Source organism: Bos indicus x Bos taurus, chromosome 29, assembly GCF_003369695.1.
Source record: "Bos indicus x Bos taurus breed Angus x Brahman F1 hybrid chromosome 29, Bos_hybrid_MaternalHap_v2.0, whole genome shotgun sequence".
Lineage (NCBI taxonomy): Eukaryota > Metazoa > Chordata > Mammalia > Artiodactyla > Bovidae > Bos > Bos indicus x Bos taurus.
Window position 1 is genome coordinate 23,385,694 of NC_040104.1, and position 72,089 is coordinate 23,457,782.

At 38.7% G+C, this 72,089-nt stretch overlaps 3 protein-coding genes and 1 pseudogene across 3 annotated transcripts; all 4 read left to right on the plus strand.

The window, feature by feature from the left end:
• Nucleotides 1-5,796: 5,796 nt before the first annotated feature.
• LOC113886299 lies at nt 5,797-6,741 on the plus strand (annotated as a pseudogene).
• Nucleotides 6,742-11,354: 4,613 nt separating this feature from the next.
• LOC113886017 (olfactory receptor 8B3-like) lies at nt 11,355-26,569 on the plus strand. The gene is made up of 4 exons (XM_027531963.1): nt 11,355-12,303; nt 17,773-17,809; nt 25,551-25,906; nt 26,481-26,569. The coding sequence occupies exons 1-4, from the start codon at nt 11,361-11,363 to the stop codon at nt 26,567-26,569; spliced, it is 1,425 nt and encodes a 474-aa protein (XP_027387764.1). The 5' UTR covers nt 11,355-11,360.
• An 8,030-nt stretch (nt 26,570-34,599) lies between these two features.
• On the plus strand, nt 34,600-35,529 carry LOC113886377 (olfactory receptor 147-like). The gene has a single exon (XM_027532543.1). The coding sequence runs from the start codon at nt 34,600-34,602 to the stop codon at nt 35,527-35,529; it is 930 nt and encodes a 309-aa protein (XP_027388344.1).
• A 23,773-nt stretch (nt 35,530-59,302) lies between these two features.
• LOC113886306 (olfactory receptor 8B3-like) lies at nt 59,303-60,232 on the plus strand. The gene has a single exon (XM_027532408.1). The coding sequence runs from the start codon at nt 59,303-59,305 to the stop codon at nt 60,230-60,232; it is 930 nt and encodes a 309-aa protein (XP_027388209.1).
• Nucleotides 60,233-72,089: the final 11,857 nt, after the last annotated feature.

Genomic DNA, 72,089 nt, shown 5'->3' on the forward strand with positions numbered 1-72,089 from the left:
CCTGAGAAATATCTCATTGAATGTATTTTCTACAATTTGATTTCCTTGATGGAAATTTGGCTATTAAAGTAAAACCTCAGTAAACATTCTTGTACAAGTATTTTTTTTTTACATGCACTAATTTTTCTGGGTGTATAACAGTGGTGGAATGTCTGGATCAGATGCTACCTATGTGTGCAGCTTTATTAGAAAATACCATTTTGCTTTCTTTTTTTAAATTTTTTAAAATTTTATTTTATTTTTGAACTTTACATAATTGTATTAGTTTTGCCAAATATCGAAATGAATCTGCCACAGGTATACCTGTGTTCCCCATCCTGAACCCTCCTCCCTCCTGCCTCCCCATATCCTCCCTCTGGGTCGTCCCAGTGCACCAGCCCCAAGTATCCGGTATCGTGCATCGAACCTGGACTGGCGACCCGTTTCATACATGATATTATACATGTTTCAATGCCATTCTCCCAAACCTCCCCATCCTCTGCCTCTCCCACAGAGTCCATAAGACTGATCTATACATCAGTGTCTCTTTTGCTGTCTCGTACACAGGGTTATTGTTACCGTCTTTCTAAATTCCATATATATGCGTTAGTATCTATCCAAATTTTCTCTTCTAACAGCAGTGTATGAAAGCTCCAGGAGTGCCACATCCAAATGTACACTTGGTGTAGACAGTCTTATTAATTTTAACCATTCTGGTGTATATGCAGTGGTATCTCATTATAATTTTGGTTTGATTTTCCTTAGGACAAAGGATGCCGAGGTACATTTTTTCAAACATATCAATATTTGAGCCTATATCTTGGAATGATAACTTTAAACAGTTTTTAAATACATCCTGGAAAAAAAGAAATATGGCTGCCTATGTTCTCAGATGATATGATTATCTCTGTAGACAATCCCTCAAAATTGACAGTGAGAACTACCAAACAAACAAATGAACAAAAGTTGGCTCAGTGGTAAAGAATCTGCCTGCAATGCAGGTGATGCGAGTTTGCTCCCTGGGTGGGTAGATCCCCTGGAGAAGGACATGGCAACCCTTTCCAGTACTCTTTCCTGGGAAATCCCATGAACAGAGGAGCCTGGTGGGGTACAGTGCATGGGGTCACGAAAGAATTGGACACAACTTAGCGACTAAGCAACAACAATGCAGCAACTAAGACCTGGAGCAACCAAATAAATAAAATAAAGAAATAAAAAAAGGAACTGATTCTAAAGTTTATATAGAAAGGCAAAAGACCCAGAATATCAGATACAACACTGAATGAGAACAAAGTTACAGGAGAGAGACTGTCCAATTTTAAGATTCTATGTGTATGTGCATGTTAATTCAGTTCAGCTGTATCAGACTCTTTGGGACCCTATGGACCGAGGACCATCAAGCTCTCCGTCCATGGAATTTTCCAGGCAAGAATACTGGAGTGGGTTGTCATGCTCTCCTACAGGGGATCTTCCCCACCCAGGGAATGAACCTGTGTCTGTTTTGTCTCCTGCATTGGCAGTCGGGTTCTTTACCACCTGTGCCACCTGGGAAGCCCAAGACTCCCTATAAAACTATAGACAACAAGTCAGTGTGGTGTTGAAGGAAAAGACAGTGGATTAAAAGAATCTGGAAGTAGACCTACACAATATAGTCAACCGACCTTTGACAAAAGAGCAAAAGCAATCAATGGAGAAATGATAGTCTTCATAACAATTGGTGCTAGAAAGACCAGATGTCCCTATGCAAAAACATGAATTTATACCAGACTTTACACCTTTAAAAAAAATCAGAATCTAGAACCCCACCTCAGATCTGCTGAATTAGATTCTGCCTTCCCATTTCCTTTCTGGCACTTGTAGATTTAATTTTCTTTCTTTTTTTAAAATATAAATTTATTTATTTTAATTGGAGGCTAATTACTTTACAATATTGTATTGGTTTTGCCATACATCAACATGAATCTGCCACAGGTGTACACATGTTCCCCGTCCTGAACCCCCCTCCCGCCTCCCTCCCTGTACCATCCCTTTGGTCATCCCAGTGCACCAGCCCAAAGCATCCAGTATCATGCATCGAGCCTGGACTGGCGACTCGTTTCACATATGATACTATACATGTTTCAATGCCATTCTCCCAAATCATCCCATCCTCTCCCTCTCCCACAGAGTCCAAAAGACTGTTCTATACATCTGTGTCTCTTTGCTGTCTCGCATACAGGGTTATCATTACCATCTTTCTAAATTCCATATATATGCGTTAGTATACTGTACTGGTGTTTTTCTTTCTGGCTTACTTCACTCTGTATAATAGGCTCCAGTTTCATCCACCTCATTAGAACTGATTCAAATGTATTCTTTTTAATGGCTGAATAATACTCCATTGTGTATATGTACTACAGCTTTCTTATCCATTCATCTGCTGATGGACATCTAGGTTGCCAATGATTCTGGATGTTTGCAGCAGCTTAGCTCAGTGTGACATAATACTGCAAATTAAAATCCTATTTAGTTAAAAAAAGATTTACATTTTATGCACCTTGCAATGGCAACCCACTCCAGTACTCTTGCCTGGAAAATCCTATGGACGGAGGAGCCTGGTGGACTGCAGTCCATGGGGTCGCTAAGAGTCAGGCACGACAGACCGACTTCACTTTCACTTTCATGCATTGGAGAAGGAAATGGCAACCCACTCCAGTGTTCTTGCCTGGAGAATCCCAGGGATGGGGGAGCCTGGTGGGCTGCCGTCTATGGGGTCGCACAGAGTTGGACATGACTGAAGTGACTTAGCAGCAGCAGCAGCATGATAGTCTAGTATGAAACTTAATTTACTGCTGACTTTGTTAAGTTAGAACATATTGGGCTTGAGTTAAGAAAACAAACCAGGAATTAGCCAAAGATATAGCTCAGTGAAAAGGATAACGGTTGACACATTTTGTTATAACTACATCAGGCTACTGTGACCATTATGTAGATAGAAGAAAGGAGGATAATGAGTTAGTTTTGCAATGTTAGAAATAAGCTGAGTATCTCTACAATCATTTCTCTGCCTGTATTTATACTGGTTGTGTTAAAGATGAAAGAATGACCTTTAACTTTAGCTTAGCACTTTGCCATAAACTTTCTTGTAATGTGACTTCATGTAATATAAACTTGGAGGGAGTGTTTCTGTTTCCTGCATCACCTAAATAAAACTTCTAACATTTTCATAGAAAACACATGCTTTAATGAATCTCTAAGGTCCTCATCAAGACTAAGCCCAAAAATGTTTATCTTGTGGGACACATTTCAATTTTGTCCTGAGTAATTTTTGGTACTCTTGTTATTTCTAAGGATTTAGTAATAATAGTTGGGACTCATTTTAGTAATGATTGGGTTTTCAATTATCCTATGTGTAATCCATACGAAAGATTTTCCAAATATTTTTCTTGTGTCTCTGCTCTCTTTATTCTTTCTTATTGAGTTCGCCCGACTCCATGACTCTGTGGGAATGGTCCCCAGATCTTTTTATCAGATTCTGGTCTTCCTCTTGAGCATTATTTAGCCTTATTTGGGTTGTATACTTCTTTTTAGTTGCTCAGTTGTGTCCAACTCTTTGTGACCCCAGGGACTATGTAACCCACCAGGCTTCTCTGTTCATGGGATTTTTCAGGCAAAAATACTGCTGTGGGTTCCCATACTTCTACTTGCTTGTCCAGCTGGGAACTCAAGATCAGCATGTTCACAACTGAATGCATAATGTTTGTGAACATTCCTATTCTTTCTGAATTTTCTGTTTGTAGTAACATCATAGTTTAACCTAGCACCTAGGCTAATATCTTTGGGATTTTTGTCTATTTCTGTCCCATTTGTGAGAAGCTCTACTGACTTTCCTTTCAGTATCTCTTGCATGTGTTTGTTTCTTGGAATTATTCACAGTAGCACAGTTAATTCAGAGCATTTTTATCATTCATTGATCTTTTTTTGCCTCTTGTGAGTCGTCTTGTCTCTAGTCACTCTTACACCAGGCCATTCTACCAGCCATTGCCATATTAACCTTTCTAAGCTTGCACTTAGATGATTTCAATCCTATGTCAAAAATAGAAATAAAAATCTCGAATGGTTCCTAATGGCTTCCGATAGTGAGTTGACCTTGATTTTGGCATTTGAAACCTTCTATTGACCCAAATCTGCCTTTTGATCTATGCTGTCAGAGAGAGACATTGAGACATTTCTGAGAATTTGTGGAAATCCTCTTTGCGACATTCAGGGAAGATGAAAATTATATTATTTTCTCTGAATTCAGCAGCTTTGATCTGAAGTGCTCTTAGATGACATCTAAGAGTATGGCAGTGACCTTACAGGCCTTACTGATGTCTTTCCTGTCTCACACTCAGGTCTGCAAAGAAAAACACCAGTACTACATAAGCCTTTGCCTGCAGGGCAAGAATTTTGTTGTAGTGTCCAACATAGGTTCCAGGAAAGATGGGAAAGGGATCCTCATTCCTTTATTCTTTTATTGTACAAATATTTATTGGGTGCCTATTATGTGCCAAGTATTGCTCTGAGGTGCTGCAGAAATACCTCTGAAGAAAATAGAAAAAAAATATGCTTAGATTCAAACGTTTGTGAGTACATAAATGTGTGTTTATGTGTGGTGGGAACATGCAAGGAACGAATAAATGTATAGTATTTCATATAGTGATAGATGCTAGAAAGAAACCACGTGGATGCAGGGGAGATTCAGCTTTTCTATTTGGGGATGCGTCCTATTTTACAAGAAACTAAAAGGTCTGTAAAATGGTATAGTTCCAGTAACTCGGTGTTGTTATCATGAACTAGGCTGAATATGCGAAGTAGGTAATTTCTTTTTGCCTCAAAGTCTGACCTCTGGGGAAAACACTAAGAAACCATAGGTCTTTTAACTTTTAATCAGGTTCCTAGGATTTCCCAATTCATAAAAACCCATGGGTCATATTAGCAGGTGGCTCCCTGGGCACCAGCAGATGCTATTTACACCCTCTAATTTGAAGAGGACACTTTGCAGAGCCACCATCAGAAATCATGACCTGTAACTCGTGGCATCTCAGAGCCAGAGCCACTGAGGTCTGTGCTCTGGCTTCATTAGTCTGAAACTCACTGAAAACAAAACAACAGAAAACTCTGTTTTAGGTTGCTCTCCCTCAAAATTCATCAGAGCCACTTGCCCTTCCATGCAAATGATGGAGAAGAGTTAATAAGGTGAGCTGACCTTGATTTTGTCATTTGGAAGCTTCCAAAACTGACCCAAATCTGAGTTTTGATCTGATTCTGTGCTGAATTTAGCAAGGAGAGACATTAGGACCTTTCTGAGAGCTTGTAGAAGTCCTTTATCTGACATTTGGGAAGGATGAAAGTGACTTTGTTTCTCTGAGCTCAATTAATCCAGCAGGACTGAGGTCCTCATGAGGTGAGTGTTGAATTTTATCTGTCCTGTTACTCGTCTTCCAAACCTCATCTGTGAAAGCCTGGGACACCCTGAAATGATGTGCCTTCTCTCTGCTGAGATGATCACTGATCATTGGGTGGGCCTGGTAAACTGTCAGAGCAGAAGTGGAGCAGAGATGCTGTTGTCATGAGGTCACAGTGTTACTGAATCTTATCCCTGTAGAACTTGCCCATTAGTGTTTTTGATACCCATCTTTAAAAATTCCCTCAGCCTTTATACAGAAAAGAAAACAAAGGCACAGAGGGGTGGGTCGGGGTTCCTTCTCACATTCTGGGTCTGTCTCATTAGAGTGGTGTTGGGTGGAGAGAGTGGGGTACTCGTTTTAACATTACCCTCTGTCCTATTCTCCAGGTATGTCCTAGGGAAGAATGGCCCCAGGGAATGAATCTTCAGTGACTGAGTTTATCCTGCTGGGTATAACACAAGAGCCAGGACTCCAGCTGCCTCTGTTTTTCATTTTCTTAGCAGTTTATGCAGTCACTGTGGTGGGGAACGTTGGCTTGATTATTCTTATTGGTCTGAACCCTCACCTGCACACTCCCATGTACTACTTTCTCTTCAACCTTTCCTTCATTGATCTCTGCCACTCCTCTGTCATTACCCCTAAAATGCTGATGAGTTTCGTAAGCCAGAACATCATCTCTTACGCAGAGTGCATGACTCAGCTCTGCTTCTTCTCCTTCTTTGTTATTGATGAGTGCTGTATTTTGACGTCAATGGCCTATGACCGATACGTGGCCATCTGTAAGCCCCTGCTGTACAAGGTCTCCATGCCCCGTCAGGTCTGCCTCATGCTGACGGTGGGTGTATACGCGATGGGGCTTGTGGGTGCCATGGCCCACACTGCGTGCATGCTGCGACTCTCCTTCTGTGATGGAAACATCATCAATCACTACATGTGTGACATCCCTCCTCTCCTCCAGCTCTCCTGCACAAGCACCTCCATCAATGAGCTGGTGGTTTTCATTGTGGTGGGTGTCAATGTCATAGTGCCCAGTGTCACCATCTTCATTTCTTACACCTTGATCCTCTCCAACATCCTCCACATCCGTTCTGCAGAGGGCAGGTCCAAAGCCTTCAGTACCTGCAGCTCCCACATAATCGTGGTTTCTCTTTTCTTTGGATCATCTGCATTCATGTATCTCAAGCCTTTTCCCGCTGAGTCTCTGGATGAAGAGAAAGTGTCCACAGTTTTTTACACCATTGTGGGGCCAATGGTGAATCCTTTCATCTACAGTTTGAGGAACAAAGATGTCCAAATTGCACTGAGTAAGACTTTGAGGAAAAGGGTGTTCTAAGTGGAACTTTATTGTACTATTTGCTGGTACTATTTGTTACTAATAATTAGTAGTATTTGTTATCAATAATTAGTACTATTTGTTACTAGTAATTATTACAAATATCACTCTTTCCCTTCCCTGTGACAGCCAAGGTGGTTCTTTCTCAGATCTTCACTGTGAGAACCTGCTGGGGTGTTTTGAAGGTAAAATCCAAGAAAGTGAGGCAGTCCCCTAAAACTGTGGCTCCTATGGTGTGCTGCAAGTCTTTGGGGTTTCAAAGAGTCAGATATGACTTAGTGACTGAATAACAATGAATCTTAATATATATTTAATAGAAACATGTTATCTGTGACTCTAATCTAGCATCATAGGATTCATGGTAGACTTTCCCTTTTGTGTATCTGTAAATTCTTTCTTTGATGGTGTCATCTACTTATTTGACTGTACATTGTAAGGAGAAAAGGGGGAAAAGAAAACTGTACACAAGCACTGTACTCCAGATGGTAAATGTGTTTCTCACACTGGTATTGATGTGCAATTCTACCACATGTGTACTGGGATTGAATGAATGATAATAAATTTAGATAATAAAAATTTTGTTATAACCAAATGCCTTTCCCTGACTAACTTGCTTATGACTGGTAATGATGCTGTACACTCTCACAAAGTGTAGTGGAAGGGCATTCCTTGCTTTCCCCTTGTCTTTGACCGGTTATTAAAAACCTGCTAAAAATCTGGATGTCTCAGTCTTTATTCTTAGAGAAGGAAGAATGAGAGCCTTGACTCATATTGGCTTAAAGAGGATTCAGAGAAGAACCAGCTTCAACTGTGATTTCTAGCCTCTGTGCCTGAAACATTTTCCATAAATAAAACAGATTTACTTTTGTATAAATACAAGAAGGTGGAATAAACTTAAATTGTAAAAAAATGGAATGCTACTCAACAGCAAAGGAAATGGCTATTGATACACGCAACAAATGGGATGAACATTAAAGGCATCATGACTATTGAAAAAAGCCAGTCTCAGAGATTGCATATTGTTTGATTTCATTTATTATCCGCCAAATGACTTGACTATCAAGGTGAAGATGAAAGAGATGGAGATGGAGAAAACAGAGATGAAGGTGGAAGGGGATGGGTGTGACTATAAAAGAGTAGTATAAGAATTTCTAAAGGCAGTGAAACAGTTCTGTATCCAGTCGTGGTGTTGCTACATGAATATATACAAAGGATCAAATTGCACAGATCTACACACATGTACACACACACAATATAAACACTCAGTGCATATAAAACTGCTAAAACCTCACTGTCTGCAGTCCTGAAGTCTTGTTACCATTACTAAACCAGTGTCCGTTTCCTGGTTTTACTATTACACAGCAATTGCGAAAGATGTCATCATGATAGGAAGCTAGATGGAGTTCAAGGGACTCTACATTATTTTAGCCAACACCCTGTGAATCTATACTTATTTCAAAATAAATGTTAGCTGCAATCTCAGAAGCACACATAGAAATTAATACATATCTGCTGCTGCTGCTAAGTCGCTTCAGTCGTGTCTGACTCTGTGTGACCCCATAGATGGCAGCCCACCAGGCTCCCCCGTCCCTGGGATTCTCCAGGCAAGAACGCTGGAGTGGGTCGCCATTTCCTTCTCCAATGCATGAAAGTGAAAAGTGAAAGTGAAGTCACTCAGTTGTGTCCGACTCTTCGAGACCCCATGGACTGCAGCCCACCAGGCTCCTCCATCCATGGGATTTTCCAGGCAAGAGTACTGGAGTGGGGTGCCATTGCTTTCTCTGTAATACATATCTAGAAATTCTAAAGTCATATTTTCTTGAAATAAAACACGTGTATACCTGTGGTGGATTCATGTTGATGTATGGCAAACCCAATACAATATTGTAAAGTAATTAGCTTCCAATTTAAATAAATTTATATAAAAAAAGAAATAGAAGTCTTTGAACAGTGATTTTCTTATGTGCTCTATGCTTAGTCACCCAGTCATGTCCGATTCTTTGTGACTCCATGGACTGTAGCCCTCCAGGCTGCTCTGTCCATGGGGATTCTCCAAGCAAGAATATTGGAGTGGGTTGCCGTGCCCCCCTCCAGGAGATCTTCCCAACTTAGGGATTGAACCCAGGTCTCCCACATTGCAGGTGGATTCTTTATTGTCTGAGCCACCAAGGAAGCCCAAGAATACTGGAGTGGATAGCCTATCTCTTCTCCAGGGGATCTTTCTGACCCAGAAATTGAGCCAGGGTCTCCTGGATTCCAGGCATATTCTTTACCAGCTGATCTACCAGGGAAGCCCCTGATTTTCTTATAGACTTAATTTATTAAAAGCAAAGACATACTGAGTCAGAACAGCCCAAACTAAATGTTGGATTAGAATTATACCTAATAGCATTTTACTGAAACATTAATGTCTAAAAGCAATAAAAATATCCTTTTACTATATGTCTATAAAATGTTCATAAATATTTAAAGATACTCAATCTATTTTACAAAGCAAATAACCTTTACTGAAGTGTTTATAAATTTTTACAAAAATTAATATGTTACCTGGAATGACAGTTAATGAAATTTTCAGTGACATTAATTATTTTCATTTTTATGAAGCACAGAGAGGATCTTTTTCTATGTTCCAGGGGATGTATGTTCCCTGAAGGAAAACTAACATTTACTATCATGATTAGGGTATAAAAATAGACACCAATTTCTTGCCTGCAGAGCGTATCACAATGGGAAGGTCTTAGGGGAGACTTACCCCTGGATTTCTAATCAGATATAAAAAAAATTACAAGCCTTAAGCAAATGCCATGTGCTCTATAACATGGTGATGTAGCTGCCAAGTCTATGGTTTCCCTTTACAGTCTCCTAATAGATTTATAGGTACAACTTTAACCTGAACCTTAGACTAACTCCTGTTATTCAGACTGTCATATCAGTGCTCTGACTCTTTTGCCAACACAGGGAGAAGATTCTGTGACTGCATCTGCTCAGCGTCGATATCTCCAAAGCCAGCTCTTCCAGAAGAGTGGAGGTGAAACACATGTGAAGCTCCCTCGGTTCTGAGTTCCCTCAATGGAAGGAATGTGAGTTAACCAGATTTCTTTTTCTCTTGTCGCTAAAAAATGAGGAAAAGTATTTATATTGACTACCAAGAAACTCCAAGGTCTGGATCTCTGACTCAACTGCTTGTATTGTTCTGAGCATATCCTCTGTGTTGGCTTTGTCCTTGTTCTGGTAACAGGGGAACTATAGCAGTTCCAAGTGACAAATCCAGAACATAGCAATATCAGAGGAAGAAAATATTTTTCTCCTAAATTTTTTTTTGTTGAAATATATGTATCATACAACTTTATATGTCATAGTAAGAATACAGCTTGGTTTGTTTTCACTAACTTAATGGCTAATTTAATCAGCACCCAAATTAATTTATTTCTCTTTCATGCCATCCTACAAAACATGGTAAAGTACATCCACCTTGTTTTATTCATCCTCTGTTCTTCTAGGATGGAATAGAGCAGGAAAATGTGTAGAAACAATGGAGTATATGGTTAAGTATAAAGTTTATATATATAAGTATATAGTATAAAGTATATATATAAGTATATAAAGTATATATATAAAGTATATATATATATATAAGTATAAAGTATAAAGAACCACCAAGGTTCTCCTCCATACCTGTTACCAATTATTGAGCTTGTAATATCTTGTAGTAAGTGTCTGTAAATCCTATAGACTGTTAACGACTTTCTTCCAGGAAGCAGAATATTGGTGTGGCCTCTGCTCTATAGGAATTCTCTCTTTTTTGAAGGTCATCATAGGGAAACTGAGATATCTAGTAGAGTGATGGAAACTTGAGTAGGAATGAAAAAATGACTGGTCAGATGAGTAGGTTAGAGAGATGGGGATACATTCCCACCACTGAAACTCATCAACAGGTAGATTTGTTCCTCAGCCACCCCACCCCTCTGCTGCTGCTAAGTTGCTTCAGTTGTGTCCGACTCTGTGCGACCCCATAGATGGAAGCCCACCAGGCTGCCCCATCCCTGGGATTCTTTAGGTAAGAACACTGGAGAGGGTTGCCATTTCCTTTTCCAATGCATGAAAGTGAAAAGTGAAAGTGAAGTCATGTCTGACTCTTAGCGACCCCATGAACTGCAACCTACCAGGGATAGGATTCTCCATCCATGGGATTTTCCAGGCAAGAGTACTGGAATGGGGTGCCATTGCCTTCTCCACCCCATCCCTCTATCTTTTAGTAAAAATAAAGTTAGAGCCATGATTTGTCTCATACAACTCATGAAAGCAAAAGACATGGGAGGGGACATGGGTAAACCTATGGCTGATTCATGTTGATGTTTGGTAGATAACAATGCAATATTGTAAAGCAATTATCCTTCAATTAAAAATAAATAAATTTAATAAAAAAAAGTGATTTAAATGTTAAGATGTGCATGCCTCCAGACACTATGAAGCAGAGGAGGACTTACATGATTTCTGCCAGTCTGAGATGGTGTCTCATAAGTAAAACTCATATAAAAGTGATTCTGTAAGGAAAGAGCTGTTTTTCCTGCTAATGAAATTTTCTTCTGTTCTCACAGATTTCTGAAGTTGAAAATAGAATGCTGGCTAGAAATGACTCCTTAGTGACTGAATTTATTCTTGCTGGATTAACAGACCATCCAGAGCTCCAGCAACCCCTCTTTCACCTGTTTCTAGTGATCTATGTTGTCACCATGGTGGGCAACCTGGGCTTGATCATTCTTATTGGTCTAAATTCTCACCTCCACACCCCCATGTACTATTTCCTCTTCAACCTGTCCTTCATTGATCTCTGTTACTCTTCTGTTTTCACCCCCAAGATGCTGATGAACTTTGTATTCAGGGAGAATACCATCTCGTATGTGGGGTGCATGACTCAGCTGTTTTTCTTTCTCTTTTTTGTCATCTCTGAGTGCTATATGTTGACCTCAATGGCCTATGATCGCTATGTGGCCATCTGTAATCCCTTGCTGTATAAGGTCTCCATGTCCCATCATGTCTGTTTGGTGCTCTCTTTGGCTGCATATGTGATGGGGTTTGCTGGAGCGTCTGCGCACACAGGGTGCATGCTTAGACTAACCTTCTGCAATGTGAATGTCATCAACCATTACTTGTGTGACATCCTCCCACTCCTCCAACTCTCTTGTACCAGCACCTATGTCAATGAGGTGGTAGTTCTCATTGTCGTGGGTATTAACATCACAGTACCCAGTTTCACCATCCTAATTTCTTACATCTTCATCCTTAGTAGCGTTCTTCATATCAAATCTTCTCAAGGAAGATCGAAAGCCTTTAGTACCTGTAGCTCCCATGTGATTGCTCTTTTTCTTTTTTTTGGTTCAGCGGCATTCATGTACCTTAAATATTCTTCTCCTGAATCCATGGACCTGGGAAAAATTTCTTCTGTTTTTTATACTAATGTGGTACCCATGCTCAATCCTTTGATTTATAGTTTAAGGAACAAGGATATCAAAGTGACACTGAGGAAATCCCTGTTTAAAATCCAACAGACTTTCGGACTCTGTGGGAGAGGGAGAGTGGGGGATGATTTGGGAGAATGACATTGAAACATGTATAATATCATATAAGAAACGAATTGCCAGTCCATATTTGATGCAGGATACAGGATGCTTGGGGCTGGTGCACCGGGATGACCCAGAGGGATCGTACGGGGAGGGAGGTGCGAGGGGGGTTCAGGATGGGGAGCACGTGTACACCCGTGGCAGATTCATGTTGATGTATGGGAAAACCAATACAATATTGTAAAGTAATTAGCCTCCAGTTAAAATAAATAAATTTAAATTAAAAAAAAAAAAAAAAACCAGAGGAGAACCATGTTCTAATTTGAAGTGGCAATATTATAAAACAACTCAAGTTTTTATTAGTTTTTATTGTTGTTTTTCAGGAAGATTCTTTGTTTATCACCATGTTGCTTCTACAGATTGTGTTATATTTGGAATAATAGACTTGTCTTATTACTTCCTCACTGCTGGTCTTATCTCATATTTGTCCCCTGTATTTCTTGTACCTCATATCAGTTTACTGAATAGTAACTTGTTTATAAAAGGAACAATAATGCTGACTTTTTTAAATACAATTTTTTATACTTCCATCTTCTGTGTTATTCCTACTCTGTACAAATGTGATGAAGTGTAAATCATAGAAATTTAAAATTACACTTTGCCTATCTAAACACAGAAGTGCCAAATACTACAGAAGCATTCTCATGCTTGTTGATAATATTGCTGGTATAGGCAACAGGATTCAATACATTGTCTTAATACAAACTAGTATATAGCTTAAAGTGTTATCATAGTCTCTGATCTTTTCCTTTTGTTCTGTTTCTTATCAACTTACTTTTTAGTTTTGTCCTTTCTTTTTTTTTTTTTTTATTTTATTTTATTTTTTTTTCTCCAATTTTATTTTATTTTTAAACTTTACATAATTGTATTAGTTTTGCCAAATATCAAAATGAATCCGCCACAGGTATACATGTGTTCCCCATCCCGAACCCTCCTCCCTCCTCCCTCCCCATACCATCCCTCTGGGCCGTCCCAGTGCACCAGCCCCAAGCATCCAGCATCATGCATCGAACCTGGACTGGCAACTCGTTTCCCACATGATACTTTACATGTTTCATTGCCATTCTCCCAAATCTTCCCACCCTCTCCCTCTCCCACAGAATCCATAAGACCGTTCTATACATCAGTGTCTCTTTTGCTGTCTCGTACACCGGGTTATTGTTACCATCTTTCTAAATTCCATATATATGCGTTAGTATACTGTATTTATGTTTTTCCTTCTGGCTTACTTCACTCTGTATAATAGGCTCCAGTTTCATCCACCTCATTAGAACTGATTCAAATGTATTCTTTTTAATGGCTGAGTAATACTCCATTGTGTATATGTACCACAGCTTTCTTATCCATTCATCTGCTGATGGACATCTAGGTTGCTTCCATGTCTTGGCTATTATAAACAGTGCTGTGATGAACATTGGGGTACACGTGTCTCTTTCCCTTCTGATTTTCTCAGTGTGTATGCCCAGCAGTGGGGTTGCTGGATCATAAGGCAGTTCTATTTCCAGTTTTTTAAGGAATCTCCACACTGTTCTCCATAGTGGCTGTACTAGTTTGCATTCCCACCAACAGTGTAAGAGGGTTCCCTTTTCTCCACATCCTCTCCAGCATTTATTATTTGTAGACTTTTGGATCGCAGCCATTCTGACTGGTGTGAAATGGTACCTCATAGTGGTTTTGATTTGCATTTCTCTGATAATGAGTGATGTTGAGCATCTTTTCATGTGTTTGTTAGCCATCTGTATGTCTTTTTTGGAGAAATGTCTATTTAGTTCTTTGGCCCATTTTTTGATTGGGTCGTTTATTTTTCTGGAGTTGAGCTGTAGGAGTTGCTTGTATATTTTTGAGATTAGTTGTTTGTCGGTTGCTTCATTTGCTATTATTTTCTCCCATTCTGAAGGCTGTCTTTTCACCTTGCTAATAGTTTCCTTTGATGTGCAGAAGCTTTTAAGGTTAATTAGGTCCCATTTGTTTATTTTTGCTTTTATTTCCAATATTCTGGGAGGTGGGTCATAGAGGATCCTGCTGTGATGTATGTCGGAGAGTGTTTTGCCTATGTTCTCCTCTAGGAGTTTTATAGTTTCTGGTCTTACGTTTAGATCTTTAATCCATTTTGAGTTTATTTTTGTGTATGGTGTTAGAAAGTGGTCCAGTTTCATTCTTTTACAAGTGGTTGACCAGATTTCCCAGCACCACTTGTTAAAGAGATTGTCTTTAATCCATTGTATATTCTTGCCTCCTTTGTCGAAGATAAGGTGTCCATATGTGCGTGGATTTATCTCTGGGCTTTCTATTTTATTCCATTGATCAATATTTCTGTCTTTGTGCCAGTACCATACTGTCTTGATAACTGTGGCTTTGTAGTAGAGCCTGAAGTCAGGTAGGTTGATTCCTCCAGTTCCATTCTTCTTTCTCAAGATCGCTTTGGCTATTCGAGGTTTTTTGTATTTCCATACAAATTGTGAAATTATTTGTTCTAGCTCTGTGAAGAAAATTGCAATATCTGTACCATAGTATCACCTGTTTTTGAGAGCCTCCATCAGCCCAGGTCATGTAATATTAAAGAGAATATATGTAGTTCCGTCTTTTATTGCCAAAGATGGCATTAACAGAATACAATTAAAGGAATAATACACATGTACCTTAGGATCCCAGTAAGGGGACTGGCTGCTTTATTATAAAACTTGCATTCATTATTATATAAAATGACATAAAATATTTTGAAAAATAGCATATAGTTCTTACTGCAGAGTTTGTTATTTATCACTTTAAAGGAAAATATTGCACATTAAGTTAGGAGAAATATGTTAGACATTGTTTTATTCATCTAATGAGATTTATCATGAAAAAAGTCATATGCTAATGATAATAAACTGTATTCCTTTCAATGGTTCTTGAGCTTATTTAAACCTGTTTCAGTGCATTCAGGGTAGTGTAACAAAATACCACAGACTCAATGACTTATAAATAACAGAAATTTATTTCTCACGGTTCTGAATGTTGGGAGTCTAGGATCAGAGTAACAGCATAAATGAGTGAGGGCACATTTCTGGGCTACACCTTTCTCATTATATGCTTACTTGGTGGAAGGGGCTAGTGATTTCTGTGAAATGTCTTTTACAATGCACTAATCTCAATTGTTAGGGTTCCATCCTCATGACTTAAGTACCTCTTAAGGGTCCCTTCTTTTAATATCATCATCATTGGGGCGTTAGGATTTCAACATTTGATTGTAGCACCTTGTCTCACTGATAAGGTAATTAACAGATTTAAAGTAGATGCTGTTTTCTGTAAGTTTCCTATTTCTCCAGTGCCTTTTCAGCTTGTATATTTAGAATATCAGATGTATTTGCAGGATAAGAAATACTTGTTAAATTGTGTTATCTTGTTTGAGTAACAACAATAATAAATTTTATTGTTATAAATAATAATTAAGGGAATATTATAATAAATACAAATACTAGTAACTAAATAAATCAGAGAGAACTTTGGGGTATCATTTATTTTTTTGAGGGTGGACTTTCACAGCTCTAGACATGATGCTCAGCTCCCAGTCAAGATAAGTAGCTGTGGGGAGCATCAATCACTGTCTATAGCTTATACTGCTTTGGATCCACCAGTGTTCAGGCAGGGTCCATGCTTACTCTGAGATGTCCTCAGCCAACAGTTTAGCTTGGTGGGTCACACAGGAGCTGGCCATTTTATATGTTATATATTATACATGTATCTCCTGATAGACAGTTTTTGGTTAGGGACTTTCTATCATTATTAATGAGAATTATAGAACTGCACTGTGGCCTGGGATTTTCCTTCTCTGTCTCCTTTCTTAGATGTCAGATTTTCATTGAGGTCTGAAGCCCTTTCTCATGGATTTTCAGCTGCCTATTTTAGCCTTCATTGACTTTTTTATAATGTGTCTTGAAAGTGAAAGAAAGTGAAAGTCCCTCAGTTGTGTCTGACTCTTTGAGACCCCATGAACTCTGCAGTCCCTGGAATTCTCCAGGCCAGAATGCTGGAATGGGTAACCGCTCCCTTCTCCAGGGGACCTTCCCAGCCCAGGGATCGAACCCAGGTCTCCCACCTTCCAGTCAGATTCTTTACCAGCTGAGCCACAAGGGAAGCCCAAGAATATGGGAGTAGGTAGCCTATCCCTTCTCCAGCAGATCTTTCTGACCCAGGAATTGAACCAGGGTCTCCTGCATTGCAGGCAGATTCTTTACCAACTGAGCTATCAGGGAAGTAATAAATGTCTGGCAAATCTAATATTTCTTGGCCTTTGCTCCTTGGAGAACTTTAAGTGACACAAAGAACTTACTGATTTTAAAGCTTAGTGTAATGTTCAAATAAAGACTGAGTTTCTCGTTATAAAACAGATGAATGAAAAACAGATAAAATAGAAGATTCAGAAAAAGATCCTTATCTATACAGTTAATTGTTTTTTAACCAAGTAATAAGCCAGTTCCAGAGAGAAAGAAAAACTAAGAACCTGATGCTTGGAAATATTAACTTTCATGAGAAAACTATTAAACTTGATCTCTATTTAACAACATACACAAAAATTAATTTAAAGTGGATCAAAACAATAGACACAAAACTTAAATGTGTCTAAAAAAAAAAACATAGGAAAATGTCTTGGTGTAGGCCTAGATTTCTTAGACATATTCTAGTAAACAGGAGATCCCAAAGAGGAGAAAAAAGGTAAACTTCATTAAAATTAGAATACCTATAAAAATATTCATAAGCAAACCATGTACTAGAAAAATATTTGCAGTGCATAGACTTGATAAATTTATTGTATCCAAAATACATGGCAATTTAATAACAAATATATTTCAATGATAAAATACAGTTTCATATATTTGCAAATCATTTGAAAGACACATCCATGTGTGTAAATGGCATGTATAAATGGCCAGTAAGCACATGGAAATAGGCCTAACTTGGTGCAGTCCCTTAGATGTATACTTAGGAGCTGGACAATAGTCCTTTGGCAAATATTCTGTCTTCCCTCACTTCGTTGCCCAAACTGGTGGCTCAGATGGTAAAGCGTCTGCTTACAATGTGGGAGACCCGGCTTTGATCCCTGGGGAAATGGCTAGCCACTCCAGTACTCTTGCCTGGAGAATCCCATGGATGGAGGAGCCTGGTGGGCTTCAGTCCATGGGGTCGCGAAGAGTTGGACACGACTGAGCGACTTCATTTTCACTTTCATAGTTGATTTACATATTCATATTAATTTCATGTGTACAGCATGATATGTTGTTACTTTTATATGCTCTACTCTGTTAAAAATTATCACAATTAATAGTCATAATTACTATATAATATATTCTTTTTGCTTATCTGTTTTCCCTAGTAGTTTGTATGTCTTAGTCCCATGCATGTAATTTGCCTCTCCCTTCTTCCCTCTCAGCTAGTGCCTCCCCTGACAGTTCCCAAGTAGACACCAGGTAACCAGGGAGCCACTGATGTAGCCCACAAAAGCCAACCTTCAGGGAGGGGTCCAGAGAACGTTGCAGAAGGATGGAGTGGGGATCTGAAGGAGCCAATGGGGAAGATCCAGCAGGGTTTGCTTACTAGTAAACAACTTTTGAAACTGGAGACTTCCCCAAATACTTCTGTTACATCTGAAATATCTAATAATACATATGCAATGATTATTTTAATGTTGAGGGTTTTTCTTTTCTTTTTTGGTGGTGGTGGTGGGATAATGGATTTTCCCTTTGATTTGTTTTTCTCTGTTAAAATGACTTCATAAAGTTCTTAAAAAAGTAATATGTAAAAAACAGCAAACATTATTCTCAATGGTAGAAAACTGAAAACATTTCTTCTAAGATCAGGAACAAGACAAGACAATTACAATTAATAGCCATTTTCACCACTGTTATTCAACAAAGTTTTGGAAGTCCACCCATGGAAATCAGAGAAGAAAAAGAAATAAAAGAAATATACACTGGAAAAGAAGAAGTAAAACTCTCACTCTTTGCAGATGATATGCTGTACATAGAAAATCCTAAAGATACCATCAGAAAATTACTAGGGCTAATCAATAAATTTAGTAAAGTCACAGGATGCAAAATCAATACCCCCAAATCCCTTGCATTCTTACACACTAATAACAAAAAATCAGAAAGAAAAATTAAGGAAAAAAAATCCCACTCACCCTCGCAACTAAAAGAATAAAATATCTCAGAATAAACCTACCTAAGGAGACAAAAGACCTGTATGCAGAAAACTACAAGATACTGATGAACGATGACACAACACAGATGAAGAGATGTATCATGTTCTTGGATTGCAAGAGTCAATATTGTGAGAGTTAATATACTGCCTAAAGCAGTCTATAGAGTCAATGAAATCTGATCAAATTACCAAAGACATTTCCCCAGAAGTAGAACAAAAAATTTCACAAGTTTATGGAAACACAAAAGACCTCAAATAGCCAAAGTAATCTCAAGAAAGAAAAATAGAACTGGAGAATCAACCTTCCTGCTTTCATAACATACTACAAAGTCAGAGTAATCAAGAAAGTATGGTACTGGCACAAAAAGAGAAATATAGACCAATGGAGCAAGATAGAAAGCCCAGAAATAAACCGACACACCTATGGGCACCTTATCTTTGACAAAAGAGGCAATAATATACTATACAGTGGAGAAAAGAAAGCTTATTCAATAAGTGGTGCTGGGAAAACTGGACAGCTACATGTAAAAATGAAATTAGAACACTTCCTAACACCATACACAAAAATAAACTTAAAGGCCTAAATGTAAGGTCAGAAACTATAAACTCAGAAAATGTAGGCAGACCGCTCTGACATAAATCACAGCAAGATCCTCTTTGACCCACCACCTAGAGTAATGGAAATAAAAATAAAAATTTAAAAAATGGGATTAAACTAGGGCTTCCCCAATGGCTCAGTGGGTAAAGAACCTGCCTACAATGCAGGAGACATGGAAGAAGATGCAAGTTTGATCCCTGGGTCAGGAAGATCCCTGGAGAAGGAAATGGCACCCTACTCTTGTATTCTTGCTTGGAAAGTCCCATGGAGAGGAGCCTGGAGGACTCCAGACCAGGCTACAGCCTATGGGGTTGCAAAGAGTCAGGCATGACTGAGCAGCTAAGCATGCAAAAGCTTTTGCACAGCAAAGAAAAATATAAACAAAATGAAAAGACAACCCTCAGAATGGGAGAAAATATTGCAAATAAGACAACTGACAAAAGATTAATCTTCAAAATACACAAGCAACTCATACAACTCACTCTCAGAAAAATATACAACGCAACCAAAAAATGGGCAGAAGACCTAAATAGACATTCCTCCAAAGAAGACATACAGGTGGCTGATAAACTCATGAAAAAAATACTCAACATAGCTCATTATTAGAGATATGCACGTCAGAACTACAATAAGGTATCACCTCACACCAGTCAGAATGGCCATTATCAAAATCTACAAAGAATAATTGCTAGAGAGCATGTGGAGTAAAGGAAAACCTCTTGCACAGTTGGTGGGAACATAAATTGATATAGCCACTATGGAGAACAGTATGGAGATTTCTTTAAAAACTGGGAATAAAACAACCTTGTGGATTCAAGCAAGTTAAGTCACTTCAGTTGTGTCTGACTCTCTGTGACCTTATGAACTGTAGCCCACCAGGTCCCTCTGTCCTTTGGATTCGGCAGACAAGAACACTGGAATGGGTTGCTGTGTCCTCCTCTAGGGTATCTTCCAGACCCAGGGATTGAAACTGCATCTATGTCTCCTGCATTGGCAGGCAGGCAGGTTCTTTACCACTGACTTAGCAATCCAACTACTGGGCATATACCCTGAGAAAACCGTAATTGAAAAAGACACATATACCCCAATTTTATTGTAGCACTATTTACAATAGTCAGGACACAGATGCAACCTAACTGTTCCCGACAGGTATATGGATAAAGAAGTTGTGGTACATATATACACTGAAATATTACTCAGCCATAAAAAGGAACACATTTGAGTCAGTTTTAGTGAGCTGGATGAACCTAGGGCCAATTACACAGAGTGAAGTAAGTCAGAAAGAGAGAAACAAATACTATATGTGTGCTGTGCTTAGTTGCTCGGTCTTGTCCAACTCTTTGTGTCCCCATAGACTGTAGCCCACCAGGATCCTCTGTCCATGGGGATTCTCCAGGCAACAATACTGGAGTGGGTAGCATATCCCTTCTCCAGGGGAACTTCCTGTCTCAGGAATCAAAAAGGGGTCTCCTGCATTGCAGGCAGATTCTTTACCAGCTGAGCTACCAGGATTAACACACACACACACACACACACACACACACACACACACACACACACACACACATATATGGAATCTAGAAAAACAGTACTGATGAACCTATTTACAAGGAAGGAATGGAGACACTGATGTACAGAAAAAACTTGTGAACAAAAAGGGGAAAAGAGAGGTTGGGACTAACTGAGAGAATAGGATTGACATATATACCCTATCATATGTAAAATGGGTAGATGGTGAGAAGCTGCTACATAGCACTATATGAACACTGCCCAGACTGGCATTCTGTGACAACCTGGATGGGTGGGATGATGAGGAGAGGGAGGCTCAAGAGGGTGGATAAATATATAATTATTATTGATTTGCAATACTGTACCTGGAAGCCAACACTACATGGTAAAGCAACAATGCCCCACCTATTCTTTTGTTTTAGGAACTGGGCATAGACTCCAAGAGATGATAAAAAAAGTAAATATTGGAACACACATTCCTCTGCCTTGGGGATTAAGGAGAATACTTATTTTAAAATTGTAAACTGAGTAGTATATTGTGTCTCAAAAGATCTGTGACACAGAATGGAAAAAAAACCCATTAATTTCTACTGTCAGTGGGCTCATTTAACTTGAAAGGAAATCACGAGGGAGAGAATTATTTTCTGTGCTTCTAATCAATTTCCCCAGAACTACAGTGTATGAAATGAATTCTACTTGAGTCAACTGACTGTTTTGGAGCTCATTAAGGTGGATATGAACAGTATGAAGAGGCAAAAAGATAGGACACTGAAAGATGAACTCCCAAGGTCGGTAGGTGCCCAATAGGCTACTGGAGATCAGTGGAGAAATAACTCCAGAAAGAATGAAGGGACAGAGCCAAAGCAAAAACAATACCCAGCTGTGGATGTGATTGGTGATAGAAGCAAGGTCTTATGCTGTAAAGAGCAATATTGCATAGGAACCTGGAATGTTAGGTCCATGAATCAAGGCAAATTGAAAGTGGTCAAACAGGAGATTGCAAGAGTGAACATCGACATTCCAGGAATCAGCGAACTAAAATGGACTAGAATAGGTGAATTTAACTCAGATGACCATTATATCTACTACTGTGGGCAAGAATCCCTTAGAAGAAATGGAGTAGCCATCATAGTCAACAAAAGAGTCTGAAATGCAGTACTTGGATGCAATCTCAAAAATGACAGAATGACCTCTGTTCATTTCCAAGGCAAACCATTCAATATTACAGTAATCCAAGTCTATGCCCCAACCAGTAACGCTGAAGAAGCTGATGTTGAATGGTTATATGAAGACCTAGAAGACCTTTTAGAACTAACACCCCCAAAAGATGTCCTTTTCATTATAGGGGACTGGAGTGCAAAAGTAGGAAGTCAAGAAACACCTGGAGTAACAGGCAAATTTAGCCTTAGGGTACAGAATGAAGCAGGGCAAAGGCTAATAGAGTTTTGTCAAGAGAATGAACTGGTCATAGCAAACACCCTCTTCCAACAACACAAGAGAAGATTCTACACATGGACATCACCAGATGGCCAACACCGAAATCAGATTGATTATATTCTTTGTAGCCAGAGATGGAGAAGTTCTATACAGTCAGCAAAAACAAGACCAGGAGCTGACTGTGGCTCAGATCATGAACACCTTATTGCCAAATTCAGACTTAAATTGAAGAAAGGAAGGAAAACCACTAGACCATTCAGGTATGACCTAAATCAAATCCCTTATGATTATACAGTAGAAGTGAGAAATAGATTTAAGGGCCTAGGTCTGATAGATAGAGTGCCTGATGAACTATGGATGGAGGTTCGTGACATTGTACAGGACACAGGGAGCAAGACCATGTCCAAGAAAAAGAAATGCAAAAAAGCAAAATGGCTTTCTGAGGAGGCCTTACAAATAGCTGTGAAAAGAAAAGAAGTGAAAAGCAAAGGAGAAAAGGACAGACATACCCATTTGAATGTAGAGTTCCAAAGAATAGCAAGGAGAGATAAGAAAGCCTTCCTCAGTGATCAGTGGAAAGAAATGGAGGAAAATAATAGAATGATAAAGACTAGAGATCTCTTCAAGGAAATTAGAGATACCAAGGGACCATTCATGCAAGAACAGAAGCAGAAGATATTAAGAAGAGGTGGCAAGAATACACAGAAGAACTGTACAAAAAAGATCTTCATGACCCAGATAATCACGATGGTGTGATCACTCACCTAGAGCCACACATCCTGGAATGTGAAGTCAAGTGGGCCTTAGGAAGCATCACTATGAATAAAGCTAGTGGAGGTGATGGAATTCCAGTTGAGCTATTTCAAATCCTGAAAGATGATGTTGTGAAAGTGCTGCACTCAATATGCCAGCAAATTTGGAAAACTCAGCAGTGGCCACAGGACTGGAAAGGGCCAGTTTTCATTCCAATTCCAAAGAAAGGCAATGCCAAAGAATACTCAAACTACTGCACAATTGCACTCATCTCACACACTAGTAAAGTAATGCTCAAACTTCTCCAAGCCAGGCTTCAGCAATATGTGAACTGTGAACTTCCTGATGTTCAAGCTGGTTTTAGAAAAGGCAGAGGAACCAGAGATCAAATTGCTAACATCCACTGGATCATCAAAAAAGCAGGATTTCCAGAAAAACATCTATTTCTGCTTTATTGACTATGCCAAAGCCTTTGACTGTGTGGATCACAATAAACTGTGGGAAATTCTGAAAGAGATGGGAATACCAGACCACCTGACCTGCCTCTTGAGAAACCTGTATGCAGGCCAGAAAGCAACAGTTAGAACTGGACATGGAACAACAGACTGGTTCCAAATAAGAAAAGGAGTATGTCAAGGCTGTATATTGTCACCCTGCTTATTTAACTTATATGCAGAGTACATCATGAGAAATGCTGGGCTGGAGGAAACACAAGCTGGAATCAAGATTGCCAGGAGAAATATCAATCACCTCGGATATGCAGATGACACCACCTTTATGCCAGAAAATGAAGAAGAACTAAAGAGCTTCTTGTTGAAAGTGAGAGAGGAGAGTGAAAAAGTTGGCCTAAAGCTCAACATTCAGAAAATTAAGATCATGGCATCTGGTCCCATACTTCATGGTAAATAGATGGGGAAACAGTGGCTGACTTTATTTTTCTTGGGCTCCAAAATCACTGAAGATTGTGCCTGCAGCCATGAAATTAAAAGACACTTGAAACATGTATAATATCATATAAGAAACGAATCACCAGTCCAGGTTCGATGTAGGATACAGGATGGTTGGGGCTGGTGCACTGGGATGAACTGTGGGGACGGTATGGGGAGGGAGGTGGGTTGGGGGATTCAGGATTGGGAACACGTGTACACCCGTAGCGGATTCGTGTTCATGTATGGCAAAACCAATACAATATTGTAAAGTAATTAGCCTCCAATTAAAATAAATAAATTAAAAAAAGGACACTTTCTCCATGGAAGGAAAGTTATGACCAACCTAGATAGCGTATTAAATAGCAGAGACATTACTTTGCTAACAAAGGTCCAACTATTCAAGGCTATGGTTTTTTCAGTGGTCATGTATGGGTGTGAGAATTGGACTGTGAAGAAGGCTGAGCACCAAAGAATTGATGCTTTTGAACTGTGGTGCTGGAGAAGACTCTTGAGAGTCCCATGGACTGCAAGGAGATCCAACCAGTCCATCCTAAAGGAGAACAGTCCTGGGTGTTCATTAGAAGGACTGATGTTGAAGCTGAAACTCCAATACTTTGGCCACCTGACGCAAAGAGCTGACTCATTTGAAAAGACCCTGATACTGGGAAAGATTGAGGGCAGGAGAAGAAGGGGACGACAGAGGATGAGATGGCTGGATGGCATCACCAACTCAATGGACATGAGTTTGGGTGAACTCCAGGAGTTGGTGATGGACAGGGAGGCCTGGGTTTCTGCAGTCCGTGTGGTTGCAAAGAGTCAGACATGACTGAGCGACTGAACTGAATTGAACTAAAGGTGCATATTGTCCTTGCAAGTGAAGAAAACCTTCTGGGAGAATTTTCATATAAAAATTATGGCCTGTTCCCTTAGCTTGTCAAAGACTGATGACCACAGTGATGGATACTGTTTTCTTCCTTGTGAGAAACTTTGACCTTCTAAGCATCACAGGGTAGAAGGAGTCCTACGGTTCAGTGTCAGCGAGGCATCGAGGAAAAAGAAGGTGAGGGTTGAATCACCTTTGTCTCAATTCCTTTCAAACTTCAGACTGTATAAATTGAGGGTTCTGGGGAACACCACCTATTTATTGTTCTTTTCAGCCCAGATCCTGAACAGAGCCTGAAGAGAAGGAAGAATGATGTGCAGAGACACTGGGAGTCTACCAGTATTTTTTAAGCACAGAGACAAACAAGAGGAGTAAGGGCAGAAAGAAGAAAATGAGGAATCTGCGGGAATAGTCATTACAAGTCTTGTATTTTGGATGATTTGATGAGTCTTTTTAGACAACCCTGTGGTTATAAAAAGATCCAGCTCTCACTCGGGAAACAGGGAAAGTCCATGAAGGTCCATTGTGAATCTGAGTTTCTGCCCCTGTTCCTACAGATCACGACTGTGTAGTAACTGAATATGGAAAATGCGCCCTCTGTGACTGAGTTTATCCTTATGGGATTGACAGAACAACCTAAACTCCAGCTACCTCTGTTTTTCCTGTTTCTGCTGAACTACATGATCATTATGGTGGACAATTTGTGCTTAATGAATCTAATTTGTCTAAATTCATACCTGCATACCCCCATGTACTTTTTTGTCTTCAATCTCTCTTTTATTTATCTTCATTACTCATCTGTCTTTACCCTCAAAATTCTAATGAGCTTTATTTTTGAGAATATGCTATCTCCTTTACAGGATGTGTGTCTCAGCTGTTTTTCTTCTGCTTTTTTGCAGCTCTGAGTGCTGTGTGTTGACAGCCATGGCCTATGATCGCTATGTGGCCATCTGTAAGCCCTTGCTGCCCACAATGGCCGTGTCCCCTCAGGTGTCTGGTTCATATGTGATGGGGTTTCCTGGAGCCACGGTCCACACAAGGTGTATGATGAGGCTGAACTTTTGTGATTCCAACATCATCAACCATTTCATGTGTGACATCTTCCCGCTTCTACAGCTCACCTGCAGCAGCATTTATGCCAATAGGATTTTAGTTTCTGCTGTTGTGGGGACAGTTGTAATGGTATCTAGCCTCATTATCTTTATTTCTTACACTTTGATTCTTTCCGATATTCTTCGTATACCATCATCTAAAGGTTGGTCCAAAGCCTTGAGCACTTGTTTTCCCATATTACAACAGTTGGTCTATTTTATGGATTTGGGCTGCTCACTGTCAAACCATCATCCTCTGGGTTTGTGGAAGAGGGAAACTTTTTCTCACTCTTTTCCACCAGTGTGGTACCCGTGCTGAACCCTCTCATATAGCCTCAGGAACAAGGATGTCAAAATTGCTGTGAAGAAAATCCTGAAGAGAATTACAAACTGAACCAAACCACTTAGGCCACCTTTTCTTTGTTGTCTTTCTTTTTTTCCTGCTTGTTCTTTTTTCACATTTTCCTTTGTCTTCCTCATGTCTTCTTGACAGGATTTGTGTCTAATGTCTGATGCCTATTCTTCTCTTGCCACATAATGTAACACTGTGGGCCTATTTGACTGGAGAATCATCCTCAGCCCTAAGTGATCCCATAGCATTTGGAGAGTAGGGACCAATAACCTTTCCCATCTGATGATAACACTACTATTTCCCTTGTGTGTCAGCTCATCCAAGGTATGCCATAGAGTAGTATGCTGTTTGACCATTTTTTTTCTTTCTTGCTTTCAATTACATAGAGCCCTTTCCTGTATCAGTGCTGTCGTTACTTACCACTCCATTAACACAGAGAAGTAATGACAAAAATGTGGACATGGTAAAGATGTAAAAATTCCCAAAAACTTTCTGGATTTTCTTTTAGTAATAGCTCCTGTTCTGTATTTTATGTGCCACATAAAAAAAAAAGGTAATGAAATTGAATAATTTGTTGAACCATAATTCTTTTATTCTTGAGGGTACTTGAGAATGAATAAGCTAAACTATTCTATCTACCTTTCTCAATCCACACCAATAAAAATGCCTGTTTTTAGTTTATTGGTCAATTGATATGTTGTCATAAACATAATTGAAATTGTTATCAACTTGCCTATCAGTGGATTGTAATTGTGATTAAAAGGTGCACAGTGGTATATTTGACTACAGAGTATGTTATCAAACATAAGGTCAGGATTCATTGTCTAACTATGTAAGAGGGCTTCCCCTTTGCAAAGAAAGATGTGTTTCCCACTTTTCAAAAGAAAACAAAAGTATTTGGCAGAAACATTGTCTTGTTGATATTTACTCTTTTAGTTCATAAATTTGACTCCTTCCCTCTATTAGAGGAAAATTTAAATCGGTATAAAATAATGTGTTATAGAATTTTACAAATGGTCTAAAAAATAAATCTCCTTATCTGATTTTTTTTTTTTTTGCTGAGGAAACAGTTCTGTGACTTGCTCAGAATCACACAGCTAAAATTGCAGAGACAGTTTTTGCAGCCACTGTTCATCTTGTGAAAAAAATGGAAGAAAAGAAAGAACTGTGAAGGGCCAGAGAGAACTTCTGGAGAGTTGTTTCTGAATGAGCTTGAAAGTAGGAATTTTCCAGTGTGGAGTTATCTCAGAAAACTAGAAATAGAAATACCAAATGTCCAGTAATTCCACTCCTGTATATATATCTTAAAAATATGAAAGCATTAATTCAAAAGATATTTGTACCCCAAAATTCAGTGCAGCATTATTTACAGTTGCCACGATATGGGAGTATCCTAAATCTCCATCAACAGATTGAAGGGATAAGATGTGGCAAATATATACAATGGAATATTACTCATCCATCAAAAGAATGAAAAATTCCCATTTACAGCAACATCAATGGACTTGGAGGGTATTATGCTAAGTTATTTAAGTCAGGCAAAAAAGATAAAGATGATATTACTTATATGTGAAATCAGAAAACTGTAAAAAATTAGTGAATACAGCAAAAGAGATATAGACTCATTGATGTAGAGAACAAATTTGTTTATCTGTGGGGAAAAGGAAGTGGGAAGAAACAATAAAAGGATAGGTGATTAAGAGGTATAAACTATTATGTATAAAATAAGCTTTAAGGATATATTGTACAACACAGGAGATATAACCAGTATTTTTATAATAACTATAAATGGAATGTAATCTCTAAGAATTGTGAATCACTATATTGTACATCTGTAACTCATATAATATTGTACATAACTACACTTCAATAAAATAAGTTAAAAGAGAATTTTTGATCAGTAATTGATATTTCATTCATAAAACCTGATAGAAAAATTACATTCCACAAACAAGCACATATTTACATTAGAATTTTGATGATTTTATTTGGAAATGTTATCTAGTAGATAAAATCATATCATAATTCATCTTTAAATATAAGAATATTTTCAATTTTTAGATAATTATGTTAATATGATAAAGGTTGAAAATACCTGTTTTTCTTTTTTATCATCAAACATAACAGACTTACTAGATGTTCCCTGGACATTCATTTATGGTTTAATAAATAATTAAACATTTGACTTAATATCTACCATGGTCATAAAATATTTCCAACATAGTTGATTCAGTACTTATAGTTATATTTTCCCCCATGTGTATTTGTTGTAAAAAATCTAGCTAAATGTTATGAGATAGATAAGTTTTGAATTTAGTCAAATTAGTGTGAGTGAATTTGGTGCTGTCATTGATTTTGCTGATTGTCTTTTTACTGGAAAAATTATTTGTATAAATAGACCTATTTATAATTAAAAACTGTGATGACATATAGCTTTGTGAGTTCTTGCTAGTCTTCTTAATTAAATACTTGGTAGACATACTTTAAGAGTACACAGAATCATGTAAATATTGTATACAAAATATTTTGGAAATAAATTATTTAGATAAGATTAGATAGCTATATTGGAGAAGGCAATGGCAACCCACTCCAGTACTTTTGCCTGGAAAATCCCATGGACAGAGGAGCCTGGTAGGCTGCAGTCCATGGGATCGCGAAGAGTCGGACACGACTGAGCGACTTCACTTTCACTTTTCACTTTCATGCATTGGAGAAGGAAATGGCAACCCACTCTGGTGTTCTTGCCTGGAGAATCCCAGGGACAGCGGAGCCTGGTGGGCTGCTGTCTGTGGGGTCGCACAGAGTTGGACACGACTGAAGTGACTTAGTAGTAGTAGTAGATAGCTATATAGGTCTTTCATTCTAAATGTTCTCTTGCCAGTTCTATTTACCTCCCTTGATTCCTGTGCCTGAAATCTTACATCAGGCCACTCAAAATATAGTATTAACTCCTTTTGGTTTGTCCAAGACTCTTTTATTATAATTTTCTAATTACAAACATCTTTGCATGCTGGAATTTATTTTTAAATGCATTTTTATTGAAATATAGTTGATTTATAACATTATTTTCAGGTGTATAACATAGTGTTTCAGTGTTTTTACAGATTATACTCCAATAAAATTATTACAAGGTAATTGTATAATTCCCTGTGCTATAAAGTAACTCCTTGTTGCTTATCTACCTTATACATAGTAATTTTTATTTCTTAATCCTGTACCCTCATCTTGCCCCTCTCCCTGCTGGTCACCTGTAGTTTTTTTCCTTTATTTGTTTTATATTTTAGATTCCCATATAACTGGTATCTTATTCTATGTTTCTATATGAGATATTTCACTAACCATAAAATTCTCTAGATCCTTCCAAGTACTTGATGCTTTCTTTATTTTTTTCAAAGTTTTGTTTTGTATTGGTGTATAGCTGGTTAACAGTGTTGTGGTAGTTTCAGGTGAATGGCCAAGGGACTCAGTCACAAATATACATGTTCCCATTCTCCCCCTAATCCACCTCCCATCCTGGTGGCACATAACATTGAGCAGAGTTCCATGTGCTATTCAATAGAAAACAAGGTTATTTATAAATGAGTCAAAGACCTTAACAGATATCTAACCAAAAAGATAAACAATTGACAAATAAGCATGTGAAAAGATGCTCAACATCATATGGCATCAAGAAAATGCAAATGAAAGCAACAATGAAATAGAACCACACAGATATAAAGAACAAATTCATGGTTGCCAGGGGAAGGGAGTGGTGGTTGGAGATGGATAGATTGAAAGTTTGATATTAGCATGTGCAATCTATTATATAGGAAATGGATAGACAAGGCCCTACTGTATAGCTCAGGGAACTACAGTTGCTATCCTATAATAAACTATAATGGAAAAGAATATGAAAAAGAATATATATACAGAGATATGTATAACTGAATCACTTTGCTATTCAACAGAAATTAACAGAACATTATAAATCAATCATGATTTAATAAAATGAGATACTTTTTAATAAACGAGATACTAGTACATGATATTAGAATGGCTGAAATCTGGAATATAAACAACATGAATTCCTGGAGAGAATGTGGAACTACAGGAACTCTCATTCATGGATGATGGGAATTCTGAATGGTACATCCACTTTGGAAGTCAGTTTGGCAATTTCTTACAAAACTAATCCTACTTTTACCATGAGATCCAGAAATTACACTTCTTGGAATTTACCCAAATTAGTTGAAAACTTACATCCACATAAAAACCTGCACATGGATCTTTATAGCAGATTTATTCATAATCACTTAAACCTAGAAGCTAATAAAATACCCCTCAGAAGGTGAGTGGATAAATAAACTGTGGCACATCCAGACAGTTATATTATACAGCACTATAAAGAAATGAGCCATCAAGCTATGAAATGACTGGAGGAAACTTAATTCATATTACTAAATGAAAGAGTCAATCTGAAAAGGCTACCTACTATATGACTCCAACTACATACCATTTTGAAAAAGGCAAAACTATGGAGACAGTAAAAACATCATTAGTTGCCAGGGGAGAGAAGGATCAGAGCACAGATTAATTCTTAGACAATGAAACTACTCAGTATTATACTATAATGGTGGATATATGTCATTATAAGTTTGTTCAAACCCATATAATATACATCAAAAGAGAACCTAAAGTAAGTGATGAGCTTTAATGGTAATGATCTAGGGGAATTGATGCTTTTGAATTGTGGTAATGGAGAAGACTCTTGAGAGTCCCTTGGACAGCAAGGAGATCAAACCAGTTGATCTTAAAGGAAATCAACCCGTAATCATTGGAAGGCTGAAGCTCCAATACTTTGGCTACCCAATACAAAGAACCCACTCATTGGAAAAGACCCTGATCCTGGAAAAGATTGAGGGCAGGAGAAGAAGTGAGTGACAGAGGATGAGATGGTTGGATGACATAACTGATTCAATGGACATGAGTTTAAGCAAACTCCGGGAGATAGTGAAGTACAAGGAAGCCTGGTGTGTTGCAGCCCACGGGGTTGCAAAGAGTCAGATATGCCCTTAGTGACCGAATAACAGCAAAAATGTATATATACATATATATATATATATATACACACATGTGTATATATATGTATACACACATATATTTAATGACAAAGTATCATATATAATATTTTTTAAAGCTGGGCTATATATGTATATATTAATATGCATAATATATAACTCAGCCAATAAAAATAATGAAATCCTGCCATTTGCAATAATGTGGTTGGTCCTAGAGAATATTTTTTAGTGAAATAGGGCAGACAGAGAATTACCAATATTGTGTTACCACTTATATATGGAACATAAAAAATAAAAAGGAAAAAGTTAATATAATAGGACAGGAACAATCTCGCAGATACTGAGATCAAAGTAGTGGTTATCAGTGGGGAGAGGGAAGATGTGACAGACAGTAAAGGAAGGAGGGGATTAAGAGATACAGATCAGTATGTATAAAATAAAGATATATGGATAGAGAATCAGTCAGTATTTTAATATAGCTTTAAATGGAGTATAACCTATAAAAATATTGAATCACTATATTGTGCATCTGAAACTTACAACATACTGTAAATCAACTACACTTCAATAAAAAAAAAATTCTGTCTTTGATTTCTTATAACTTGATTGTAAAGTGTGTTTTTCTGTTGATTTCTTTGGGATCCTTTTTGTTTCCTGGTTCTGGATATACATTTCCTTGCACAGATGCAGGGATTTTTCAGCCAATTTTTCTTCAAGAAACATTTTGCTTCATTTCTCACTTTCTTCTTCTGAATCTCTATAATGCCTATATGGTCCAGGTGACATTTTTCATAAATCCCTTAGACTTTACCCACTATTTTTCATTCTTTTTTATTTTTTCTCCATTTACTGAATTATTTCCAATTCTTTTTCCCCCCAAATTTTAGACTCCTTTCCTCAGTTTGTTTAGTCTGCTGTTTTGAATTTTTAGTGAATTATTCCGTTCAGTTATTGTGTTTTTCGGATTCATAAAGATTCATAAAGAATGTTCTGCTTGGTATTCATAACACTAAAATTCTCACTTTGTTCATGTATTGTTTTGTGACTACAATGAGCATCTTTATGGCAGTTAAATGAAATCTCTGTCATGTAAATCATGTATCCATTTCATTAGGGCCAATTTTTAGGCTCTTTTGGAAAGACTTTTTTTAAAAATGTAATTGGACTTTCCTTCATTTTACCTTGACTTTCTGCATTTGTGTCTATATATAGACAAATAGAAAACTGTTTTAGTCCTCATGAACTGGCTTTGTACTGGAGAAGACCCACATCATTAAGCCTGGCTAGAAAAAGCAAACCTCTTTAACTTTGTAAAAGTACAATCCACTTTATTTTTAGTGGCTCTCAGGTACTTGACAAGGGCACCCCACTCCAGTACTCTTGCCTGGAAAATTCCATGGACGGAGGAGCCTGGTGGGCTGCAGTCCATGGGGTCGCTAAGAGTCAGACATGACTGAGCGACTTCACTTTCACTTTTCACTGCATGCATTGGAGAAGGAAATGGCAACCCATTCCAGTGGTCTTGCCTGGAGAATCCCAGGGACGGGGGAGCCTGGTGGGCTGCCGTCTATGGGGTCGCACAGAGTCAGACAGGACTGAAGCGACTTAGCAGCAGCAGCAGAATCCCATCAGGCTCTTAAAACAAAGGAGACTAAAGTCAATTCCTCAAGCAGCCCCCAGATAAATCGGGTCATTGGATGTACAAAGCACATTTTCGTTAATCAAGGAGAAGCTGTAGGAAAAGTATTTTCTACAGCTAGCTGTGTTAAGCCAAGGGGAGGTGAATTCTAGCCCAGACTGCTATCTCAGTTCTTTCTCTCACCTCAGGCAGCTAAACTATGCCATACCTTATGTCCCCTCAGCTTTCTGGCACAGGCTATCCTGAAGCCAGTCTTCACAACAGCCTCTAGAAAAATTGGGGCTTTGAATATGTTGTACATCTCTTTCTCTCCCCAGGAAGATCTGGAAACTGGGGGAAGTTTGTTCCAGTCATGTGGTTTTGGATCACCATAGGTATATGGCAAGAGTTTATTTTGAAATTTCTAACAACTTCAACATAACTGGTATCATGCTCAAACTGTGTGCAGGATCCTTTTAACTAAGTTTTGGGTTTCTTACGAAGGGAATTTGTACAGAAATTGTTTTTGAATCAGTGTGGTCATACAGAGGAGGAGATTCTGGGGCTTGGTCTTCTGCGTGTCGCTAATGGGAAATGGTTGTCAATTTTGGCTTGTCCTTGGAGGGTTAACAATCCCTGCAGTGAAGGAAAAACTTGAATGAAATGTTGATTGCATAATGAACAAAAGACATATTGTGGTCTAGGTGTAAATATAATCCCCTTAGTTACCTATTACACCCAGAAACTGTTCCCTGGGGGAAGAGACTGAGGAAGCTGCTGCCCTTTTTATATCTGAGTACATTATACCATTGCACTCACAATATATCTTTTGTGACTTACTGCGTGGCAAGAATGGTATTAATAGAGGCCATTATTGCTTTCTGCTCCTTGATAGAGTGAAAAGTCATACTCAAGATGATGATCTATAATTCTGAGTATATTTTCCAGGAAATATCAGAGATTAATTGCAGGTGGCATTTTCTTAGAATCAAAGAAACCAAAACCTATGAATCTGAAGTTGACCTTCCTGGATCAGGGGTATAGCAATAATAAGAAGAAAGAATTTGGATTTTCTGTCTTATGGAGGGTGAGTTTCTGAATTCCATTTATATTCGTCTTTTCCTTGTTTGAGGTGGAGACCAAGGATCTTATATAAGACAGTTTCTTTGACTCCTACTCCATCAGATCTAATCTTCATTAGAGAAAAGCATCGGGCTCTGAGGGCTGCTGCCTTCAATTTTGGGCTTCCCAGGTGGCACTAGTGGTGAAGAACCTGCCTGTCAATGCAGGAGACCGAGAGAGAGCGGTTCCATCCCTGGGTTGGGAAGATCCCCTGAAGGAGGGAATGGCAACCCACTCCAGTATTCTTGCCCGGAGAATCCCCATGGACAGAGGAGCCTAGTGGACTCTGGTTCACAGGGTTCAATTTACTTGTAAGGGGTGGGTCCAAGTGCATGAATAAGAAATGGTGAGATGAGAGAAGGAAAATTCCGTCCTGGTTCAAACTTCTTTTCCCTCCCCCGCCCCCTTTTTCCCCCCAACAGTTATGTTTGCATATGGCAGCTGTTCCCTTCACTCTGTAGGTTAAACTTTGGTGATTTTTTGCTGCTTAGTTTATAACACCTTAGAAGGGAAAACTCTTGTCTCGCATCTCCATGGTAATGGTAAAGAAATTCTATGGGTCAAGTTTTAGATAGTTAAAACTATCTAAAGTTTTAGATAGTCATTCCCTGTGCATACATCACTATGCGAGAAGAATTGCTGTGAGAAAAGCTGTTTTTCCTCTATGTCAACCTTTTCTCCTGTGCTCACAGATTTACTTAGAGAAGAATGGCTCCAGGAAATGGCTCTTCTGTGACTCAGTTCATTTTTTTGGGATTAACAGACCAACCAGATCTCCAGCTCCCGCTCTTCTTCCTCTTTCTAGTAATGTATATGGTCACTGTGATGGGAAATTTGGGCTTGTTAATCCTTATTGGGCTGAGTTCACACCTATATATGCCCATGTACTTTTTCCTCTTTAACTTGTCCTTCATATATCTGTGTTACTCTTCTGTGTTTACACTCAAAATGCTGATTAACTTAATATCAAAGAAGAATATTATTTCTTACATGGGGTGCATGACCCAGCTCTATTTTCTCAGTTTTTTTGTCATTTCCGAATGCTATGTGCTGATCTCAATGGCCTATGATCGCTATGTGGCCATCTGTAACCCACTTTTGTATAATGTTGCCATGACCCCTAAAGTGTGTTCCAGCCTTATGCTCGGTTCATACTTCATGGCATTTGCTGGTGCCATGGTTCTCACTGAATGCATGCTGAGACTGACCTTCTGTGAGGCAAACACCATCAACCATTATATGTGTGATATCATGCCTCTGCTCAAGCTCTCCTGCACAAGCACCTATGTCAATGAGCTGGTAGATTCCATTATAGCAGAGTTCAATGTCATTGTGCCCAGTATCACCATCTTTGTCTCTTATGTTTTCATCTTCTCCAACATCCTTCAGATCAGCTCCAAAGAGGGCAGATCCAAAGTCTTTGGCACCTGCAGTTCCCACGTCATTGCTGTTTCTCTCTTCTTTGGATCAATTTCATTTGTGTATCTCAAACCATCTTCTGCTGTGTCTATGGATGAAGGAAAAATCTCTTCTGTTTTTTACACTAATATGGTTCCTTTGCTGAACCCCTTAATCTACAGTTTGAGGAACGAAGATGTTAAACTTGCTCTGAGAAAAACCCTGCCTAGATGGTTTTGATCAGAGAGTATGCTTCTATGCAGTTATTGATATGACAAGGAGATTCTGTGCTAATTAAAAATTAATTAAATATTTTTAGTTTCAGCCTTATTATCCTTTTTTTTCCCATAAAATGATTAGGAAAATATGTGCTGTTTCTCAATAATTTGCTTCCAATTTTTCTATCTGGAACTTCTTTTTCTAACTATTTACACAATATCCTACCCCTCCCCCATTTTTCCTATTAAATAATAACATTAAATTAGAAATGTTATCTGTGCTTTTTGTGATTTCAAACTTTTAGTTTTTACTGGAAAAATAAAATGGTCTTCAAGTGCTCAAATTTGAGATACCTCTGATATAATGAGCAACAAATGAAGAAAATCACCTAGATAACACTAGAGTAGCACTGTTTCATTGGAGTTGTGCTTATCTGCCACTTACTTTTAGAAGCATGCATCCTAATCTCTGATTTCTACTCCCATGTAGCCACTCTCTATGAAAAAATGTTTCCTTTAAATGCCAGATACTGAAGTTTCTAAAACAGCTTTTGTTGGGGGCCAGAGTGAGGCACTCGGCCCGTGGCAAAGGTCATGAGGAAGGAGGCTCGACATACGCAAAGGCAGGATCGAGCCTCAGGAGTCCCCCTGGAAATCCTCGAGCATCTACCCCCATAACCAGAGCCTGCCTACTTTACTACTTTGTGCTCTCACCTACACCTCTGACTTTACGGGGGGCTGTCCCCCACCACCTCTTTCGGAGAAGGAGTTAACTTAGAGCTCCAGTTAATAAAAACTCCTGGGCGTGACAAGAGTGTTTTAACCTACAAACTCCTCTGAAGGTTCTCTAGCCTGCCTGACAGGCTTGTCCGGCCACATGTGATTGCTCACAGCCTCCCAACCGTGAGAGGCACGAGATGCTTTAAACCTTCTAAAAACAGGTTCCTTAGAAAGGCTAGAAAACCATTAGTATAAGTATAGTGGGCTGATTAAAAATTGTATTGTGAAGGGTTTTTCATTTGTTGAGCCAATGTTTGTTGCTAAGTCTCCATATCCCCTGCCCTTACACACATTAATGAATATATAGAAGAAATAAGTATTAACCTTTGATATTAATCACGTTAGACCTTAGGCTAAGTAAATTCTTTCCTTAACTAAACCTTAGACCTATTCTTTTAATAATAGATACTTTCAAACATCCCAAATTCAGTTTTCTTAATTTTGCAGAAAAAGTAACCTCCTAATTTGAGTCAATCATCTCACCAATATACAAGCCCAAAATGCCTTCCTTTCCCAACCAAAGAAACCAATGAAACTCTTTGCTAAACAAGCAAGCATCAAAAAAAAAAGGTAACACATGGCATGAGAGAAATTCTGTAATAAATAATAGTCAAGCTACAAGTTAAAAATATTTTCTCAAAGTACAGTCTTACTGAAACAGATAGAACAGAATGAATTTGATATAAGCAGTTTACAAATTAGTAGACTTGAAATTAGAAGGCTAACAATTTAGTCTAAATTTTTTTTTAAAGCTGTGACTTTAAATCATTAACCGTTCTGAACTTCATTTTACTATTGATGAAATAAATATATTTATATGATGTGCGTGTACTGGTTTCACTGCACAAAGGTAAAAAGAAAATACTTGCCAAAAGCTAGATTTAAAATATTTACAGACGTAAAATGAATTATAGTCAAAGCTTGCCAGGGTCCAGCCCCGGCTGATCCAGGGTATTTGAAGCGGGGACGGCGTCGGTGAGGATCAGGATACAATAGCTTCAATTAGATATTAATTAGAGATGTAAAGAGTAATAGAATGAGGATAGCTCAGTAGGAAAATTCAGTGGAGAAAAGAGGCTGAGTAGCTTGGTTTACGCGGGAGACCAATAAAACTTCAAGACAGGAAGTTTGCACCACTTATGTAGGCCGCAGGCGTCCTTCCGTTCTCCTGAAGGAGAGGAGACACTGAGGCCTCCCCGGTCGGATCTTAGAAGCCCAGGCATAATTAGTAAGCATGGTGGGTTCTGCGCTCCAGATGGAGACTCAGCCAGAGTGAGAGAGAGAGCAACATGGGGAGACCAGTATTTCGAGAAACTGATCCCAATTCTTTTTTTTCCATGGTCTACTTTTATACACTGAGATGTTATGCAAAAGTCACGTGGGGTCAGCAGTCCTGACTTTTATCAAAGTCAGGTGCTTCATACAAATGTATTTATTTCATCAATAGTAAAATGAAGTTCAGAACGGTTAATGATTTAAAGTCACAGCTTTAAAAAAAAATTTAGACTAAATTGTTAGCCTTCTAATTTCAAGTCTACTAATTTGTAAACTGCTTATATCAAATTCATTCTGTTCTATCCGTTTCAGTAAGACTGTACTTTGAGAAAATATTTTTAACTTGTAGCTTGACTATTATTTATTACAGAATTTCTCTCATGCCATGTGTTACCTTTTTTTTTTTTGATGCTTGCTTGTTTAGCAAAGAGTTTCATTGGTTTCTTTGGTTGGGAAAGGAAGGCATTTGGGGCTTGTATATTGGTGAGATGATTGACTCAAATTAGGAGGTTACTTTTTCTGCAAAATTAAGAAAACTGAATTTGGGATGTTTGAAAGTATCTATTATTAAAAGAATAGGACCTGGGTGAGAAAGGAGCCCAGAATCATGTCATTAGGACAGACATCAGCAAGGCACATGGTCAACAAAAAAGAGACCATGTGTTCATGAGGCTTAGGGAAACATTTTATTCTGAAACTGTATCCTTTCTGTATAGGACTGTAAATGTCTTCAAAGTTTTGGTAAAACTATAAAGTACATGACTGTAAATTAGTACTGCTTTGGGAAAATGAAGGTGAAAACACCGTGGTCACATTTAGAACCAGGTAAAAAGAAGGCAGCAGCTACAAGTAATAAAATAGCTAATAATTTGAATTCAAGTTAGAAAGATGAAATTTAGAGAGTAAAATGAAAGATAATTAAAGTCCCTACCTGTTACTCTCCTCTTCTTTCTGGAAGGTCCTAGAAACATTCAGAGCTCACAGGGTTTCAGGCTTTCCTGATGTCTCAGAGGGTAAAGAATCTGCCTGCCAGTGCAAGAGACTAGGGTTCAGTCCCTGGTTTGAGAAGATCTCCTTGAGGAATGACTACCTAATCCATTATCACAGGGTTTCTCTGGGAAGGACACCAGCTAAAGTTATTTGATACTTAACAAAGTTAAGCCAACAGAGCTTAAAGCCCTGGGAACAATTAAATCACTACCGATTTTGTGTACTTCCATAAATATTTTAAGTTACTAAACCTCAAAGGTCAGCTGGCAAGATAATGACATCTTGAAACAAATATTTTGTGAATACAAAAATTTTGGCCCTGTCATTACTGAAAAGGATGCTGAACTATTATTTTTCTTAGTTAAATATTCTACTTTAAAAGTCCTCAGTATAGTGTGTCACAGGATACTGTAAATATTTTCTGCATGGCTGGCAGGCATGCACATGTTCAGGAGAAGCTTCCACAAAGCTTACAGTAGCCAGAGTGAGAAAGTAGAGCTTTTCCCCTCAAATATCCCATGTCTATTCCCTTATTACTAATTGTTGCTTCTTTTTTTTAAAAAAAATTATTATTATTATTTCTTACAATATTGTATTGGTTTTGCCATACATAAACATGCACCCTCCATGGGTGTACATGTGTTCCCCATCCTGAACCCCCCTCCCACCTCCCTCCCCATACCATCCCTCTGGGTCATCCCAGTGCACCAGGCCCAAGATTCCTATATCCTGCATTGAACCTGGACTGGCGATTCATTTCTTATATGATATTATACATGTTTTAATGCCATTCTCCCAAATCATACCACCCTCGCCCTCTCCCACAGAGTCCAAAAGACTGTTCTATACATCTGTGTCTCTTTTGCTGTCTCATATATAGGGTTATTGTTACCATCTTTCTAAATTCTGTATATATGTGTTAGTATACTGTATTGGTGTTTTTCTTTCTGGCTTACTTCACCCTGTATAATAGGCTCCAGTTTCATCCACCTCATTAGAACTGATTCAAATGTATTCTTTTTAATGGCTGAGTAATACTCCATTGTGGATATGTACCACTGCTTTCTTATCCATTCATCTGCTGATGGACATCTAGGTTGCTTCCATGTCCTGGCTATTATAAACAGTGCTGCTGTGAACATTGGGGTACACGTGTCTCTTTCCCTTCTGGTTTCCTCGGTGTGTATGCCCAGCAGCGGGATTGCTGGGTCATATGGAAGTCCTATTTCCAGTTTTTTAAGGAATCTCCACACTGTTCTCCATAGTGGCTGGACTAGCTTGCATTCCCACCAACAGTGTAAGAGGGTTCCCTTTTCTCCGCACTCTCTCCAGCATTTATTACTTGTAGACTTTTGAATCACAGCCATTCTGACTGGCGTGAAATAGTACCTCATTGTGGTTTTGATTTGCATTTCTCTGATAATGAGTGATGTTGAGCATCTTTTCATGTGTTTGTTAGCCATCTGTATGTCTTCTTTGGTGAAATGTCTATTTAGTTCTTTGGCCCATTTTTTGATTGGGTCATTTATTTTTCTGGAGTTGAGCTGTAGGAGTTGCTTGTATATTTTTGAGATTAGTTGTTTGTTGGTTGCTTCATTTGCTATTATTTTCTCCCATTCTGAAGGCTGTCTTTTCACCTTGTTTATAGTTTCCTTTGTTGTGCAGAAGCTTTTAATTTTAATTAGGTCCCATTTGTTTATTTTTGCTTTTATTTCCAATATTCTGGGAGGTGGGTCATAGAGGATCCTGCGGTGATGTATGTCAGAGGGTGTTTTGCCTATGTTCTCCTCTAAGAGTTTTATAGTTTCTGGTCTTATGTTGAGATCTTTAATCCATTTTGAGTTTATTTTTGTGTATGGTGTTAGAAGATGTTCTAGTTTCATTCTTTTACAAGTGGTTGACCAGTTTTCCCAGCACCACTTGTTAAAGAGATTGTCTTTTCTCCATTGCATATTCTTGCCTCCTTTGTCAAAGATAAGGTGTCTATAGGTGCATGGGTTTATCTCTGGGCTTTCTATTTTGTTCCATTGATCTATATTTCTGTCTTTGTGCCACTGTCTTGATGACTGTGGCTTTGTAGTAGAGCCTGAAGTCAGGTAGGTTGATTCTTCCATTTCCATTCTTCTTTCTCAAGATTGCTTTGGCTATTCGAGGTTTTTTTGTATTTCCATACAAATTGTGAAATTATTTGTTCTAGCGCTGTGAAAAATACCATTGGTAGCTTGATAGGGATTGCATTGAATCTATAGCTTGCTTTGGGTAGTGTACTCATTTTCACTATGTTGATTCTTCCGATCTATGAACATGGTATATTTCTCCATCTATTAGTGTCCTCTTTGATTTCTTTCATCAGTGTTTTATAGTCTTCAATTTATAGGAAAGCCTCTTGATGAAAGTGAAGAGTGAAAAAGTTGGCTTAAAGCTCAACATTCAGAAAACGAAGATCATGGCATCCAGTCCCATCACTTCATGGGAAATAGATGGGGAAACAGTGGAAACAGTGTCAGACTTTATTTTTTAGGCTCCAAAATCACTACAGATGGTGACTGCAGCCATGAAATTAAAAGACGCTTACTCCTTGGAAGGAAAGTTATGACCAACCTAGACAACATATTCAAAAGCAGAGACATTACTTTGCCAACAAAGGTTCTTATAGTCAAGGCTATGGTTTTTCCTATGGTCATGTATGGATGTGAGAGTTGGACTGTGAAGAAGGCTGAGCGCCGAAGAATTGATGCTTTTGAACTGTGGTGTTGGAGAAGACTCTTAAGAGTCCCTTGGACTGCAAGGAGATCCAACCAGTCAATTCTGAAGGAGATCAGCCCTGGGATTTCTCTGGAAGGAATGATGCTAAAGCTGAAACTCCAATACTTTGGCCACCTCACGCTAAGAGTTGACTCATTGGAAAAGGCTCTGATGCTCGGAGGGATTGGAGGCAGAAGGAGAAGGGGACGACAGAGGATGAGATGGCTGGATGGCATCACTGACTCGATGGACGTGAGTCTCAGTGAACTCCGGGAGTTGGTGATGGACAGGGAGGCCTGGCATGCTGTGATTCATGGGGTCGCAAAGAGTGGGACACGACTGAGCGACTGATCTGATCTGATCTGCTCTGATTTATAGGTCTTTAGTTTCTTTAGGTAGATATATTTCTAAGTATTTTATTCTTTTCGTTGCAATGGTGAATGGAATTGTTTCCTTAATTTCTTTCTATTTTCTCATTATTAGTGTATAGGAATGCAAGGGATTTCTGTGTGTTGATTTTATATCCTGCAACTTTACTATATTCATAGATTAGCTCTAGTGATTTTCTGGTGGAGTCTTTAGGGTTTTCTATGTAGAGGATCATGTCATCTGCAAACAGTGAGAATTTTACTTCTTCTTTATCAATTTGGATTCCTTTTATTTCTTTTTCTGCTCTGATTGCTGTGGCTAAAACTTCCAAAACTATCTTGAATAGTAGAAGTGAGAGTGGGCACCCTTGTCTTGTTCCTGACTTTAGGGGAAATGCTTTCAATTTTTCACCATTGAGGATAATGTTTGTTGGGGGTTTTTCATATATAGCTTTTATTATGTTGAGGTATGTTCCTTCTATTCCTGCTTTCTTGAGAGTTTTTATCATAAATGGATGTTGAATTTCATCAAAGGCTTTCTCTGCATCTATTGAGATAATCATATGGCTTTTATTTTTCAATTCGTTAATGTGGTGTATTACACTGATTGATTTGCGGATATTGAAGAATCCTTGCATCCCTGGGATAAAGCCCACTTGATCATGTTGTATGATCTTTTTAATGTGCTGTTGGATTCTTTTTTATTTTTTATATTGTATTGGTTTTGCCATATATCAACATGAATCCACCACAGGTATACATTTGTTCCCCATCCTGAACCCTCCTCCCTCCCTGTGCCATCCCTCTGGGTCGTCCCAGTGCACCAGCCCCAAGCATCCAGTATCATGCATCAAACCTGGACTGGTGACTCGTTTCATATATGATATTATACATATTTCAATGCCATTCTCCCAAATCATCCCACCCTCGCCCTCTTCCACAGAGTCCAAAAGACTATTCTATACATCTGTGTCTCTTTTGCTGTCTCATATATAGGGTTATTGTTACCATCTTTCTAAATTCCGTATATATGTGTTAGTATACTGTATTGGTGTTTTCTTTCTGGCTTACTTCACCCTGTATAATAGGCTCCAGTTTCATCCACCTCATTAGAACTGATTCAAATGTATTCTTTTTAATGGCTGAGTAATACTCCATTGTGTATATGTACCACTGCTTTCTTATCCATTCATCTGCTGATGGACATCTAGGTTGCTTCCATGTCCTGGCTATTATAAACAGTGCTGCTGTGAACATTGGGGTACACGTGTCTCTTTCAATTCTGGTTTCCTTAGTGTGTATGCCCAGCAGTGGGATTGCTAGGTCATAAGGCAGTTCTATTTCCAGTTTTTAAAGGAATCTCCACACTGTTCTCCATAGTGGCTGGACTAGCTTGCATTCCCACCAACAGTGTAATAGGGTTCCCTTTTCTCCACACCCTCTCCAGCATTTACTGCTTGTAGACTTTTGAATCACAGCCATTCTGACTGGCGTGAAATAGTACCTCATTGTGGTTTTGATTTGCATTTCTCTGATAATGAGTGATGTTGAGCATCTTTTCATGTGTTGTTTGTTAGCCATCTGTATGTCTTCTTTGGTGAAATGTCTATTTAGTTCTTTGGCCCATTTTTTGATTGGGTCATTTATTTTTCTGGAGTTGAGCTGTAGGAGTTGCTTGTATATTTTTGAGATTAGTTGTTTGTTGGTTGCTTCATTTGCTATTATTTTCTCCCATTCTGAAGGCTGTCTTTTCACCTTGCTAATAGTTTCCTTTGTTGTGCAGAAGCTTTTAATTTTAATTAGGTCCCCTTTGTTTATTTTTGCTTTTATTTCCAATATTCTGGGAGGTGGGTCATAGAGGATCCTGTTGTGATGTATGTTTGGCGAACGTTTTGCCTATGTTCTCCTCTAGGAGTTTTATAGTTTCTGGTCTTACGTTTAGATCTTGAATCCATTTTGAGTTTATTTTTATGTATGGTTTGTTAATGTGGTGTATTACATTGATTTGCGGATATTGAAGAATCCTTGCATCCGTGGGATAAAGCCCATTTGGTCATGGTGTATGATCTTTTTAATGTGTTGTTGGATTCTGATTGCTAGAATTTTGTTAAGGATTTTGCATTTATGTTCATCAATGATATTGGCCTGTAGTTTTCTTTTTTTGTGGCATCTTTGTCAGGTTTTGGTATTAGGGTGATGGTGGCCTCATAGAATGAGTTTGGAAGTCTACCTTCCTCTGCAATTTTCTGGAAGAGTTTGAGTAGGGTAGGTGTCAGCTCTTCTCGAAATTTTTGATAGAATTCAGCTGTTGGCAAAACTAATACAATTATGTAAAGTTTAAAAATAAAATAAAATTTAAAAGAATAAAATAAAATAAAAGTAATCAACAACAACAACAACAACAAAAGAATTCAGCTGTGAAGCCATCTGGACCTGGGCTTTTATTTCCTGGAAGATTTCTGATTATAGTTTCAATTTCCGTGCTTGTGATGGGTCTGTTAAGATTTTCTATTTCTTTCTGGCTCAGTTTTGGAAAGTTGTACTTTTCTAAGAATTTGTCCATTTCTTCCACATTGTCCATTTTATTGGCATATAATTGTTGAGAGTAGTCTCTTATGATCCTTTGTATTTCTGTGTTGTCTGTTGTGATCTCTCCATTTTCATTTCTAATTTTGTTGATTTGATTTTTCTCCCTTTGTTTCTTGATGAGTCTGGCTAATGGTTTGTCAATTTTATTTATCCTTTCAAAGAACCAGCTTTTGGCTTTGTTGATTTTTGCTATGGTCTCCTTTGTTTTTGTTTTTGTTTTTTTTCCATTTATTTCTGCCCTAATTTTTAAGATTTCTTTCCTTCTACTAACCCTGGGGTTCTTCATTTCTTCCTTTTCTAGTTGCTTTAGGTGTAGAGTTAGATTATTTATTTGACTTTTTTCTTGTTTCTTGAGGTATGTCTGTATTGCTATGAACTCTCCCCTTAGCACTGATTTTACAGTGTCCTATAGGTTTTAGGTTGTTGTGTTTTCATTTTCTTTTTTTTTTTTTTTTGTGTTTAACATTTGGTATTTTCTTTTTTTTTTTTTCCTCTGATTTTATTTTATTTTTAAACTTTACATAATTGTATTAGTTTTGCCAAATATCAAAATGAATCCGCCACAGGTATACATGTGCTCCCCATCCCGAACCCTCCTCCCTCCTCCCTCCCCATACCATCCCTCTGGGCCGTCCCAGTGCACCAGCCCCCAGCATCCAGCCAAAAACAATGAATTTCACCTTTTTATCAAGCGCATATGGAACCTTCTTCAGGATAGATCACAACCTGGCCCATAAATCTAGCCTTGGTAAATTCAAAAAATTTAAATCATTCCAAGCATGTTTTCTGGCCACAATGCAGTAAGATTAGATCTCAATTACAGGAGTAAAACTATTAAAAATTCCAACATATGGAGGCTGAAAAACACGCTGCTGAATAACCAAGAAATCACAGAAAAAATCAAAAAAGAAATCAAATTATGCATAGAAATGAATGAAAATTTCTATGCATAATTTGATTTCTTTAATTTGATTTCTTTTTTGATTTTTTCTGTGATTTCTTGGTTATTCAGCAGCGTGTTTTTCAGCCTCCATATGTTGGAATTTTTAATAGTTTTACTCCTGTAATTGAGATCTAATCTTACTGCATTGTGGCCAGAAAACATGCTTGGAATGATTTAAATTTTTTGAATTTACCAAGGCTAGATTTATGGGCCAGGTTGTGATCTATCCTGAAGAAGGTTCCATATGCGCTTGATAAAAAGGTGAAATTCATTGTTTTTGGGTGAAATGTCCTATAGATATCAATTAGGTCTAACTGGTCTATTGTATAATTTAAAGTTTGTGTTTCTTTGTTAATTTTCTGTTTAATTGATCTATCCATAGGTGTGAGTGGGGTATTAAAGTCTCCCACTATTATTGTGTTATTGTTAATTTCCCCTTTCATACTTGTTAGCATTTGTCTTACATATTGCGGTGCTCCTATGTTGGGTGCATATATATTTATAATTGTTATATCTTCTCTTGGATTGATCCTTTGATCATTATGTAGTGTCCTTCTTTGTCTCTTTTTACAGCCTTTGTTTTAAAGTCTATTTTGTCTGATATGAGTATTGCTACTCTTGCTTTCTTTTGATCTCTATTTGCATGGAATATCTTTTTCCAGCTCTTCACTTTCAGTCTGTATGTGTCCCCTGTTTTGAGGTGGGTCTCTTGTAGACAACATATATAGGGGTTTTGTTTTTGTATCCATTCAGCCAGTCTTTGTCTTTTGGTTGGGACATTCAACCCATTTACGTTTAAGGTAATTACTGATAAGTATGATTCCGTTGCCATTTAGTTTATTGTTTTGGGTTTGAGTTTATACACCCTTTTTGTGTCTCTTGTCTAGAGAATATCCTTTAGCATTTGTTGGAGAGCTGGTTTGGTGGTGCTGAATTCTCTCAGCTTTTGCTTATCTGTAAAGCTTTTGATTTCTCCTTCATATTTGAATGAGATCTTTGTTGGGTACAGTAACCTGGGCTGTAGGTTATTTTCTTTCATCACTTTAAGTATGTCTTGCCATTCCCTCCTGGCTTGAAGAGTTTCTATTGAAAGATCAGCTGTTATCCTTATGGGAATCCCCTTATGTGTTATCTGTTATTTTTCCCTTGCTGCTTTTAATATTTGTTCTTTGTGTTTGATCTTTGTTAATTTGATTAATATGTGTCTTGGGGTGTTTCACCTTGGGTTTATCCTGTTTGGGACTGTCTGGGTTTCTTAGACTTGGGTGATTATTTCCTTCCCCATTTTAGGGAAGTTTTCAACTATTATCTCTTCAAGTATTTTCTCATGGTCTTTCTTTTTGTCTTCTTCTTCTGGGACTCCTATGATTCGAATGTTGTGGTGTTTAATATTGTCCTGGAGGTCTCTGAGATTGTCCTCATTTCTTTTAATTCATTTTTCTTTTTTCCTCTCTGATTCATTTATTTCTACCATTCTATCTTCTATTTCACTAATCCTATCTTCTGTCTCCATTATTCTACTATTTGTTGCCTCCAGAGTGTTTTTGATATCACTTATTGCATTATTCATTATATATTGACTCTTTTTTATTTCTTCCAGGTCCTTGTTAAACCTTTTTTGCATTTCTCAATCCTTGCCTCCAGGCTATATATCTGTGATTCCATTTTTATTTCAAGATTTTGGATCATTTTCCCTATCATTATTTGGAATTCATTATCAGGTAGATTCCCTATCTCTTCCTCTTTTGTTTGGTTTGGTGGGCATATATCCTGTTCCTTTACCTGCTGGGTATTCCTCTGTCTCTTCATCTTGTTTATATTGCTGAGTTTGGGGTGGCCTTTCTGTATTCTGGCAGTTTGTGGAGTTCTCTTTATTGTGGAGTTTCCTCACTGTGGGTGGGGTTGTAAGGGTGGCTTGTCAAGGTTTCCTGTTTAGGGAAGCTTGTGTTGTTCTGGTGGGTGGAGCTGGATTTCTTCTCTCTGGAGTGCAATGAAGTGTCCAGTAATGAGTTATGAGATGTCAGTGGGTTTGGAGTGACTTTGGGCAGCCTGTATGTTGAAGCTCAGGGCTGTGTTCCTGTGTTGCTGGAGAATTTGCTTGGTATGTCTTGCTCTGGAACTTGTTGGCCCTTGGGTGGTGCTTGGTTTCAGTGTAGGTATGGAGGCGTTTGATGAGCTCCTATCGCTTAATGTTCCCTGGAGTCAGGTGTTCTATGATGTTCTCAGGATTTGGACTTAAGCCTCTTGCTTCTGGTTTTCAGTCTTATTTTTACAGTAGTCTCAAGACTTCTCCTTATGTGCAGCACCACTGACAAAACATCTAGGTTAAAGATGAATAGTTTCTCCACAGTGAGGGACACTCAGAGAGGTTCACAGAGTTACATGGAGAAGAGAAGAGGGAGGAGGGAGTTAGAGGTGACTCAAATGAGATGAGATAGAATCAAAAGAGGAGAGAGCAAGCTAGCCAGTAATCACTTCCTTATGTGCGCTCCACAGTCTGGACCTCTCAGAGACGTTCATGGAGTTATACAGAGAAAAGAAGCGGGAGGAAGGAGACAGAGGTGGCCAGGAGGATAAAAGGGGGGAATGAAAAGGAGAGAGACAGATCCAGCCAGTAATCAGTTCCCTAAGTGTCCTCCACCATCTAGAATACACAGAGATTCAGAGAGTTGGGTAGAGAAGGGGGAGGGAGAAGACAGAGGTGACGTAGTGGAGAGAAAGGAGAGTCCAAAGGGGGCGAAAGCAGTCAAGCCGGCAATCTCGCTCCTAAGTAAAAATGGGTACTGAAGGTTGGGTTCTTAAAGGTACAAAATTGATAACAAATACCAAAAAGCAAAGATTAAAATTATAGAATAGAGGTTGGATTTTTGAAAATACAATATTAAAGAAAAGAAGAAGAAGAAAAAACAAAGTTACAAAAGTTATTTAAAAATATATATGAAGTTTGCTTTAAAAAATAGTCTTTTTTTTGAAAAGTAATAGTAGGTTATAAAAATGAAAATTAAAGGAGTAATAGAGGACTTAAAAATTTTTTAAAAGTTAAAAAAAGAAAGAAAAGAAAAAATATAAAAAAGAAAAAGAAAAGAAAAGGAAAGAAAAAAAGAAGAAGAGAAAAAGAAAAGAATGATCGTAAAAATAGTAAAAATATATCTAGGATTTTCTCTGGTGTTGTGGGCAGTGTGGGGTCAGTTCATTTTTGTATAGTTTCTTGGTCCAGCTTATATTTCTCAAAATCTATAGGCCCCTTCTTATGTAGTTGGTACTAACTACAGGGTTTTAATCTATTGCACCTGTCTCTTCCAAGGTGGTTCCCTCAGTTTTAGCTTCTGTTTGCTGGTCTCTTCAGTGTCTGATTTCCGCCCTGACACAAGGGGGCGGTGGTGGACACTTTTTTAGGCTCACTTGTTAAGTCGCGCTGTGGGGAGGGAGGGACGCTGCAAACAAGTAACACTGGCGTGTGCTCGTAGTGTCTCAGCCACACTGGGCTGGCCCCTGCTCACGGCGCGTGCACCCTTCCTGCCCACACAGCTCAGGCTCTAGGTTGCTCCCCTGGGAACCGTCTGAGGCCGGTCCTGGGCTGCATGCACCTCCCAGGTCTAAGCCGCTCAGGTTCAGGCACTCGGGTAGTCCTCAGAGGCACAGACTCCATTGGGCCTGCGTTTTGTGCCCTTCCTAGCTCCGAGCAGCTCTGGTGATGAGGTGTTTGGTGAGCGGGCGGTCACTGTGATTCATCGCCTCTCCTGTCCCTGCCGCTCAGTTTTCTGGGTGTACAACCGGCGCACCTTCTCAGGTGGATGATTGTCCAGAACCCCAAGAAGTCTTAGTAAGCAAAGACGCCTGCTTGCAGTTTGGTAGATAATGTCTCTCTGGGGCTGCGATTGCCTCCTTCCAGCTCTGGCTGCCTATCACCGGAGGGGGATGGTCTGCAGCCAGCTAGTTCTGTTCCACCCTTTGTTCTGTGCGTGGGCCTGGCGGTGTCTTAGGGCTTTTCGCGTGGTAGCTATCCCACAGTCTGGTTTGCTAGCTCAAATTAGTTCGCTCTGATTACCCTCGGGGGCATTCAGGCCCGATCCTTACTCTAAGCAGTGCAGCCCATGCCTCCCTGCCCAGTCCCCACTTGCTAGTGGCGGGCGCAAGCGTCTGCGCTGCTTCTCTGCTGGGGGAGTTACCGTTGGGCTCATAATCTGTGGGTTTTAATTATTTACTTATTTTTCCTCCCTATTATGTTGCCCTCTGTGCTTCCAAGGCTCGGCACAGACTTGGCAGTGAGAGTGTTTCCTGGTCTTTCTGGGACAGAGCTCCATCCCTCCCTCTTTTGTCTCATTTTTTGTCTTTTATATTTTTCCTACCTCCTTTTAAAGACAATGGGCTGCTTTTCTGGGTGCCTGATGTCCTCTGCTGGCATGCAGAAGTTGTTTTGTGGATTTTACTCAGTGTTTAAATGTTCTTTTGATGAATTTGTGGGGGATAAAGTGGTCTCCCCGTCCTATTCCTCCACCATCTTAGGACTGCCTCCTAATTGTTGCTTCTGAATCAGACATGCAGACACAGAGGGAGCAGCCACTGTTGGTACACCTCCCCACTGTGGCTATAATCCCCTCCTGATACAGCTGAAGTGATTTCCAGGGGATTTAAAGGCCATTACCCTTTATCCTTCTCATCTTTATTTTTCTCTTTTTTGTTTTGTGTGGGAGTCAGACACAAAGACCAAGGCTTTTAAAAAGCAAGAAGCATGTCCAGAGATAATTAGAAAGTCCCCATGCTTGTACACCATGCTTGTACAAAATGCAGACTCAGAAAGACCAGGGAAGAACTTAAATTTTTACCTAAGCCTGATCTTCCACACAGAGGTAGCCTATAACAATCAAAACTATAAAAAATAAGAAAGGAGATCAAAATAGCAGAGTGGCAGGATGCTAAGCTCACCCCTCTTCAGGGGTACAACTACATATGGAGCAACTCTTGCTGATATTAACCTAGGCACTAGCAGAACAGCTGTTCTACAATCAAGGCTGTAATGAATGATCCACATGGAATCTGCAGGAAGTGGAGGGAAGTCATCAGGTCAGAGCATATACACCTAGCCTGGGACAGAGAAGAGGAAGGGGATATCACAGGCTAGGGAATCCTCCCAAAGGAGGAAAGATTTTGGTCCAGATTTTAGGCACACCAGCCCTGGGGTTTAACAGGAAAATGAGCTGCTTTATCTGGTTTGACAACCAGTGGAGGTTTACCTGAGTTTGTAAGAAACTGAGACTCTGCTCTTGAAGGGTATGCACCAGAACTGCTCATTCCCAGTCACAGCATGAAGACAGCAGATTGAAAACTGCCTGGGACTCTGGGCAGCTGGTAGGGACCACTCCAACACTCCCACCAAGCCTTAACTGAGCTTCTGCTCCAGTCCCTCTTGTTCCTGTGGCTGCTGCCCACTAAGGGGGAGGCCACCATTGCTAAAGAAAGTGTGCAGTCTTAGACACAACAGAGGTAACTTGGACACTGGTCCTGCAACGGAGCCATTGTCAACTCATATGTCTCTGCACACACTCCAGGAGGAGTGAAGTTAGCTCCAGAGAAGAGAACATTATCAACAGAGTGTATATCCCTCTGTGTACTTAGGAGGGAGCAGGGCCAGTTCAGTGGTATGGCACCAACCCCCCAGTCCTTCCCAGAGTCTCACTGAGACATACACACTGGGGAAAAAGAGAAACCAGCCCAGAAGCACAGCCCCAAGCTCTCAGGGCTTGGTCCTGTCCCAGAATAAATCAGAGACTGCCATTACAGACAGGAGAAACCCAGTTTCTCAAGGCTCTTATTCCAGCACCTCAGTGGTGAAAGCCACTGAAAATTGAAGCTCTTGCTCACCCCTGGCTCTGGCTCTAACCCCACCGACTCCAGCCCTACATCCCACCAATGCAGTGGCTGCCATCACACTTCAGGGGAAGTCACACCCTATCTTCAAGTACCTATGGAACTTTCTCCAGGATACATCACATGCTAAGCCTCAGGACAAATCTTAACAAATTTAAGAGGATATCTTAAATTATAATTATATAAAAAATTATATCAAACATCTATTTTGAGCACTCCAGTACAAAACTACAGGAAGAAAAATGGGAAAACCACAAACACATGCAGACTAAACAACCTGCTACTAAAAAACATAATGGGTCAAAGAAGAAATCAAATAGGAAATCAGAAAATACTTTGAGACAAATGCAAATAAAAGTGCAACTTTTTTTTTTTTTTTTTGCAGTTCTTTGGATATAACAAAAGTAGTTCTAAGGGGTAAGTTTATAGCTATACAGGTATGCCTTAAAATGAAGAAGAATCTCAGACAACAACCTAGAAATAAGAAAAAAAGAACAAATAAAGTTCAAAGTCAGGGGAAGGAAGGAAATAATAAAATTCTGAAACTAAATAAATTAGAGATTAAAAATATATAAAAAGCAATGAAACCAAGAGTTGTTTTTTTAAAAGATAAAAAATTTAATAAACTTTTACCCAGGTTCATCAAGAAAAAAAGAGAGAGCACCCAAGTAAAATGAGAAAATGAAATAGAAATAACAACCAACAACAGAGATACCCAAAATCATAAAGGTATATATACAAAAAGTAGTTATATGCCTGCAATTCGGCAGCCTTGAAAAATGGACAACATTTTGAAGCATAGAAACTCCGGAGACTGAATCAGGAAGAAAGAGGCAATCTGAACCAACTGATTGATAATTTTGAATTTGTAATTAAAATAAAATGCCAGCAAAGGAAAAAAAGTTTAGGATTGGACAGATTCAAATGGGAGTTCTACCAAGCATATAAATAAGAGCTAATACCTAACTTCTCAAACTATTCCAAAATATTGAAGAACAGAGAACAACCCCAGGTTCGTTCAACAAGGCCAGCACCTCCCAATTCCAAAACCACGGGAAGACACTACAAGAAAAAGAATATTACAGGCCAATATGTCTGATAATATAGATCCAAAAAATATTCAACAAAATATTCTTAAACTAAAGCAATGGATCATAAATCATGACCAAGTGGGATTAATTCCAGGACTGCTAGGATGATTCAATATCCAGAAATCAGTTAATGGGATGCACTACATTAAGAACTGTGGTGTTGGAGAAGACTCTTGAGAGTCCCTTGGACTGCAAGGAGATCCAACCAGTCCATTCTGAAGGAGATCAGCCCTGGGATTTCTTTGGAAGGTTTGATGCTAAAGCTGAAACTCCAGTACTTTGGCCACCTCATGCGAAGAGTTGATTCACTGGAAAAGACTCTGATGCTGGGAGGGATTGGTGGCAGGAGGAGAAGGGGATGACAGAGGATGAGATGGCTGGATGGCATCACTGACTCTATGGATGTGAGTCTGAGTGAACTCCAGGAGTTGATGATGGACAGGGAGGCCTGGTGTGCTGCAATTCATGGGGTCACAAAGACTCGGACACGACTGAGCGACTGAACTGAACTGAACTGAACATTAAGAAAAGGAAGAATAAAAATCAAATGATATCCACATAGATGCAAACATTTTTGATGAAATTTAACATCCAATCTGGAGAAGGCAAAGGTAAACCCCTCCAGTGTTCTTGCTTGGAGAATCCCAGGGACGTGGGAGCCTGGTGGGCTGCCATCTCTGGGGTCGCACAGAATTGGACATGACTGCGACTTAGCAGCAGCAGCAGCAGCAACACCCATTCATGATAAAATTTCTTATCAATGTTTGTATAGAGAAAATATAACTTAATAAAGGCCATGTATGAGAAACCCACAGATACCATCGTATTCAACAATGAAAAACTGAAAGACTTTCCTTTAAAGTCAGGAACAAGATATGGATGCCCACTCTCACCATTTCTATTTTACATAGTATTGCAGATCCTAGTCACAGCAATCATACAAGAAAAAGAAATAAAATCACCCAAATTGGAAGGGAAGAAGTAACATTGTCCCTCTTTGCAGATGACATAATACTATATATAAAAAAACCTGATGTCGCCACCAAAAAAACTATCAGAACTAATAAATGAATTCAGTATCATTGAAGGATACAAGATTGATATACTGAAATCTGTTATTTTTCCGTACAGTAGTAATGAACTATCAGGAAGAGACAGCAGGAAAACAGTCCTGTTTAATGAGGCATCAGAAAGAATAAAATACCTAAGAATAAACTTACGTAGTCAAAGAGGTGAAAAACCTATACTCTGAAAATTTTAAAAAAATTAAATGGAAAGATTTCCTGTGTTTATGGATTGAAAGAATCAATATTGTTAAAAGTCTATAGCAATCTACAGTTTTAATGCAATTCCTAAGAAAATACCCATAGCATTTCCAACAAAAATAGAGCTCACAATCCTAAAATTTATATGGAATCACAGAAGACCCCAATTTTCCAAAGCAATATTGAGAAAAAAATAACAAAGGTGGATGTATCACATGCCCAAACTTCAGATTATACCATAAAGCTACAACAATCAAAACAGCATGGCCCAGGCACAAAAAACAAATACATAGATAAGTGGAACAGAATAGGTGATTAAGAAATAAACCCACATTCCTTTGACCAATTAATCTATGACAAGAAGATAAAAATACACAGTAAAGATAAGACAGTCTCTTCAGTAAGTGGTTCTGGGAGAAGTGGGCAGGTGCATATAAAACAATGAGATATGAACAGTTCCAGAAAAACATCTATTTCTGCTTTATTGACTATGCCAAAGCCTTTGACTGTGTGGATCAAAATAAACTGTGGAAAATTCTGAAAGAGATGGGAATACCAGACCACCTGATCTGCCTCTTGAGAAACGTCTATGCAGGTCAGGAAGCAACAGTTAGAACTGGACATGGAACACCAGACTGGTTCCAAATAGGAAAAGGAGTATGTCAAGACTGTATATTGTCACCCTGCTTATTTAACTTATATGCAGAGTGCATCATGAGAAACGCTGGGCTGGAAGAGGCACAAGCTGGAATCAAGATTGCCGGGAGAAATATCAATAACCTCAGATTTGCAGATGACACCACCCTTATGGCAGAAAGTGAAGAGGAACTAAAAAGCCTCTTGATGAAAGTGAAAGAGGAGAGTGAAAATGTTGGCTTAAAGCTCAACATTCAGAAAATGAAGATGATGGCATCCGGTCCCATCACTTCATGGGAAATAGATGAGGAAACAGTGCAAACAGTGTCAGACTTTATTTTTTTGGGCTCCAAAATCACTGCAGACGGTGATTGTAGCCATGAAATTAAAAGACACTTACTCCTTGGAGGAAAGTTATGACCAACCTAGATAGCATATTCAAAAGCAGAGACATTACTTTGCCAACAAAGGTCCGTCTAGTCAAGGCTATGGTTTTTCCAGTAGTCATGTATGGATGTGAGAGTTGGACCATGAAGAAAGCTGAGCACTGAAGAACTGATGCTTTTGAACTGTGGTGTTGCAGAAGACTCTTGAGAGTCCCTTGGACTGCCAATCAGTCCATTCTAAAGGAGATCAGTCCTGGGTGTTCTTTGGAAGTAGTGATGCTAAAGCTGAAACTCCAGTACTCTGACCACCTCATGTGAAGAGTTGACTCATTAGAAAATTCTCTGATGCTGGGAGGGATTGGGGGCAGGAGGAGAAGGGGACGACAGAGGATGAGATGGCTGGATGGCATCACCGACTTGATGGACGTGAGTTTGAGTGAACTCTGGGAGTTGGTGATGGACAGGGAGGCCTGGCATGCTGCAATTCATGGAGTTACAAAGAATCAGACACGACTGAGTGACTGAACTGAACTGAACTGGTGAACATTTTCTCACACTACATAGAAAGATAAACTCAAAATTATTTAAAGACCTAAGTGTAAGATCTAAAACCATAAAACTCCTAGATAACGTATGGAAATCTCTTTCTTCATAAACCTTTTTATTTTTATTTTTTTGAATTTGTCTAAGGCAAAAGAAATAAAAGCAAAAATGAATGAATGGGACCTAATTAAAGTTAAAAGGTTTTGCACCATAAAGATCATCAATAAAATGAAAAAGGTATCTACTGAATGGGAGATAAATTTGCAAATGATATAACCAAAAGGAGTTAACATCCAAAACATATAAACAGTTCATACAACTCGGTATCAAAAAAACCCCCAAACAATCCAATCAAAACATGGACAAAAGAACTGAATAGACAATTTTCCAAAGAAGATACACAGGTAACAACAGACACATGAGAAGATGCTCAGCCATCACTAATTATTAGAGAAATGCAAATCAGAACAATGAGATATTACTTCATACTTTTTAGAGTGGCAGTCATCAACCCCCCCCCCCCCCGCCGCCACAAATATCAAATGTTAGAATGTGGAGAAAAGGAAACCCCCCTGTACACTGCTGGAGGGAATATAAAGGGGAAACCACTATGGAAAAAAGTATAGAGGTTCCTCAATAAACTGAAAATAAAACTACCATATGACCCAACAATTGGGTATATATCTGAAGAAAGTGAAAGGAGTAGTCAGAAAAGATTAATGCCACTGAGTGTTCATAGCAAAATTATTTTCAGTAACAAAGATTAAATAGATTAAAAATATATTATATACATATTTAATGGTCAGTGATATGTTCAGTATATTGCATGTGTAGGTGCAAAGTTGCTTCAGTCTTGTCTGACTCTTTGCAACCCCATGAACTGTAGCCTGCCTGTCTCCACCATACATGGGATTGTCCAGGCAAGAATACTGGAGTGGGTTGCTGTGCCCTGCTCCAAGGGATCTTCCCAACCTAGGGATCAAACCCATGTCTCTTATGTTTCCTGCATTGAAAGGCAGGTTGTTTACCACTAGCACCACCTGGGAATCCCATGTACGCTATATTACCCAGCCATTAAAAAGAATGGAATTCTGCCATTTGCAAATATATGGTTGTTCCTAGAGAGTATTATATTTAGTGAAATAAGAAAATGTAAAAAAAGATTAATACTGTATGTTGTCACTTAAATGTGGAATATAAAAAATAAAAGAAAAAATGAATATAACAAAACAGAAACAATCTCGCAGATACAGAGCCCAAAGTATTGATACTGGTAGGGAGAGGAAAGCAGTGAGGGTCAATGCAGGAGCAGGTGATTAAAGAGATGCAGACCAGTGTGTATAAAATGAATAAACAATCAGAATATATTATACAGGTGAAGAATGTAGCCAATGTTTTATAATAGCTTCAAGTGGAGTATAATCTATAAAAAATTGAATCATTATATTTGTATACCTGAAATTAATGTAATAATGTAAATCAACTATATTTCAGGAAAAAATTCTGTCTGACTTTTGGTAACTTGATTGTAATGTGTCTTGCTGTGGATTTCTTTGGAATTATTGTATTTGATAGCCTTATTGTTTCCTGGTTCTGGATGTCCATATCCTTCGACAGATTTGGGGACTTTTCAGTCAGTTTTTCTTTGAGAAAGCTTTCAGATCATTTCTCATATTTTTGTCCTTCTAGGACCTCTGTAGTGCCTATATGGTCCATGTGATACTTCCCATAAATTCCTTAGACTTTCAACAGTATATTTTATTTTTTTTTCTTTTTGCTCCATTTACTAAATTATATCAAATGTCCTTTTTTCAAATTATACAGTCCTTTCCTTTGTTTAGTCTGCTGCTTTGACCATCTAGTGAATTTTTCAGTGCAATTATTGTGCTTTTTGATTCATTATTTCTGTGTGTTTCTCTTTAAGGCTGAAATTCTCACTTTGTTCATGTATTATTCTGTGACTAGGTGGTGGTTTAGTCACTAAGTCATGTCTGACTCTTGCGATCCCATTGACTGTAGCCTGCCAGGCTCCTCTGTCCACGGGATTCTCCAGGCAAGAATAGTGGAGTGGGTTGACATTTTCTTCTCCAGCGGATCTTCCCGACCCAGGAATCGAACCTGCGTCTCCTGCATTACAGGAGACTAGAGTGAGCATCTTTATGACAGTTAAATGAACCCTTTCTCAGGTAAATCGTATATCTTAATTTCATTAGGGCCACTTTGTAGTGTCACTTTCTTGTAAAGGGGAGGGGTGTGTTAATTGGACTTCCTTCCATTTTTCCTTGACTTTCTGTGTTTGTGTCTGCACATAGGCAAACTACCCACATATTTTACTCTTCATGAACTGGCCTTGTACTGGAGAAGACCACTAATAAGCCTGGCTAGAAAAAGTGGGCCTCTCAATCTGGTGATAGTACAATCCACTTGCCTTTTTTTTTAGAAGCTCCCAGGTATCTGGAGAATGTCAGGGTCCCATCAGGCTCCTAAAACAAAGGAGACTAGGATCAATTCCTCAGGCAGCCTCCAGGTGAGCACAGTGTATCTTTTCCTTCACCAAGGAGAAGCTGTAGGAAAAATGTTTTCTACTGCTAGCTGTGTTAAGTCAGGGGGAGGGTTTATAGTGAATTCTAGACCAAACTGCTATCTCTCTTCTCTCACCTCAGGTAGCTAAAGTCTGTCATATCCCACATCCCTTCAGTTTTCTGACACAGGCTATACAGAAGTCAATCATATGGATGGCCCCTAGGAAAGCTGGGGCTTTGGATGTATTGTGCACCTCTTTCTCTTCCTAGGGAGAATCTGGGAACTGGTGATTTTGTCCCGGTCACATGGTTCTGAACCACCACAGCTACATGGCAAGATGTATCTTCAATTTTTTTAATAGATTCAACATGACTGGCATCATACTTGAACTGTGTGCAGGATCCTCTTAACCTAGTTTTGGATTTCTTACAAAAGGAATCCGTACACAAATTGTTTTTGAGTCCATGTGTTCATGCAGAGGAGATTCTAGTGTTTCCTGTTTTGCCATCTTGCTGATGGGAAACAAAAGTTAATTTTGGGTCTTCTTTGGATGATGAAAATCTCTACAGTGAAGGGAAAACTTGAGTAAAAAATTGAGTCTATAAGGAACTAAAAGACAGATTTTAAATACAATCCCCTTAGTTCCTATTACATGTAGAAACTGTTCTCTGGGGAAGAGACTGAACAAGCTGCTGCCATCTATAACTGAGTGCATTATACCATTACACTCACATTAAATCTTTTATGGCTGACTCTGTGGCTAAAATGATAACAATAGAGGCAGTTTATTGTCTTTTGCAGTTTGATAGGACTCAAAGTCATAATCAAGATTATGATCTGTAGTTCAGGAAAGCTTTTGAGGGCATATCAGAAATTAATTACAGGTGACATTTTGTTAGAATCAAAGAAATCAAAGCCTCAGAACCTGAAATTACCCTTCAAGGACCAGGGGGATTAAAAAACGATCAGAAGAAACCCTGGGGATATTCTGGCTTAAAAGAGTGTGAGTTTCTGAACTCCATTTATATTCATGTTTCCTTTGTTGGAAGTGGAGAACGAGGACCTCTGATATGACAGTTCATTTCCTGTTTTTGCTGTCCTGAGATTCAGCTGAATCTTGCCGGAAAATCTGTTTGAAGAGAGAGCAGGGAATGTTAGAATTACCAAGGGACACAGGTGATGCAGTTTCTCATTAAGTTCCCTCTCCATGGATGGAACATTCATTCTTCTAGATTTATAAGTTTTACTTTGTGACATGGTGAATTAACTTAACCTCTCTTAGACTGTGGTCCACTCCCTCCACCACTGCCTTTTTTTTTTTTTAATGTAGAGATAATCTTCTTGGTTCCTACCCTGTAAAGTCTTATCTGCATTGCAGATGAGCATTAGGCTTTTGGGATTACTGCCTCTAAATTTACTGGTGAGGGGAAGGTCAAGTGAACGAAGAAATTGTGAGAAGAGGCAATAAAAATTCTGTTCATATTCAAAATTCTTTTTCATAATCCTTTGATTTTTTGTAATACTTATCTTTGCATATGTAGTTCCCTTCACTCCATAGGCTAACTTTTAATGCTTTTTGCTACTTAGTTTAAAAAGTTTATAGGGGAAACTTTTTTCCATGATAACTGAAACTCATTTCCATGATAACGATAAGGAAGTTCCATGAGTGCAAGATAGGGTACTCATAGTCATCCCAGCACATACACTATCTTGTATAGGAGATGTTATGCAAAACCCTGTTTTTCCTCTATGTGCCCCTTTTCTCCTATGCTCTCAGATTCCTTTAGGGAAGAATGGCTCTGGGGAATGGCTCTTTCATGACTCAGTTTATTTTAATGGGATTAAGAGACCAATCAGATCTCCAGCTTCCCCTCTTCTTCCTGTTTCTAGTAATGTATATGGTCACTGTGATGGGAAATTTGAGCTTGATCATCCTTATTGGGCTGAGTTCACACCTACACACCCCCATGTACTTTTTCCTCTTTAACTTGTCCTTCATAGATCTCTGTTATTCTTCTGTGTTTACACCCAAAATGCTGATTAACATCATATCAAAGAAGAAGATTATTTCTTACATAGGGTGCATGACCCAGCTTTACTTTTTCAGTTTTTTTGGTATTTCCGAATGTTATGTGCTGACATCAATGGCCTATGACCGCTATGTGGCCATCTGTAACCCATTATTTTATAACGTTGCCATGTCCCCTAAAGTGTGTTCCAGCCTTATGCTTGGTTCCTACTTGATGGCAGTTTTGGATGCCACGACCCTTATTACATGCATGCTGAGACTGACCTTCTGTGATGCAAACACCATCAACCATTATTTGTGTGACATCCACCCTCTGCTCCAGCTCTCATGCACAAGTACCCACATCATTGAACTGGAAGTGTTCATTGTGGGAGGCATCAACATCATTGTGCCCAGTCTCACCATCTTTGTCTCTTATGGTTTCATCCTCACCAACATCTTCCACATCAAGTCCACAGAGGGCAGGTCCAAAGCCTTCAGAACATGCAGTGCCCACATCATTGCTGTTTCTCTGTTCTTTGGATCAAGTGCATTTATGTATCTCAAACCATCTTCTGTGTCTGTGGATGATGGGAAAATATCCTCTGTCTTTTACACCAATGTGGTTCCCATGATGAATCCCTTAATTTACAGCTTGAGGAACAAAGATGTTAAGCTTGCTCTGAGAAAAACTTTGAGAATGGGAAAGTTTTGATCAGAAATAATGTCTATGCATATAGTTACAGGACAAGGAGATTCTGTGTGATTAATTGCTTTTAGTTTCAGCCTTATTCCTACATAGTTTTTCTTTTAACATGATTAAGAAAATTTGAGTTTTCTCCATACTATATTTCCAATTTTTTAGTCTGGGATTTCTTTTTCCCTATTTGCATACAATCTTTTTTCACATTTTTTTTTTTTTACTGTTTATTGATAACTTTAAAAGGGATATGTAGTATATCTGTTATTTTTTATTGTCATTTTCAACTTTTAATTTTTACTAGAAAAAGAAAATGGTCTCCAAGTGATCAAATTTGAGATACCTTTGATATAATAAGAGATCAGTGATCAAAATGAACTAGATAGCACTATTGTAGCATTATTCTATTGGAGTTGTTCTTATCCTCCACTTGCTGTCAGAAGCATGAATTAGATACTGTTTTACTCTTGTCTTTCCATTTGCTGACTGAGAAGACTATGCCTCCTTTAAATGCCAGAGATTGAAGTTTCTATAAAGGCTTAGATTATAATTCAGTTTGCATCTCTAAATATTTGCATCTAGCTTATGGCAAGTGTTTTCTTTTTACTTTTTACAGTGAAACTATTACATGTCAGATCATATAAATATATTTATTTCACAGATGGTAAAATGAAGTTCAGAATGGTTAATGATTTAATGTCACAGCTTCATAAAAAAATCTAGACTTAACCGTTAGCCTTCTAATTTCAAGTCTATGACTTCTGTACCTACTTTCACTTTGGTCTATTCTATTTGTTTCATTAAGACCATACTATGAGAAAATATTTTTAATTTGAAGATTGACTGTTATTTTTTCAAGGGGGGTATATGAATTTCCTTCATGCTATGTGTTTCTTTTGTTGTTTTTTAGTTTAGCCAAAGTGTTCCATGGTTTTCTTTAGGTGGGAAAGGAATGCCTTTTGGACTAGTATATTGTTGAGATGATTGACTCAAATAGGGAGTTACTTATTCTGAAAAATTAAGAGAACTGAATTTGGGGTGTTTGAAAGTGTTGTTGTTGTTGTTGTTTTAATTAAAAGGACAGAACATGGGTGAGAAAGGAATCCAGAATCATGTCATTAGGACATATTTCAGCAATGCACAGCCAAAAAATAAGAGATAGTTTGTGGAAAGTGGTCACGAAATGTAGGAAACAAATTTTATTCTGAAATTCTGTCCTTCTACACAGAACTGTATGTGTATTTCATGGTCCATAAATCTTTGATAAAGTTGTAATGTGCATGACTATAAAGTAGAAGTGCATTGGGAAATGATGGTGAAAATGCTATGGTCACAGTTGGAACAAGGGAGAAAGAGGGAAGCTAGAGGTGATAAAATAACTAAGGGCATTTGAAACTCAAGTTAGAAAGAAGAAATTTAGAGAGTAAACTGATGGATAATGAAAGAGCCTACCTATGACATTGCTTTCCTTTTTATAGGACCCGAGAAATATTATGGTGCTCAACGGTGTTTTGTTGGATAGGACACAAATTTAAGTTATTTGATTTTTGTCAGTTAAACCAACAGAGCTGGAGAACCTGGGAACAATTAAATCATTTTTGTTCTTGTGGACCTTCATATCTATTAATATTTCCTTGTGTGTGTTTAGTTGCTCAGTCATGTCTGACTCTTTGCAACTTCATGGACTATATAGCCCACCAGACTCCTCTCTTCATGGGATTCTCCAGGCAAGAATACTGGAGTGGGTTGCAATTCCCTTCTCCAGAGGTTCTTCCTGACCCAGGGATCAAACCTGCATCATAGGTGGATTCTTTAGTGTCTCAGCCACCAGGGAAGCCCCTAGTACTTCCATACAGATTTTAAATTACTAAACTTCAAAGTGCAGCTGACAGTATAATGACATCTTGAAGGAAATATTTTGTGAATACACAAATTTTTGCACTGTCTTTACTGGAAAAGATGTTGCTTTAAAAAGTTTTTTTAAAGGCAAAAATGCTACCTTAAAAATCCTCAGTGTGATGTGTCAAGGGATAATTTAAATATTTTCTACATGGATGTCAGGCATGCAGATGTGCAGGAGAAGCTTCCTTAGAGCTTATGGAACCCAATTTGGGAAAGTAGGACCTTTCCCGTCCCATATCCAGTGTCTGTACTCTGATTACTGATTGTTGCTTCTGAACCAGATGTGCAGACACAGGGGGAGCAGCCGCTGTGGGTGCACCTCTCCACCGTGGCTACAAGCTGCTCCTAATCCAGCTGAAGTGACTTCCAGGGAATTTAAAGGCCAACACACTTTGCCCTGTCATCATTATTTTCTCTTTTTGGTCTTTCATGAGCCAGACATTAAAGATAGGACTTTTAAAAAGTAAGAAGCCATACATCAACATGCATCCGCCATGGGTGTACACGTGTTCCCAATCCTGAACCCCCTTTGATGTATGGCAAAATGAATACACTATTTTAAAGTAAAAAAAAAAAAAATGATACGCAGTAAAATACTAAAAAAAAAAAAAAAATGATACGCAGTAAAATACTAAAAAAAAAAAAAAAGCAAGACGCCTATATAGAGATAATGAGAAAGTCCCCATGCATGTACTTGGAATGATACATGCTCAGAAAGACCAGAAAATAATTTAAATTTTCTTCTGAGCCTGATCCTCTGCATGGAGATTGCCTACAACAATCTAAACTACAAAAAATGAGGAGGGAGTTCTAGATGGCAGGTTGGTAGGATGCTAAGCTCACCCCTCCTTAAGAACACAACATATTACCACTACATATAGAGAAACTCTTGCTGACATCCACTTGGGCAAGAGCAGAACAGCTGTTCTACAACCAAGGTTATAAAGAATGATCTGTATGGAGTCTGCCAGGAAGGGGAGAGAAATGATATGGATGGGACCTATACTTCTCACCTGGATAGAGAAGAGGAAGGGGACATCACAAGCTGCAAAATACCCTGGGAGGAGCAAGGATTTGGGGCCAGAGTTTAGGCACATCAGTCATGGGGTTTAACAACAGGAAATAAGCCCCCTTTCTGGCTTGAAAACCAGTGGAGATTTACCTGAGTACTGCAAGTAACTGAGACCTTGCTCTTGAAGAGCATGTGCCAGACCTGCTCACGGAGGCAGCAGATTGAAAACTGCCTGTGACTCCATCCAGCTGGCAATTACCACCCCAGCATCCCCTCTTCCCCAGCCCTAACTGAGCTCCTGCCCCAGCCTCTCATGCTCCTGTGGTTGCTGCCCACTAAAGGGGAGGATACCATCGCTAACAAAAGTGTGCACACTTGGAGGGATGGGAGGTGACTTGGACACTGAGCCTGCAACTGAGCCATTGTCAACTCATATATCTCTGCAGTCACTCCAGGAGGAGTACAGTTACGTCCAGGGAAGAGAACACTATCACCAAAGTGCACATCCTTTTCCATATTGGGAGAGGGCAGGGTCAGCTCTGTGCTATGGCACCAACTCCTCTACCAATACTCAGTCACTAATCAAGGCAAGCACAAAGGAGGAAAAGTGGGGGGAAAAGCCACCAACAAGTCACTACTCAAGGTGAGCACACTGGGGGAAAAGTGGGGAAAAGTCACTAACAAGTCACTAACCACACTGGGAAAAAGAGTTGCTAACCAAAGTATGCACACTAGGGAAAAACCAGCGCAGAAATATAGCCCCAAGCTCTCAGGCCTTGGTCCTGTCCCAAAATACTGACTGCCATCAAATGTAGGAGAAACCCAGTTTCTCAAGGCTCTTGCACCACCTCCTTAGGCTACAGTTCTGGACCTGATAGGGTAGTGACAGCCATTGAAAACTGGAGAAGCCATTGCTCACCCCGGCTCTGGCTCTTTTCCCACCAACTCCATCCATTCCACCAATGGAGTGGCTGCCATCACACTCCAGGAGAAGACACAGTCCATGCTCACTTCAGATCCAGTTCTCCCAGCAAAGCCATTGGACATTCACAGACTTCATAGGGACATTCCCACACAAGAAACCACCTTCAAGCTTGGGATAGGTAATTGCTTTACCTAATGTCATAGAGACAGAGAAAATTAAGCAAAGTGAGATGTTAGAAGAATTTGTTTCAAACAAAAGAACAACAGCAAAAACCTCATTAAATCTCTAATGGAAAGGAAACAAATAGTTTACCTGATATAGTTCAAAGCAATCATAACGAGATATCTAACTAAAGTGCAGAAAGGAAGAGATGAACACCATGGAAACTTTAATAAGGAACTATAAAATATATTTTAAAATCTTAACTGAAGTATATAATAACTGAAATGAAAAATACACTGGAGGAGAATTAGCAGTAGATTAGTGATAAAGGATAATGACTAAGTGGATATGAAAGAGAGAATAATGGAAATAGCCCAGTTAAAACAATAAAAAAATGCAAATAAAATTTAAAAATATGAGTAGCTTAAGGGAGCTCTGTGACACATCAAGTTGACTAACATTTGTGTTCTAGTGGACCCAGCAGCAGAAGAGAGCAAGAAAGTGGTAAAAAAAAAAAAAAAAGTATTTAATGAAATTATGGCTGAACACTTGCTGAACCTGAAGAAGGAAACAGATATCTAGATTTGGGAAGTACAGAGAGTCTCAAATAAGATGAACCCAAAGAGAACCAAACCAATACATATCATATTTAAAATGGCAAAATTTAAGATCACAGTAGAATATTAAAGGTAGCAATAGAAAAATAAGGAATTTCATATGAGGGAATCCACATAAATCTATTATAAGCTGATTATTCTGAAGAAACTTTGCAGGCCAGAGGAAGTAGCATAATATATTTAAAGTGCTGAAAGTAAAAAGCTATAGCCTAAGATACTCTTCCAAGCCAAGCTATCATTCAGCATTGAAGAAGAAATAAAAACATCTCCAACAAGCAAAACCTAGAAGCGTTCATAAGTATTAAGCCAACCATATAAGAAATGTTAAAATGTCTTCTTTATTGAAAAAGAAAAGACTGAAAGAACATTAGGAAATATAGGAAGAGAAAATTCCACTGGTAAAGGCAAATATATGGAAAATGCTGTTGACAAACCACTTAAATAAGCTAGTAGAATGGTTAAAAATGAAAAATGTGAGATTATGCCAAGAAATCAAAGCAACCAAAGTGTCCATCAAGAAATGAGTTTATAAAAAAGATGTGGTATATGTGCACAATGTGCTGTGCTGTGCTTATTTGCTCAGTCATGTTCGACTCTTTGAGACCCATGGACTATAGCCCGCCAAGCTCCTCTGTCTATGGGAATTCTCCTGGCTAGAATACTAGAGTGGGTTGCCATGACCTCCTCCAGGGGATCTTCCTAACCCAGGGATCAAACCCCGGTCTCCCACATTGTAGGTGGATTCTTTACCATCTGAGCCACCAGGGAAGCCCGAGAATACTGGAATGGGTAGACTATCCCTTCTCCAGGGAATCTTCCCAGCCCAGAAATTGGACCGGGGTCTCCTGCATTACAGGCAGATTCTTTACCAGCTGAGCTACAGAGAAATGTAAGTCAAAATAATAATGAGATTATCACCTCACACTTGTTAGAATGGCTATCATGAATAATAACACAAATAACAAAAATTGGCAAGGATATGGAGAAAAGAAAACCTGGGAACGCAAACGGGTGCAACCACTATGGAAAAAAATTACAGAGGTTTTTCAAAAAACTAACAATAAAACTTGTATATGATCCAACAATTGGTATATATCTGAAGAAAACAAAAACAATAATATGAAAAAATACATGAAGCTAGTGTTCATAGCACCATTATTTTTAATAGCATAGATGTGGCAGTCACCTAAGTGTCCATCAACAAATGAATTATACATACATACACATATACATTTAATGGCTGAGTTTTATATATGTCATGAAAAAGAATGAAATTCTGCTGTTTGCAATTATGTAGTTGACCATAAAGAATAGTATGTTCAGTGAAATAATGCAAAGTTCAATGCTATATGTTATCAGTTATATGTGAAATATAAAAAGAAAAAAAATGTATATTACAGAATAGAAACATTTTCACAGATACAGAGACCAAATTAGTGGTTACCAGTGAGGAAAGGGAAGGGAAATATAGGAGTAGGGGATTAAAAGATACAGAACAGTATATATAAAATATATAAACAACAAGGGTATATTATATAGGTGGAGAATACAGTCAATAATTTCATAAAGATTTAAATGAAGTATAATCTATAAAAATATTGAATCTCTATATTGTATACCTGAAACTAACATGATATTGTAAATCAACTATACTTGAAGAAAAAGCTCTTTCTTTGACTTCTGTTAATTTGATTGTAATGTGCCTTGTGGTGGATTTCTTTGGGATCACCTTATTTGGGATGTCTTTGTTTCCTAGTTCTGAATGTCCAGTTGCTTGCACAGACTTGAAGACTTTTTCAGCCAGTTTTTCTTTGAGAAATCTTTTAGATCATCACTTGCATTTTCTCCTTTGTTGATCCACGGAATGTGTATGTGGCCCACGTGATATTAGTACTTCCCATAAATCTTAGACTTTTGGTACAACTTTTCACTCTTTTTTCTTTTTGTTCCACTTACTAAATTATTTCAGATATCCTTTTTTCAAACTCTGTAATTCGTTCTTATATTTGTTTAGTCTGCTATTTTGACCTAGTGAATTTTTCAGTTCAATTATTGTGTTTTGGCTTCATGATTTCTGTTTGGTACTCTTCAAAGAATAAAATAGCCACTTTGTTCATGTGTTGTTCTTCAACTACCTTGACCATTTTTATGATAGTTAAAGAGATTCTCTGTCTGGTAAATCATGTATCTCCATTTCAGTAGGGCCACTTTTAGGATCACTTTCTTGGAAACGGTCTTTTTTTAAATGTAATTGCTCTTTTCTTCATGTTTCCTTGTCTTTGTGCATTCATGTCTGCATGTAGACAAAAATAGAAAACTACTTTAATTCTCATGAACTTGCAACAAAGAGAGATAAGAAAGACTTCCTCAGTGATCAGCGCAAAGAAATAGAGGAAAACAATACATTGGGAAAGACTAGAGATCTCTTCAAGAGTATTAGAGATACCAAGGGAACATTTCATGCAAAGATGGGCTCCATAAAGGACAGAAATGGTATGGACCTAACAGAAGCAGAAGATATTAAGAAAAGGTGGCAAGAATACACAGAAGAACTATACAAAAAAGGTCTTCACAACCAAGATAATCACGGTGGTGTGATCACTCACCTAGAGCCAGACATCCTGGAATGTGAAGTCAAGTGGGCCTTAGAAAGCATCACTACAAACACAGCTAGTGGAAGTGATGGAGTTCCAGTTGAGCTATTTCAAATCCTGAAAGATGATGCTGTGAAAGTGCTGCACTCAATGTGCCAGCAAATTTGGAAAACTCAGCAGTGGTCACAGGACTGGAAAAAGTCAGTTTTCATTCCAATCCCAAAGAAAGGCAATGCCAAAGAATGCTCAAACTACCACACAATAGCACTCATCTCACACGCTAGTAAAGTAATGCTCAAAATTCTCCAAGCCAGGCTTCAGCAATACATGAACCGTGAACTTCCAGATGTTCAAGCTGGTTTTAGAAAAGGCAGAGGAACTAGAGATCAAATTGCCAACATCAGCTGGATCATCAAAAAAGCAAGAGAGTTCCAGAAAAACATCTATTTCTGCTTTATTGACTATGCCAAAGCCTTTGACTGTGTGGATCACAATAAACTATGGAAAATTCTTCAAGAGATGGGAATACCAGACCCCCTGACCTGCCTCTTGAGAAACCTGTATGCAGGTCAGGAAGCAACATTTAGAACTGAATGTGGAACAACAGACTGGTTCCAAATAGGAAAAGGAGTACATCAAAGCTGTATATTGTCCCCCTGCTTATTTAACTTATATGCAGAGTACATCATGAGAAACGCTGGGCTGGAAGAGGCACAAGCTGGAATCAAGATTGCCAGGAAAAATATCAATAACCTGGTATGCAGATGACACCACTCTTATGGCAGAAAGTGAAGAACTAAAGAACCTCTTGATGAAAGTGAAAGAGGAGAAAAAAAAAAAAAAGAAAGTGAAAGAGGAGAGTGAAAAAGTTGACTTAAAGCTCAACATTCAGAAAACTAAGATCATGGCATCCGGTCCCATCACTTCATGGCAAATAGATGAGGAAACAGTGGAAACAGTGGCTGACTTCATTTCTGGGGCTCCAGAATCACTGCAGAAGGTGATTGCAGCCATGAAATTAAAAGACACTTCCTCCTTGGAAGGAAAGTTATGACCAACCTAGATAACATATTAAAAAGCAGAGACATTACTTTGTCAACAAAGGTCTGTCTAGTCAAGGCTACGGTTTTTCCATTAGTCATATGTGGATGTGAGAGTTGGACTATAAAGAAAGCTGAGCACTGAAAAATTGATGCTTTTGAACTGCGGTGTTGGAGAAGACTCTTGAGAGTCCCTTGGACTGCAAGGAGATCCAACCAGTCCATCATAAAGGAGATCAGTCCTGGGTGTTCATCCGAAGGACTGATGATGAAGCTGAAATTCCAATACTTTGGCCACCTGATGCGAAGAGCAGAATTATTTGAAAAGACCCTGATGCTGGGAAATATTGAGGGGAGGAGAAGAGGGGACAACAGAGGATGAGATGATTGTATGGCATCACCGAGTCAATGGACATGAGTTTGGGTAAACTCTGGTAGTTGGTGATGGACAGGGAGGCCTGACGTGCTGCAATTCATGGAGTTCCAAAGAGTTGGACGTGCCTGAGCGAACTGAGCATTGTAAAGGAGCTGATCCTCTCAATAAACTTGGCTAGAGAAAGCAAACCTCTCAATCTTGTGATAGTATAACCCACTTCTTTGTTTTTAGTAGCTCCAGGCCTCTGGAGAATGTCAGGATCCCATAGACCCTTAACACAGGAGATTAGTCATTTCCTCTTGCAGCTCAAATCAACTGGGTCATTGGTTGAACAGTGTACCTTTTCCTTTACCAAAGAGAAGGTGTAGGAAAACTATTTTCTACTACTAGCTAGTAAAGCCAGTGTGGCTACAGTGAATTTTAGCTCAAACTGGAGAAGGCAATGGCACCCCACTCCAGTATTCTTGCCTGGAGAATCCCACGAGTGGAGGAGCCTGGTGGGGTGCAGTCCATGGGGTCGCGAAGAGTTGGACACGACTGAGCGACTTCACTTTCACTTTTCATTTTCATGTATTGGAGAAGGAAATGGGAACCCACTCCAGTGTTCTTGCCTGGAGAATCCCAGGGACGGGGGAGCCTGGTGGGCTGCCGTCTATGGGGTCGCACAGAGTTGGACATGGCTGAAGTGACTTAGCATAGCATATATGGTCACTGTGATGGGAAATTTGAGCTTGATCATCCTAATTGGGCTGAGTTCACACCTGCACATCTCTATGCTCTTTTTCCTCTTTAATTTGTCCTTCATAGATCTCTGTTATTATTCTGTTTTTACACCTAAAATGCTGATCAACATCATATCAAAGAAGATTATCTCCTACATGGGATGCATGGCCCAGCTTTATTTCTTCACTTTTTGGTATTTCTGAATGCTATGTGCTGACATCAGTGGCCTATGATGACCATGTGGCCACCTGTAACCCACTGTTGTAAACATTGCCATGTCCGCTAAAGTGTGTTCCAGCCTTATGCTTGGTTCCTACTTGATGGCATTTTCTGGTGCCATGGTTCACACTGGATACGTGCTGAGTCTGACCTTCTGTGATGCAAACATTATCAATGATTATTTGTATGACACCTGCCCTCTGCTCCAGCTCTCCTGCACAAGTACCTGCATCCTTGAGCTGGAAATTGTCATCGTGTCAGGAATCAATATCATTGTGTGCAGTCTCACCATCCTGTTTCTTATGGCCTCATTCTCTCCAATATCCTTCACATCAAGTCCACAGAAGGCAGGTCTAAAGCCTTCAGCACCTGCGGTTCCCACATCTTTGCTGTTTCTTTGTTCTTTGGATCAAGTGCATTTGTGTACTCAAACCATCTTCTATGCCCATGAATAAGGGAAAAGTCTCTTCTGTCTTTTACACCAGTGTGGTTCCCATGGTGAACCCCTTAATTTACAGCTTAAGGAACAAAGATGTTAAACTTTCTCTGAGAGAAACCCTGAGGATGGTGAAGTTTTGATCAGAAACATTATCTGTCTGTGCATGTAGTTATAGGACAAGGAGATTCTGTGTGTTTATTTAAATATTTATAGTTAGAATCTTATTTCTCTCTTTTTAAAAAAACATGAATTAAAGAATATTTGAGCTTTCCCTCAATAATTTATTTCTGGTTTTTCTGTCTGTTGCTTCTTTTCGCCTAATCATTTGCATGAGATCTGCTGCAGTTTTCCTTCTTACTAGTAATTTTAAATTAAAAATGTAGTATCTCTGTTATTTTTATTGTCATTTCACACTTTCAGTTTTTACTGAAAAGGAAAATGGTCCCCAAGTGATCAAATTTGAGACACCTCTGATATAATGACAGACCAATGATCCAATGATGAAAATCAGCCAGATAAGACTAAAGTAACATTGTTTCACTGGAGTTGTGCTCATCTGCCACCTGCTGTTAGGAGCATGCATCAGATATTCTGTTTCTACACCCATTTTTCCATTTTCTGACCTGGAAGAGTATGTCTCCTTTAAATGTCAGAGATTTAGGTTTCCATAAAGGCTTTGACTGTAATTTATTTTGTATCTGGTAAGTATTTTACATCAAACTTCTTTGGGTTGGAGTGTACTCTTTACCTTTGTACAATGAACTCAGCAAATGACAGATCATCTAAATATATTTTTTTCATCGAAAGTAAAATGAAGCTATGAGTGGCTAATGATTAAACGTCACAGGTTCATAAAGCCGTCCCACTGCTGGGCATACACACCGAGGAAACCAGAATTAAAAGAGACACGTGTACCCATATGTTCATCGCAGCACTGTTTATAATAGCCAGGACATGGAAGCAACCTAGATGTCCATCAGCAAATGAATGGATAAGAAAGCTGTGGTACATATACACAGTGGGGTATTACTCAGCCATTAAAAAGAATACATTTGAATCAGTTCTAATGAGATGGATGAAACTGGAGCCTATTATACAGAGTGAAGTAAGCCAGAAAGAAAAACACCAATACTGTATACTAACGCATATATATGGAATTTAGAAAGATGGTAACGACAACCCTGTATGCGAGACAGCAAAAGAGACACAGATGTATAGAACAGTCTTTTGGACTCTGTGGGAGAGGGAGAGGGTGGGATGATTTGGGAGAATGGCATTAAAACATGTATAATATCATATAAGAAACGAATCACCAGTCCAGGTTCGATGCAGGATACAGGAAGCTTGGGGCTGGTGCACTGGGATGACCCAGAGGTATGGTATGGGGGGGAGGTGGGAGGGGGGTTCAGGATGGGGAACATGTGTACACCCGTGGCGGATGCATGTTGATGTTTGGCAAAACCAATACAATATTGTAAAAAAAAAAAAAATTAATTAATTAATTAATTAAAAAAAAAGAAAAAAATCTAGACTAAACAGTTAGCCTTCTAATTTCCAGTCTGCTACTTGTGTAGTCTACTTACATCTACTTCATTCTATTCTATTTGTTTCAGTATGATCATTAATGAGAAGATATTTTTAACTTGAAGCTTAGCTGTTATTTATTCCAGGGGATGTATGAATTTCTCTCATGGTGCATGCTGCTTTTTTGTTGTTTGTTTGCTTATTTAGGCAAAGCGTTTCACGGTTTTCTTTGGGTGGAAAAGGAAGGTTTTTGGACTAGTATTTTGGTGAGATGGGGCTTCCCAGGTGGCGCTATGATGAGGAAACTGCCTGCCAATGCAGGAGACATAAGAGATGTGG

Coding starts and splice junctions, on each gene's coding strand:
- LOC113886017 (XM_027531963.1), top strand. CDS start 11,361: ATGCTGGCTAGAAATGACTCCTTAGTGACTGAATTTATTCTTGCTGGA. Junction 17,810..25,550: donor AGTTCCCAAGTAGACACCAG/GTAACCAGGGAG, acceptor GCTTTTTTGCAG/CTCTGAGTGCTGTGTGTTGA. Junction 25,907..26,480: donor TCGTATACCATCATCTAAAG/GTTGGTCCAAAG, acceptor TCAATTACATAG/AGCCCTTTCCTGTATCAGTG.
- LOC113886377 (XM_027532543.1), top strand. CDS start 34,600: ATGGCTCCAGGAAATGGCTCTTCTGTGACTCAGTTCATTTTTTTGGGA.
- LOC113886306 (XM_027532408.1), top strand. CDS start 59,303: ATGGCTCTGGGGAATGGCTCTTTCATGACTCAGTTTATTTTAATGGGA.